Source organism: Papio anubis, chromosome 10 (genome assembly GCF_008728515.1).
Source record: "Papio anubis isolate 15944 chromosome 10, Panubis1.0, whole genome shotgun sequence".
Taxonomy (NCBI): Eukaryota; Metazoa; Chordata; class Mammalia; order Primates; family Cercopithecidae; genus Papio; species Papio anubis.
In genome coordinates this window covers 121049765-121121853 of record NC_044985.1, presented here as the reverse complement: position 1 = coordinate 121121853, position 72089 = coordinate 121049765, and positions in this window count along the sequence as shown.

Sequence of the window (72089 nt, the reverse complement as noted above, 5' to 3'; positions counted from 1 at the left end):
AGTATTCTAGCTTTTCTCGGGTCCAGTCTCCTCATCTACAACAATGAGAGGCAGGACATGAGATATTTCTGTTACCTTTGGCTTGAAAGACCCAGGATGCTGGACCCTAGAGGCCAGATGGTGTGAGGCAAGAGAAGCCCAGGAGCGGGCTGGAGGCCTTGGGGAGCTGGTGGAGGGATCGTCAACTCTGTGAGTCAGTGCTGTGGCGGGTGCCCAAACCAGTAGCTGCAAAGGCTGGTGTGAACTTCTGCTCAGAGGATGCGTTGATGGAGGAGCCCGGGTGACTCACTGTGCGCGGCTTGCACCCACCTGAGTGTCTGCATGCTTCCCGCCATCGTTTTTCTACGAAAGACTCTCAAACACAGGGCCTGCTGGCCACATTCTGCCCCAAGAAGTTTGATTTGTTCTGCAGATAAAAAAGTTGGTTCACATGGTGGGCATTTTTTGGGTTCAATTTATCATGAAATTCGTTGCAAGGTTAAAAATCACAAAAATCTTGATTTTGTGTTTCTCTTTAAAACTGGCAAAGTTCAGTAGACACAGAGCCACGTTCCCCCATAGCCACAGTTGCTGATGAGTGAGACATGAGCTGTTCGTTCCCTGCAGTCCCCACCACCCTCTACTGTTTCCCAGCACTGCGTATTCAGTTGCCAAGGATCATCATTTATGGGCCGTTTCTCTTGTAGTAAATGGGGAAGAAAATATTTCTTATATCCTTCTTGTGCCCTATACAAAACACAAACATAAAAAAGGTAGAAGACTATAGGTTCCAAGAAGAATAATAAGAGTAAACCAATTGATGTGTAAAAGTGAAAAATAATTGGGTATGTTTACTCTACAAACAAAGCACATCTGTGTAGAAGGAATTCAGTTAAGACATTTGTCATTAATATAAAATAAATACAGCAATAAGGTGTATGTTCCATATAAGGAAGAGATGCATGCTGGAAAATTTAACAAACTATAAAAAAGAACACTTCCGTAGACTTTGTTTTTAAAAAAGAAAATTCAATAACTAATATGATTGAAAAATAAACTTATGATTGAAATGAAAAACAGTTGCCCAGACATAAGGGCAAGTTCATAAAAGAGTGTCTTGTGAGTGCAGTAGAAACTGTGTGTTCTGAATAGACAGAAGTATTTGGAAATGTAAACCTAACTAGAAACTGCACTGTTCAGTCCATGTAGACACAGCTAAGAACACATAGGACAAGTTATAAGAAAAAGTGAATCATTTGTAGCATTATTTTTTGTAATGATGAGAGTCCAGATGTAAATAATGCTCCCCAGTAAGACCAATGTGCTCAGGTGTCAGTGAGAATATTTGTAAATACTTTCGAATCTGTTGTGCAAGGAAGACCAGATCTTCGAGCAGTGACTTAGTTTGAAATACTGAGATAAGGCTTAAAGTTTAACACAGACTAGCCAAAATTTACATATGTGATCACATGTTAGCTCCTCCAATAGTTGCTTTAAATGCTGGGTAACTAGCCAATCCAACAAGTTCAATACAAAATGACAATACTTTCTCCAACAAGGGAATTGGGTTATCCATTGTGGCATGTCCTAGAAAATGCTTTGTGCTAAACAGAGAAAGCAGACATGTGCCATGGACGTGTGGTTAACTCGGCAAATTTCACGTATGCCTGTGCTGAACCCACTGGCCACTCAGCATCAGGATTGTGGAATTAGATGTGCAATGTCCCTGTTGGCTGTGCTACAGGAAAGTCAGGTGCTTTAGCCTTGGCATGGTGCCAAAAAGATGTTTTAAATTTAAAAGGTAACATTTTTCAGTAAAAAATTTCTGTCCTTAATAGATAACTTGGGATCAAGACTCAGCTTTTTCATAAATTCAACAATCCATCTCACACTTGTAATCTTTTTCCTCTGCTCAGACATTAGCCACTTGTTACACAATTTTGTGATTCAGTTCATATATTGTAAAATTGTCTTTGAAAAACTCAGAATAATACGGCTCATGTATTAGTCCATTCTTGCACTGCTATAAAGAAATACCTAAGACTGGGCAATTTACAAAGAAAAGAGGTTTAATTGACTCACGATTCTGCAGGCTGTACAGGGAGAGTGGCTGGGGAGGCCTCAGGAAACTTACAATCACGGAAGAAGGTGAAGAGGAAGCAGGTATGTCCTCACATGGCCAAAACAGGAGGAAGAAGTGAGAGGCAGGAGGTGCCACACACTTTTAAACCAAATCTCGCAAGCACTCACTCACCGTCATAAGAGCAGCAGTGAGGGAAAAATCCAGCCCCATGATCTAATCACCTCCCACCAGGCTCCACCTCCAACACGGGGAAGTGCAGTTTGACATGAGATTTGGGAACTCTGTCGACCCATTTTCCTTTGCTCTGCCTGAATGATAGCCTCCAAATTGTGGCATTGAAAGCTGAAGTCCAAAAATGATTTCCTGATTTAAAACGTTATGAAAACAATCTGACATTTTTCAGTTTGTCTTCCTCTTTATATGACAGTGGGAATGAAAAGGTATGAATAGAAGTGATTGAACTGTTACTCCATTTTAGCATAGAAAACTAAAGGATACCTTAGAGTCCTAAAGGATGACCTTGAAATACCAGAGTTCTGCCATTATATTGGCAGAAAAAGCCATCCTGCAAAGGTTACCCCTGTGTTCGGAAGGCTCACACTTGTGATCAGCAATGCTGAGTTATCATGTTTCCAAGAGATCTTCTGAGCTATGGCAATATCTCACACTTTCCTTGTCTGTTTTCTTTTGATTTCTTTTGATGACTTTGTCAGTTTTAAGGAGTATTGGTTAGGTATTTTGTGGAATGTCCTTTAATTGGGGTTTGTCTGGAGTTTTTCCCTTGATTAGACTGGAGTGATATGTTTTTGGGAGGAAGGCCGCAGACATAAGGTGCCATCCTCATCACATCATGTCAAAGGCACATACTATCAACGTGACTTACTACTGCTGACCTTGATCATCTGGCTGAGATCGTGTTTGTTTACTGTAAAGTGACTTTTCCCCATCCCTGATCCCCCTGCCATTCTGTCCCCCTTGGAAAAAAGTCACTATCTGCAGCTAGCACTTTTAGAGTGGGGACGTAGGCTTCACCTTCTTGAGGATGAAGCATCTACTGAAATTGTTTAGAATTCTTCTGTATAGGAGACTTACCTCTCCTGTCTCATTTATTTTGATTCAATGATTTATTTGTATCAGTATGGACTCATGATATTTATTTTGCATTTTAGGTTATAATCCCATATTATGTGATTTTTGATGCTCATATTCTTCAGCTTGTATAGTTGGGAGCTCTTACAGTTGGCTCCTGTGCCTTTTGACAGAACCCACATTGTTCATTTGTTTTTACTTTTTAAAATTTTTTGAGCACTACCTTACTTTAGGCCACTACAAGATGCTCCAGGCTTATTTTGTGTATTTTCATCAAATTGGCCTGACATGGTTAGGCTTTGTGTCCCCAACCAAATCTCATCTTGAATTTTAATCCCCAGGCGTTGAAGTAGAGACCTGGTGGGAGGCGATTGGATCATAGAGGCGGTTTCTCCCATGCCATTCTTGTGATAGTGAGTGAGTTCTCATGAGAGCCGATGGTTTTATAAGGCAGTTTCCCTTGCTCTAGCTAGCAGTCTCTTTCCTGCCATCATGTGAAGAAGGTCTTTGCTTCCCCTTTGCCTTCCGCCACGATTGTAAGTTTCCTGAGGCCTGCCCAGCCATGTGGAACTGCAAGTCAATTAAACCTCTTTCCTTTATAAATTACCCAGTCTTGGGTATTTCTTTATACCAATGTGAGAATGGACTAATACACAGTCATTTCTCTAAGGAGTCCTGGTGCCTTTTATTGGAAAGTGATATTAGAAACCAAAATCTGGGCACTAGGTGTATGGATTACACTTCGAAATTGTGATTTTAAATTTCTATCTAATGCTCTTTACCAGGTATCATAATTTATTTAAACATGTTGAGTCTTTTCCATTTTTTACTATTATGAACAATGACTAATGCATCCCATAAGCAGGTGTAATGGAGAAATTTTATAAAGATCAACTCCAATCCTTTATTTCACAATAATAACCTCTAAAAGGTGTTGTTTAGTCACCTTCAGTCATAGAAACCAGTGTGTGAAAATGGACATTGGATCCTCCTGGCTGCAAATGAGCTCTGCAACTCCACCCGTTGCTCTCCACCACAACCAGAATGGCCACCCACTATGGGGTGGGAGGGAGGTTACAAGTAGGCTGTCAGCTGTGCTCTGGTCAGCAGCTCCTGCAGGGCCCCTTGCTGTCCGGAGCTGCGCGCCCCGGCCATAGCAAATAATAATTAATGATTAAACACCCGAGCTCTATTCCTTTTCACCTTCTACCTCCTCCCTAGATTTGTTGTTTTTTCTTTTGTATCAATACCTCATAAAGATGGCACTCTTTCTGTTTTCCTTTACCTGTTTTCCCCAGCGCCCGCCAAAAATTGTTTACTTTGTAAGCGCGGAAGCACCATCCTGCGCCAGAAAATTACCAGCGGCAAGCGCAGGCACTCAACATGGCGTCCGACCAGAAACCAATGCCTACTAGCCACACCCTCGTGATGAGATCATGTCGCCTCTGGCCCAACCCTTTCCCTCAAGTGTATATAAAGGCATTGCATTACCGCCATTAAGCAGAGACTTGATCAGGCACTGTCGCCCCATCTCCATTTCTCGTGTCTCTTGTCCCCAAATTCCCTCCCTCCTCCAGGGTATAACCCGATGATCCCGCTTGAGGCGGAATGCGTGAAACCGAACAGGGACCTGGAAGCGAGGGACTCCGTGAGGAAAGAGGGCGTAGCCAGGGCGGTCGACGCTAACCCCAGACAAAGAGTAAAACTCTTCGTCCTGCGGGAACCTGCAGCGTCTGAATCGAAAGGTAAGTGGTGGCGTCGAAATGGGACAAGAATTAAGTCAGCATCAGATCTATAGGACAATTAAAAGAACTTTAAAGATATCTGAAGATGCAAAGGTTAAAAGGTAATGATTTATTTAAATTTTTGATTTTGTAAAGACACTTGCCGTAGTTTCCCCACAGGAAGGAACTATTGATATTAAAAGATGAAGTAGAGTAGGGGATTGTTTTCAGGACTATTATATTACTTTTGGGCCAGAAAAATTCCTGTGGCCGCCTTCTCTTATTTGGAACCTCATTAGAATTTAATAGATAGAAAGAGGCCCGATCCATGAAGTCATGGCTCTGATGCGGCTCAGACAGGCATATTTTAAAGGTTGGCTCGGCTCTTCAACCTGCTTAGAAGCCTCCCTTGAATGCGGGAGGAGGATCATAATTTCCCTCGAAAGTGATCATGAGAATTAAGTCTCCTTCATTAACAGATAAAGAAATGCCACCACGAAAACAAACCAAAAAAATACCCAATTTTACAGATGCTTCAAAAGGAGGGAAATTAATAAATACAATCAATCAGACATAAGTTGGGATGATTTAGAGGGAGGAAGAGGCAGCTAAATATCACAACCCTGATCACCTCCTTTACTTCATACCATACCTCCATATAATAAGACATATAATGAGGCTTCTGCACCCATTGTTATGGCAACAATAGATCCCAAAAGAAAGAATTAAAACAAAAATTGTTCAACTAGAAGAACAAATTAAACTTGAAGGATACATCAATCATTGATAATTAGGCTCAAAAGCTAAAGCAAGAAATGAAAAATACCCAACTCAGGCCTATGGAGGGTTCCTTGTGCCCACCTCCAGCCCGGCCTGGACAGCATGTTCAAGAAGGGGGTTGGTTGCTAGCCGACATAGAAGACTCCTCCCAAAAAGGCGTTTTTTCAGTCCACTGAAACCATAGATGAACAGGGACAGGCTTGGAGACATCATACTAGGTTTGACTTTACTATTGCAAAAGAGTTAAAGACTGCTGCCTCTCAGTATGGGGCCTACTGCTCCATATGCCTCTTACTTCATGTAAGTAGAATCTGTGGCTGATAATTGGCTCCTCCTACAGACTGGAATACCTTAGTTAGGGCGGTTTCTTTCTGGGGGGAGCCATAATTTGGAAGTCAGGATTCTTTGAAGTGTAGGAGAAATACAGCCAAAGAAATCAACTTGAGCAGGAAAGCGGTTGGGATTTTCGATATATTGCTTCAGGTTCAGGTAATTATGCAGACACCCAGACCCAAATGCAATATGATCCTGGATTGTTCTCACAATCCAGGCTGCGCTACAAAAGCCTGGAGAAAACTTCCGTTAAAAAAGGATATCCAGGGCCTCACTCCACGGCCAGTTAAACAAGGACCGATGAGCCATTTTCCAGACTTGTGCATAGACTTATGACCACGGCAGGTAGAATTTTGGAAATGCAGAAACGGGTGTAGATTATGTTAAACGGTTGGCAGCTTGAAAACGCTGGCTTTGGCCTGTAGCGGCAATCGAACCTTATCGAAAGAAAACAGATTTAACAGGATACATTAGCCTTTGTTCAGATATTGGGCCCTCGCATCAACAAGGCCCTAGCAATGGCGCCGCTTTAGCGGCCAGAGCAGTAAGAAGGAACTTCCTCATTAACAAAGGTAAAGATAAAGGGGATGTTTTAGGTGCGGTGATTAAAAGGGACACTTTGCAAAAGATTGCCATGAAAACCAAAATAAAAATCCAGAAAGCGAAAAATCAGGCCTTTAAGGTGCTTAAAGAGGAAGGCTGGGCAAGCAGATGTAAAATCTCAAAACGACAGTCAGGAAATCCTTTATCTCCCAGGGCAGGGAGAGAAAGCAGGATGAGGAGCCAGCCCCAGGCCCGAGAGCAAGCATAATAGAACCGGTCAGTTGTCCCAGCCAGCAGCAGCAATCCATTTTCAAAGCTTATTAGAGCAACCCCAGGAAGTGCAGGACTGGACCTCAGTTCCACCTCCCACACAGTATTGACACCTGAAATGGGACCACAAACCTTAAATACTGGAATATATGGACCCATACCACCTAACACTTTTTAGGCTACTTTTAGGAAGGAAGTAGTGTCACCATGAGGCTTACAAGGTCCTCCCTGGAGTTATAGATAATGATTATGAGGAGAAATTAAAATTATGGCCAGAGCTATTGATAATATTATTACTGTCCCTCAAAGGAGTTAGAATAGCTCAGTTAATCTACTACCTTTAGTTAAAACGAATATGTATCCCAACACTCTAATAGAAATATAAAAGGTTTGAGGATCATCAGATATATGTGGAGTGCAACCAATTACAAATCAAAACCCTCTCTAACCTTATGGTTAGGCGGAAGGCATTTACTGGGCTAATAGACACAGGGGCTGATGTAACTATCATTAAACAAGAAGATTGGCCCTCCTCATTTGGCCTACCACAGGGCTTTAACTCACTTGAGAGAAATTGGGCAAAGCAGTAATCTAAACAAAGTTCTAAATACCTAACATGGACAGATAAAGAAACAATTCAGGCCTCATTAAGCCATTTGTCATCCCACTACCTACCTGTTAACCTGTGGGGGCGAGATCTGCTCGCTCAAATGAAAATTATAATGTAGTAATCCAAATGATATAATTTACTACACAAATGTTAACTCAAGGATACACCCTGGTAAAAGGTCTTGGAGAAAGAGGAAAGCGGTATCACAGCTATACTGGTTTCAGGACAACTTGATAAAAAGGGGTTTGGGAATTTTAGCTCAGGTCACTGACATACCTGCACCCCAAAGATGCGGCTGACCCCATTACTTGGAAGGAGATCAGATGAGCCGTTTGGGTTGATCAGTGGCCTTTACTCAATGATAAAATAGTGCTGCCAACAGTTAGTGCAGGAACAGCTGAAGTAGCAGGACATGTTGTGGAAAGTAACTCTCCTTGGAATACACCTATTTTTGTTATTAAAGAAGTCTGGTAAATGGAGACTCTTACAAGATTTAAGAGCAGTAAATATCACTATGGTCCTTATGGGTGCCTTTACAACCAGGATTGCCTTCACGGTTGCGATTCCTCAAAAATATTTTAAAATCATTATTGACCTTAAAGACTGCTTTTTACAATTCCCCTTCACCCTGCTGACCAAAAGATTTGCGCTGATCTTCCATCTACAAATTTTAAGCAACCAATGGCTATCAATGGAAAGTCTTACCTCAGGAGTATAGCCAATAGTCCTACCTTGTGTCAAAAATATGGCTGCTATAGGAGCCAGTCAGAAAAACATGGACACAAATGTATATATACATTATATGGAAATATTTTAATTATAAGATATGGAGATTCACAATTGTCTGCCTGGTGGGCTTATGATGATAAATAAGACAATAAATGCAGTGGCAACACATGGCCTGGCATATAGATTTTTTCAACTTTTTTTTTTATAGGCAATAGTGTTTTTAAAAGATTTTTAAAATGTTGATTTCTTAGTTGACAAATAATAATCGTACATATTCATGGGGATACATCATGATTTTTAGGTGCATGTAATGTATAGTGATCAAATCAGGGTAATTAGCATATGCATCATATCAAACATTTATAAACTCATTGTGTTGATAACATTTGATATCCTTCTAACTATTTGAAGCTGTATAATATTTTATTGTTAACTATAGTCATCCTATAGTGGTATAGAACACTAGAACTTATTCTTCCTGTCTAGCTTTAATTTTTTCATCCTTTAACAACTCTAAAAAAATACAAGTTGGAAAGTTTGAAAAATCAACATTGAATATACAACATTCTGCTTGCATTATTACAATCTGAAACATTCTTCATTGATTTACATATTTGGTTGTTGGGTGCCTTTTGCTCTGCATGCATTCCTAAAATAGCCTCATAAAATAGTACTTCAATGTAAGACTCTGTCTTACAGGATGCATCACATACTTTGAATCAGAGACCATGATAGCCAGAGTCCATGGGTCCAAGAATTAATCGCCATCCTAGCAACCTGGGATTCTGAGGGCTTGGGGATCTTAGACAGCCATGCAGGAGCACTTACCCCCCATCAAGAGACACAGCAATGACTCTACTAAACTAGAAGCAGAGACTGCACGTGGCCATTGTGGGGTCCTAGAGGCCACTGGACAAGCAGTCACAAAAGGAATGGGTTTATAGCTCGGGTGGTTGATCCTGGTGACCAAGGGGAAACTGGGTTGCTGCTGCACAGCAGAGGGAGGGAGGAGCCTGTCAGGAGCAACGAGTGCCCGTTCGTACTTGCATGTAAGAACTAACCAACAGTAAAGTTTAGTAGAAAACTAGAGAAACTAAAGAAAAGGCAGGGTGGTCAAGGACTTAACCCCCTTGTAAAGAATTGGAGCAGCCAAGGTCTGGCTTAGGGCAAGGGGAATATGGAAGAGTGAGAGAAGGAAGCCATAGATCCTAACATGGGGCTTCATGCCAAGTTACAGAAACAAGGATTATAGAAGCTCTGCAAATATTCTATTTGCTTATGACAGATAAGTATTTTTTTCTACATGGTAACCATTTTCATCACTTTTCCTATTTTTATTTTATGTACATGTTGTTAGAAATTCATTTTATAATGTATGCAAAAAACATGAGTGAGACTACGACTGAATTTGAGGAGTGATTAATATAGCCCATCACCAATATAATGACCTTTAGGGCTATGTGTCTCCTCATTTGGGGGAAAGGCTAAGAATTTCTTCATTTTTGTCCCCTTCAGTTTGGGGAAATGTCTCTCCTTCAATTTGAAGAAAAGAGGCCCATTTCTAGCAAGTTCTACTGTTGTAACACCACAGCACTTCAGAAATTCCCTGCCACTTACTGAGCTATGGCTGAATCTTTTCAGCCCTTTCATGAGCATCCGTCTCAGCTCCAGGGACGGAGAGCGGCGCCTCCCTCTATCTGCTGCTCTGTATTCTTTAGAGATCACTTCTCACTAGCCAATCCCTTGTTGCTCCAGTTCTCCATTTTACTTATTAATTATTTATACTCAACTTTCCCTGTTTAAGTTACTGTGTGGTTTCTGCTTCCTGCTTGAACTGCAACTGATACAAGACCATAATCATGTGAGGAGAAAAACATACACACAAACTTAAAAAGTATAAAAATCAACACTGCCTTGAATAAACAACACTACTCACAATATTGCAAGTTGAAACACAGTCTTCATTGCTTTATACACTTGATTCCTGGGTGTATTTTGTTCTGCTAATTCTAGAAGAGCTTCATAAGATATTACTTAAAGGCAGTTAGGGTGCCCCATTCTCCCCGGTGTTCATCAGCTTAATGCATAAAATACCTCTGTTTCAGGAAAACGTAGTCAACCAGATCCCTGAAATGCTTGCCAGCCTAAGCCGGCTCAAGCTGTAAACCATCTGGGCCTCAGGACAGTTTAAAATGGGGATGTGGAGGGTGGAATGTTTCTGAATCGAATGCGTGTGTGTTTGTGAATTCCTTATGTCTCATTCTCTGACCTCAAAGTGTAATCTTAAATGAAAAAAACAAAAAACAAAAAAAAAACCCAGAACTTCAAAAGAAAATTGCTTTTTAATTTCGTGGTGGAATGGTAGGAAGAGCAGAGTCCGCACAGCTGTACCGGATGCAGGATCGGAAAATCACTTCTCTTCGTGATATCAGGCGGGTCAGCACAGCAGGCAGCCCTGCCAAGGTTCGGGTCTTCCCACTCCGGGGCAGCCAGACCGGGCATAGCTGTCTGATTTTGATTTCTGAGGGTTGTTTTTTTTCTCAGTAAGCCTGGCTTCACTTTCCTCCATCTGTTGAATATAATATTATCTGGATTACTTAAAAATAATTTTTTTAAGGTAGCTGCTTTTCTTGTTGAAGAAACAGATTTTGAATTTATGTGCCTGAATCACCCTTGAGACCTTTCCACACCCTCGTGATCAGCTGAAAGCCCCTTCTGCATCTGCGTGTGTGGATCTGGGGCCAGAACGCACTTAGATGTGTGCATCCTGTGTCTGTTCAGGAGCGTGTGTACCCGGGGAACTCACTGAGAGTAAAGAGCTGTCACCCTCACACGGGATGTCCATGAAGCTGCAAATCCATGTGCTTTTCTGTAGCATTGTCATTCTTCCAAAGGAGACTGGAATTTTCCTGGAAAAAGAGGGTGTGGTGTGCGAGGAGGAAAATGTGATTTTCGCTGGTGACTAACTCACCGTGTGATCTTGGGACGCTGCCTCCCCGCTCTGGGCCCAGCTTTCACAATAGTGATGTGAAGGGCTGGAGTTCCTTCCAGCTAAGGAATGGTACTGCCTGAAGCTTCTGTGGGGAAAACAAAGAGAGATCAGCCTGTTACTGTGTCTATATAGAAAGAAGTAGACATAAGATACTCCATTTTGTTCTGTATTTGAGATGCTGTTAATCTGTGACCCTACCCCCAACCTTGTCCTTGCAAGAGACATGTGCTGTGGTAACTCAAGGCTTAATGGATTTTGGGCTGTGCAGGATGTGCTTTGTTAAACAAGTACCTGAAGGCAGCTTGCTGGTTAAAAATCCTACCCATCCCTGGGCAATGGAACATCTCGGTGTAAAACCCGATTGTATGTTCTGTTTACTGAGATAGGAGAAAACCGCCTTACGCCTTACGGCATAAGGTGGGACTTGCTGGCGGAACTTGCTGGAGCAATGCTGCTAAGAGGTTTGTGGAGATGTTTGCACATGCATATCAAGGCACAGCATTTGCCTTTGAACTTATTCATGTCACAGAGATCTTTATCCATATGTCTCACTGCTAATTTTCTCCCTTCGATGATCCTATTGTCCTGCCACTACCTTATCTTTAAGATGGTAAAGATAATTATCAATAAATACTAAGGGAACTCAGAGACTGGTGCCTGCGTGGGTCCTCTGTATGCTGAGTGCTGGTCCCCTGGGCCCACTTTTTCTTTCTCTATACTTTGTCTCTGTGCCTCATTTCTTTTCTCAAGTCTCTCGTTCCACCTAACGAGAAATACCCACAGGTGTGGAGGGGCAGGCCACCCCTTCAGCTTCCTCCTACATTTCTCCTGAAGAACCCGCTCTGGAGAGGCTGTGGTAGCAGAAAGCTGTGGATTTCCCCTGCCCAGCGTACGCATAGCTATTCAGTATACAAAAACCACTGCCGTCTATCTGGCCGTTAGAATAACGATAACCATGTTTTTCAAAAGGTGATCCACGGAATGCAAGCCCCACAAGACAGGGCTGAAAAAAATGGAGGGTTTTGTGATCAAGACTTGGGAGATGAAGCTGGCAGAGGTACCAGCTGGTCTGGGAAAGGAGGGTAGTTGGCTGCTCAGAAGTGAATCTAGCCTGGGCTGGGAGGGAGAAGGGTGGAAGTGGGTCACTGCCATCCCCACCTGTCCACTGGGCATTCAGAGTGTTTGCCAGAGGACTCTCCTGTGCCTCGTTCCTCAGGCTCCAAGTGGATATCTTGGAAGGACACCAGCCTTGTGAGGAGATGGCAAGACTGAACCCCTGGGGAATCCCTCACAATCTGGCCTGATCCTGCCATTTTCCAAAAAAGAAACAGGTTACACAAAGTTTTTGGGGGAGTTGTCTCCTGATTCCCAGTCTCGTGGGGCGAGGCTGCCTCTCCACCCTCTCACCTTAGTCTTACTCCCATTTGCTCTGCCTCTGGTCACAGCTTCTTGCAAGCTCTAGATCCAAACAAATGGGGGAAACCAAAGGTGCTTGAAGACGCGTGGTCCAGTGGGGATGGTTTGATTCATGTCAACAAAGCACCTGTCACATGGAGGTTCCATGCTTGGGCTTTGGGCTTGTTAGCTGAGTGATCAGGGGCCATCACTTGCCTTCTCAAATCTTAGCCTTGTCTTTGTAAAATGGAGATGATACCCCCTTTCTCATTGTCTTCTGAAGATTAACGAAGGCAATGCATATGGGACTGAATGAATGACCTTAAAAAGCTGTTTTATAACCGATAATAGCACTTGAACATTGATTGATAGACTTAACCACTGCGTACTGAGCACTCACTTAAGACAAGGGGAGACAGAGCAGTGAACAAGGAGGGTGGAAAACTCACCCACAAAATTCTCACATCCTAGTGACACAAGCCACAAAATGAAGATATTCAAGATCCATGAATGAGGGGCATGATTTCTAAAGGTTTTTCAGAGGCTACAAATTTAGAACTGGCTCTAGAACTAAAATTGAGGATCACAGGATACTGGAACCCTCACTATCCATTTGTGACTGTTGGGGTGTCTTTCCTAGTGGGTTACATGCTTACCTCCTGAAATGCGTAAGGATGGGTAGAGAAGTGTTTTTTAGATGGAGAAACATTCTGAACTCCTTGGTGTGCAGTCTATTCATTGTTATATTTTATCATACAAGAACCTGCTGGGTTTTTTGTTTGGACATTTAGAAACATAAACCAACATTTAAGGCCAATTTAGATTTAAACTGAATCTAAGAATTTTATTCTTATACTTTCTGGTGCTCCTGGTATAATAAATAGTTTTGGATGTGGGAGGAAAAGACATCCCTGCATTGCTAACGAAAGAGGCACAACAGCCAAATACCAAAGTGACTCACCAGCACACCGCAAATGTGAGCGGCCAGCTTCCCCGACTCCATCTGGGATTGTCAGGGGCTTTGACAACATTCAGCACTTTATGATAACTTCATATATGGGCTAATCTTTCCATTAGAAAATGGATTCAAGAATGCAATTGGTTTGAAATTTCTTTGGAAGAAAAAAGCCAATACATCTTGTTTGGTGTTTGGTCCTTAGAACTAGGAGCTGTTTTCTGGCCTTAGTGATTCCTGGAAATCTTTTTGTAAAAATGACATGGCAACCCCTGCTTCAACACATAACATTTCTACATTATTCATCCCTAACCAAGTCATGGCTGAATTGCTTAAAAAAAAATAAATGTAATGGTGGATACCTTGGAAACAAATAAACAAGATATCTATCCATTAAAAAAAAACTAAATTAGGATAACCGAATACATTGCTTCCAGTACATTTAGTTCTTGAGAAGTAGAGTACTAGTACTTGACATTTGATTGTAACAATCAATGAGCTGTTGAAATGACTATTTAAGGCAGTATATTCCCAAGGATTACCTTTCATTCAAGGGAGTCTATTTTTGCTGCGAGTTTCCCGTGTAGTAGGCTCAAGGATTGTTTACTCTCTTCTAGTGGTTTGCGCCCAGTGAGGACTTCGGTAATGTCTGTGGGTTTTATTTCCTAGAAGGAACACCCCTAAGGAATTCTGCCTAGTCCCACGTAGATTTTTTTTTTTCCTTGAACTATTTAATCACCCCAGTCAATTTGTAATTTGGGGAAAAATAAAGGAATTTGAGCTATTATTCAGAATTGTGTTGCTTAATTTTAGTTTGCTGGTAATTTAAATGGTGATTTAGATAAACAGTCGAATTCCCTGATGAAACTTATCCAGAGGACAGGGAAATAATGATTATAGCTAACATCTGTGGATCACTTAACAAGTAGCAAGCTTGTTCTGTGCTTTCCCATTACATTCTCATGACAACCCTATGACTTGGAGACCCAGCTTTTCTCAGGTTACAGTGCCCTTAGGATCTCAGGAAATTTTCCCTGTGGCCCCAGGTCAAAAGAAATATGTTTTCCGTACTTAGGTCCAACCAACCCAAGAGTTGCAGTATTGCAATCACGATTATATCAAGACTTCATGCAGTAACTGGCAGACATCTTCATGTTTCCTCCTGGAGATTTACAATGTGCCTTGGTGCCCTTGTGAGTTTGTTGTGGCACCCTGGGGTGCCTTGGCACACAGCTTGGGAACCACGGCCTCATGAGGTAAGTCTTATCAATATCCCAGTTTGACATATGGGCAAACTGAGTTTAAGAAGGTCTGGGTACTCAGCCGAGATTACCTGGCTGGTAAGAAGGAGTGGAGCAGGGAGTCAAACCTCCGGTGGGTGATTCCAGAATGCACCCTTCAGCCTCTGTGCTCCTCACCCCCAAGCCTGTTACTATGGGGAAAATTTCAGGATTCCAAAGCCTGAATGGCATAAGGAGAAAGAAGAATTTGGGATGCATATCAAGGGGGTCTGATGCAAAAAGATGATCTAGAGCTAATTCATTCATTTTTCTTCCCCTTTTTTCCACCCATTTATTCATTTCATTCACTTAAAAAGCACATGCTGCCAGGCACTGAGCCGTGCCCCATGGAGCTCACAGTCTACTGGGGAAGATGGAGAGAGATGACGGATAAGAGCTGGGAGGGACTGTTCCCCAGGTGCGGGGAACACAAAGCAGGCTCTGTACTGGGGCAGGGGGTAGAGGGGCATGCAGGTTTATGAGCAGCAAGGACAGAACCAGTCATACCAAGCAAAGCCAGAAGGGAACAGACCATCTGCCTGGAAACTGTGACGCAGCCCTCCTGTGGCCGTACTTGTATTTCACGACCAGGCTACCCGTGCCCTGCTGACTCATTCACATTGTCTCACCTTCATCAGACGGCTACAATTACACACTAATTAAATCCAAACTTGCATGATATGCATAGTCTGTAAGAGATACAATTCCTTTAACATGATGGTGATGGAATTCATACTTGACTCCATATGATATTTAAAAATAGAAAGTCAATGCCTTAGCAACTTTTACTTATGCTTATGTGTGTGTGTTTTTCCCTTTTAAAACCAGTAAGTCATGTACAGCTCCACCCCTTGATCAAATAATGCATGACTTTTTCCTTGTTGCCAGAATCACATTTTCCTTCTCCAAGGCTATATTTCACAAATGCAGCAATACAGCTGGCATTCATTGAGCACCTACTTGTAAGGTGACTCATGAAAAGGACTTACAGATTCAGGGAACCTGCTGGAGGGTATGGACTTGAGCAGGGTCTTTAGGAATAAATTAGGGCAGGGAGCAGAAGAGAGATCCAGCCAGGAGGAGTACCGTGTGCAAGGACTAGGGCCTGAGATAGCACAGTCCTCAAGCAAGCCACCAGGTCATGGAGCAGCAAGCAGCTGGGGATGGCTGGACTGGAGGAGCCAGCCAAGGAGTGTTTGGAGATGAGGCTGAGGCAGGCAGCGATGCAGTTATCAGGAGCTGGGTTCCTTTGGTGGGAAATTGGCATTTTCTTGAAGTCACTGAAGGATTTCAGCAAACGAGGGTGGTAATCTTGGTGACCTCATTAGTCCATCAAATGAGCCAGATATGCAAAGTCAGACCTTAGTATAAATTGTACCATTTAAAATAATTTGTATAGCCCTTGCTATTCTCCATTTTCAATAAACAAATATTGACTAGGCTTTGATTGCATGTCAGGCGCCATGTTGGGAGCCATCTCTAAGGGCAGTCTTCTTTCTGGTCAGCAAGGCTCGAGGGTCCCTAATGATAATCAAGAGTCCCATTTGTCCTGCTCTCCCTCTGCATCCCCTTCTACCACACTGACAAGTAGAAAGAAAGAAAAGTCAACAACCTCAGGATGTTGGCGATGTCATGCAACCCCTAGATGAGTTTTTCCAAGCTGAAGACAGTGAGTTCTGTTTGCCTCAGTTGACAGGAATGGAGCCGTCACCTGACATAAATACACGTCCCTGTCCTTTGGCTTAAAAAAAAAAAGTCAGTCTGTTGTGTGTATTTTCAAACATTTAACAGGGCATAAGAAGGTTTTCCTGTTTCCTAAGAAAGGTCCAGAGACTATCTCTTCATGCTGGCAGACTCAGGTGGATATTCACTTCTGCTCTCTGACACAGCGCTGCGCTGCCCTTTTTCCTTGATATTATCCCATTCAAAGTCCAGGTGAGATAGGTACCTGTGTGTGTGTGTGTGTACGTGTGTGTGTGTGTGTGTGTGCATTAGAGAGTCTGTGTCAGACAGAAAAAACATTCTAGGGATATTTATTTCCTACTTTGGGTGTATACCACACTGCTTCATTTCCTTGCTCTAATTGCTCCAGTTCTGGGCACTGGGAATTCTTTAGGTTGACTCCTGTGCTCTTTTGACATATTCCCGTCAAAATGATTCTTCCCCATTTTTGAGCGTTTTCTTATTTCTGGCACTACAAGATGCTCCAGGCTTGTCTTGTGTATTTTCTTCACAGTCCTGGAATCATCCATGTCTCTAAGGAGTCTTAGTTCCTTTCACTAGAGAATGATATTATACACTAAGATCTGAGTACTAGGTGTGCTGATTGCTACCCTGGGTGTCATTTCTTTTAGGTCCTCTCAGCCGACACAGCAAGGACATATATGTGTGCATTCTAATCTATGTAAGTACACATATCAATAAATAGTTCTATATGTAAATACCTATACTAAGATAACACGTGTTATACTGATGTCTCCAACTCTAGTCTGTTACCACAGGCATCACTGTTGCCTCTCTCCCTTGCTTAACTGTGCAGTCCCACTCCAACAGCGAGATATGTTGTTCCTGCCATTTGCCATCCATTTACTTAATTGTTCAGTTTTAATAGACATGTACAGCAGTATTAGAATTGTTAACTTGTGTTTCTTGGGAAACAACTTTATCAACTATAGCAGTGGCCCCCAAACTTTTTGACACCAGGGACCAGTTTCATGGAAGATAACTTCTCCATGAACCAGGGGAGGGGGGATCATTTCAGGATGATTCAAGTGCATTACATGTATTTTTATTATTATTACAATGTAATATATAATGAAATAATTATACAACACACCATAATGTAGAATCAGTGGAAGGCCTGAGCTTGTTTTCCTGCAATTAACGGTCCCATCTTGGGGAGAAAGTGACAGATAATCAGGCATTAGATTCTCATAGAGTGCACAACCTAGAACCCTTGCATGGACAGTTCTTGGTAGGGTTCCTGCTTCTATGAGAATCCAATGCACTGCTGATCTGACCAGAGGCAGAGTTCAGGTGGTAATGAGAGCAATGGAGAGTGGCTATAAATACAGATGAAACTTCACTTGCTCACCTGCTGCTCACCTTCTGCTGTGAACCCTGGTTCCTAACAGGCCATGGACCATTACTGGTCCAGGGCCTGGGGTTTGGGGACCCTTGAAGTAGAGTACAGTCTTATATAAGGTTCCTTTTACCTTTAGTCTTATGTACTCTACTCATTTCCAAAGTTACTTAGGTCAGCACCTTTTGACCTACCACCTTCGATGAGGTTGTTTCATACATTAGCAATGCATTTAGACTTTTTTGGTCTGTCAGCATTTCTTTCCGAGATTGCTCAACCTCCTAAATACTTTTTAAAAATTTATATACATTAAGACTCACTTTTTGTGCTGTAAAGTTTATGGATTTTTACAAATGCATCATACCATAAAAGCACCACTACTGTATTATACAAAATAGTATTACTCCCCTAAACATTCCCTGGGCTTCACTTATTCATTCTTTCCTCCTCCTTCTACTCCTTTGGAAATTACTGAAGATTTTGCTGTGTCGATAATTTTGCCTTTTCCATCATGTCCATCATGATGGTTAATGTTATGTGTCAACTTAAATGGACCACAGAGTTTCCAGACATTTAGTCCAACAGTATTCTGGGTGTGTCTGTGAGAGTGTTTCAGGACGAGATTATCTTTTTTTGCAGGGCATGCGGGGAGGGGACAGAATCTCACTCTGTCACCCAGGCTGGAGTGCAGTGGTATAATCTCAGCTCACTGCAACCTCTGCTGCCAAGGTTCAAGTGATTCTCCTCCCTCAGCCTCCTGAGTAGCTGGGATTACAGGCGCCTGCCACCGTACCTGGCTAATTTTTGTAGTTTTAATAGAGATAGGGTTTGAACATCTTGGCGAGGCCAGTCTTGAACTCTTGACTTCGTGATCCACCTGCCTCAGCCTCCCAAAGTGCTGGGATTACAGGCGTGAGCCACCACACCCAGCTGAGATTATCTTTTGAATCTCTAGACAGTAAAGCAGATTGCCCTCCCTATTGTGGGTGGGGTGGGCCTCATCCAATCAATGAATCCTAAGTAGAACAACAGGATGTGTGAGAAAAAACTGCTTCTGCCTGACTGTTGAGCTGAGACATCAGTTTTCTCAGGTCTTTGGACTAGGATTGGAACTACACCACTGGCTCTCTTAGGTCTCCAGTTTACCTAGTGCAGGTCTTGGGACTTCTCAGCCTCCATAATCACATGAGTCAATTCCTTACAATAAATCTAATCTAATCTGATGTCTACATAACCATGCATCCTGCATAATACAGATCTTTGTCCTGAGAGTGATTCTAGAGAAACAAAATTTTAAGGATGAGTTTTCTAAAGCTGTAAATAACATTTTTTTTTAAAGTAGTAAAGAGAACACTGACTGTCCATGGTAAGATCTGGCAATAGAGATACACAAAATATCACTATAGGATACTTCTAATCAACTACTTATATAAAGCAAGGATACTGATGACCAAGAATATGATACACTGGAACCTTTTTGGCAAACTAACAAAAATAATGAGATTAGCTGGTTGCTTCTAATGTCATTGGACAAAGTGGGAAAAGAAAGAGATCAGATCAGGTATTTGAATTCCCAGAAAAATGATCTAAAAGCTTCTGTGTGTGCCGTAAAGGAGACCCTTATCTCCTGTAGCTGCAGGGCTGATATTGCTGAAAATTAAACCCAGAACCTCATATTGTGACGGGCTGAATTATTTAATACAACGCAAGTTGAACTCCCAGTCTTGTAGATGTCCACTGTTAAAGTGAAGGTATTGATTGGGAAGGAGCAGGACTCTGAAAGTTGGAATGGGGATGTGTAGGAGGACCCTGATAAGGCTGGAGGCATTGAGCCTCTAAGTTCAGATGAGTTTCTTTTTGTTGTTTTGTTTTGATTCTTTTTTTTTTTTTTTTTTGCCAGTGGAAGAGGTTTCCCCATCCCTAGTGGGAGCAGCTTTTCCACTTCCATCTGAGAAGCTTAACACTGCTTTGCGTGAGAAAACTGTAATGACCTCTCCTGAGGCAATTGTCATACAAGACTGAGTCCCCTCAGGACCCACCCCCACCACCCCTCTTTGCTCCTAGACTTCTAACTAGACTTAAGTCCCAGCAAGCCCCTGAAGGTGGGGACAAAGTATGCACACTTTGTGGCATAGGTGTGCTACTTTAAAAAAAAAAAAAAAAAAAAACTTGAATTTTTCTAATTTATACAGACAGAAATCCAAAAAATATATGTACAGGAAAACAGGAAAGAATACTAAGAGTGTGGGATAATGGTGGAAGGAACACAAGGTTTGACCAGGCCTAATATATTGATGTGGGCTCACAAGCAGAGATTCTGCATTTAATGTTGGAGCTATGAGAATTAGAAATAGTTCTAACAGTTTGCTTTCAGCAGGCAAGGCTAGCAATATACCTTTATTGTTTTATCTCAGGGGTCTATCAACTCTTTAGCCCTATGTTGTAGTTCACAGGGATCCTGATTGTCTTTCCCTTCCACAAGATGAGTCACACTGGTCCATTACATTGATGACATTATGCTGATTGGACCTAGTGAGAGAGAAGCACCAATGACTCTATGATGTTTGTGTGTCAGAGGCTGGGAAAGTATTTAGGAGGTTGGGAAATCTCACGGCCTTTCTACCTCAGCGAAATTTCTAGTTCAGTGGTGTGGAACACATGACAATATCTCCTCTAAAGTGAAAGACAAGTTGTTGCATCTGGGCCGCTCCTACAACCAAGAAAGAGATGCAACACCTGGCAGGCCACTTTGGATTTTGGAGGTAATGTAGTCCTCATTTGGGTGCATTACTACAGCCCATTTACCAAGTCATTGAAAAAGCTGCTTGTTTTGAATGGGGCCCAGAAAAAGAAAAAGCTCTGCAACAGGTCCAGGCTGCCATGCAAGTTGCTGTGCCATTTGGGCCTTATGATCCAGCAGATTCAATGGGGCTTGAAGTGTTGGTGGCAGATAGGGATGCTGTGTGGAGCTTTTGGCAACCTCTAGAAGTGAATCACAGCACAGGCCCTTAGGGTTTAGAGCAAAACCTTGCCATCCTCCATGGATAACTCTTCTCCTTTTAAGAAATAGTTCTTTATCTGCGACTGGGCTTTTGTAGAGAGTAAATGCTTAACCACCAGCCACCAAGTTACCATAAGACCTGAGCTGCCCATCGTGAATTGGGTGTTATCTGAGCCACCAAGCCATAAGATTGAATGTTCACAGAAGCAGTCATCAAATGGAAGTGTTATACACAACACCAGACCTGAGAAGGCTCTGAAGGCATAAGTCAGTTGCATGAAGAAGTGGTCCAAATGCTCATCATCCCTCTCTTATTTCACCATCTTCTGTTTCCTAGCCAACACCTGTAGCCTCATGGGAAATTTTCTACACTCAGTTGACAGAGGAAGAGAAGACTACAGTCTGATTTACAGATGGTTCTTCATCTGAAAGGCGACAACTCCAGGACTACAGCCCCTTTCTGGAGAATTCTTAAAGAACAGTGGTGAAGGGCAATCCTCCCAGTGGGTAGAACTATGAGCAGTGAACTGGTCTATCACTTTGCTTGGAAGGAGAAATGGCCAGATGTGCAATTATATATTGATTAATGGGCTACAGCCAATTGTTTGACTGTGTGGTTAAGGACTTAGTAGGAAGATGATTGAAAATTTGAGGACAAGAAAATTTGGGAAACAGTGGTATGGATAGAACTCTCTGAATTGACAAGGAAGATATTTGTGTTTTATATGAGCACTCACCAAAGGGTGACCTCAGCAGGGGAGAATTTGAATGATCAAGTGGGTATGATAACCCATTCTGTGGATGCCAGTCAGCCTCTTTCCCCAACCACTTTTGTCCTCACCCAATGGACTCATGAACAAACTGGCCATGGTGTCAGGGATGGAGGGGATGCATGGGCTCAGTGACGTGGACTTCCACTCACCAAGACTGACCTTGCTATGGCCACTGCTGAGTGCCCAACTGTCCAGCAGCAGGACCCAATTCTGAGTTCCTTATATGGCATCATTCCCCAGGATGATCAGCAGCTACCTGGCAGCAGGTTGCTTACATTCCATCATGTAAGGGACGGAATTTTGCTCTTACTGGAATAGATAATTACTATGGATATGGATTTGTTTTTCATGCATGCAATGCTTCTGCCAAAACTACCATCTGTGGTCTTACACAATGCCTTACCCACAATGATGACATTCCACACAGCACTGATTTTGATTAGGAAACTCACTTTATAGCAAATGAAGTGCAGAAATGGGACCATGCTTATGAAATTCACTGGTCTTACAATGTTCCCCACCACCCTGAAGAAGCCAGCTTGATATAATGGTAGAATGGCATTATGAAGACTCAATTACAACACCAGTTAGGTGGCAATATGTCCTGGGCCTGGGGGAAGGTTCCTCAGAAGGCTTTATATGCTCTGAATTCATGACCAATATATGGAGCTACTTCTTCCACAACTGGAATTCATGGGTCCAGGAATCAAACAGTGGAAATGGGAGTGGTGGCACTCACTATTATCCCTCACAACTCACCAGTAAAATTTTTCCTTCCTGTTCTCATGACCTTATTCTTTGCTAGTCCAGAGATCTTAGCTCCAAAAGGAGTATGCTACCTGGTGCCTCTGAATCAGCAGGCAAAGAAGGGAAGTACTGTGCTGGCTGGGGTAATTGATCCTGAATGCTAAGGGGAAATCAGATTCCTCTACAACAGAGGTTGAGGAGAAGTATATTTGGAATACAGGAGATCTGTTAGGGCATCTCTTAGTATTACCATACCCCAAGATTAAGATCAATGGAAAACTACAACAACCCAATCTAGGCAGGTCTACTAATGGCCCAGACCCTTCAGAAAAGAACGTTTATATTATCCCACCAGGCAAAGAACCACAACCAGCTGAGGTGCTTGCTGAAAGCAAAGGGAATACAGAACAGTTAGTAGAAGAAGGTGTTTACAAAAGCCAGCTGTGACTATATGACCAGTTACAGAAACAAAGACTGAAACTGTTATGAGTATTTCCTTATTTTGTTATAAATACGTTTCTCTGTATGTGTATATAACAAATAGCTTGGTTTTCTTTTTCTCTCTTGTTCTATTATCATGTAACATAAATTGTATTGACTTTATATCATAATATTTAAGCATTATTAATTATGCATCATATGACATATCAAGGAGAAAAGTAAACGTCACTCAAGGACTTACCTTCTTTTCCGGGGAAGAGGTTAGTGTGATTTTAGCTGTATTCAGGATAATTGTATTATGTCAGGCAGAATTATGACCTTGTTATTATTTTTATTTGGAGATTAAGTACAACTTAGGAAGATGTGTATGGGTGCCAAGTTGACAACAGTGGACCTGTGATGGTTCATTTTATGTGTCAACTTGACTGGATCACTGGGTGCCCAGGCATTTGGACAAACATTATTTTGTTGTATCTGTGAGGGTGTTTCCAGATGAGAATAATATTTGAATTGAGAGACTGAGTAATACATAATGCTTCCCTAGTGTGTGTACTCCTCATACTATCAAGTGAAGACTTGAATAAGAACAAAAAGGTAGAGAAAGAGGCAACTCCTCCTGACTTGTGGACTGGTATATCAAATTTGTCTTTTCAGGCTCAAAATGAAACCTTAGTTTTTTTGTTTTCAGATCTTGCCAGCTCTTGGACTGGAACTTACACCATCAATTCTTCTGTTTCTCTAGTGTGTCAAGTGCAGATCTTGGCATTTAGCATCCATGATTGCATGAGCCAATTCATTATAATAAATATCTGTCTCTCTTGGTCTGTCTTTGTCTTTCTCTTTCTCTCTCTTTCTCATACATGTACATTTACACACACACACACACACATATCCATATCCACATATATATATGGATATCTATATCTATACCTATATCTATATCTATATCTATATCCATCCATCCTGTTGATTGTGTTTCTCTGGAGAACCTTGACTGATACAGTGATAAAATTAGAATAATACAGTATGTTGTATTCTCAGGCTGACTGCTTTTAATTACCAATATGCATTTAAGGTTCCTCCATGTGTTTTCATGGCTTAACAGCTTGATTCTTTTTACCATTGAATAATATTTTTATGTATGCATGCACAACGTTCGTTTATAGATGCGCCATTTTTAGTAATCAGAATTCTTTGGAATGTTCTATGTAGGCCAACACATCATCTGTGAATAAAGTAGAAAACTAAAGATGTTTTTATGCTTTCCTTTTTGACCAGATGCATTTTGTTTCTTTTACCAGTCTTATTACACTGGTTAGAACCTCTAGAATAATGTTGATTTCAGAGGGGAAGACTTGATAGAAAATTACAGGACATAATTGTGGCCATGATGTAGGTTCCTTCCCATGTCATGACACCTTCTCTTCAATTAAAGACCTTCAGTTTTGGAACTGAATGAGAAGCAAGGACTTCCCATTAGATAATTTGGCCATATTTTCCTCACTGGCTGCAGAATTTTTCTAGTTACAGATACCATCTATTTTATCCATAGGAAACACTTGATAACTTAGCCATGACTATTAATTCTCTACCATACAAAACATATCACCACCCTGATTGTACAGCCTGTTACGGTAATTGTTATGGTAACTGCTGCCCTTGATCTTGAGGGTGTAGTGCTGCTATCTGGCCTCAGTCACACTGGGATTCTCTCATTCCTGTAGAAATCAGGTCAGGGAGTCTATTATGTTAAGGGAGGGCTCTCCTTTCATCCTCTCTTGCAGAGGATGCTGTGACAGAGGCTTCAAGGTTGCTGAAGCTCAATTCCTTGTTGAGTGTCCTTTGAGTCCAAGAGGAAACAGTCAATACGGGTGGGTTCTACATAACTACACCTACTTCTTTACCCCCCTCTCTCTAAGCGTTTGGATTCCTTCCCACTAAGCTGCAGAAGTTCTGACATTCTGACCTCATTGAATGTAGGTCACCATTAAAACCAAGTTTCAGTCAATGAACAAAGCCAACTAGTAAAGCCATTCCAGCTGTGAAAGCTAGAACATTACATTCTGAATCTTGTAAAACTGTTCCCATATTGTCAAGTTCAGCTTGATCCAGTCATATTTCAACCTCGTTCTGATACCCTTTAAATCTTCATGTTCCATGGGGTTCTGCCAATACAAATTATTGCAATGATTTTGGTGCATAAGTCATTTTCTTCTACTGAAGACCTTGTAGCTGTCCCTGGGCTATGCTCGTTATGAGTCATAGCCTGAAGGTAATGAGAGGGAATGAGGATGGGTCCTGAGGAGCATGGGTGTTTCAACCACCACCACAAGCAAGATAATGACAGATTCTTTAAATAAGGGAAGGTAATCTTCTCAGATTTGAGGAAAGGCCTCATTCTCCTGAGAAAGAAAACTCAAGGGCAATTGGGAGTTCAAGGTCCCACGTTAATCTAAGTCTATCCAGTAGCCCCACTCCAAGTCTCCCTGCCCAACTTCTTTCAGATATTAATAAGTGCCTTTTCCTTAATACAGGAAACTTACCACTTCTATGCTACCAGCTTGGTTGGAATTCTGCAACTGGATTAGAATTTACAGCTAAATTTCAGCTCTGTCTGTCATATGGACACATAAGTATAAGTACTTCTCTTAAGTTTACCAGAGATACTGACTCTCTGTACCTACTTGAGCTGACAGTTGAAAGCCCTGAGCATATCATTTTCTTTTTCAAAGATCTTTAGCTCAGTGAGAAGCACCATTCTATCTCCTCATTGAAGGCTGCAAGTACCTGAAAAATCTAGAGGCCTCTAGGTTTCTAGAATTGGAAACGTGTCCTCTGACATTTCAGGGAGTTAGTAATCCATGCCTTATATCCAACTACAGCAGGGAGCAGGGGAACTACTTAAACGGAGAGGCAATCTCATTATCCCCTTAGCATATTGTCAAGGCAATGCTGATAGATTAGCTGGTAAAGAAACAATGAGACATTGTTAGGTTCAGATAGTTTATTGCTTACATACACAGAAAAATAAGCCAGAGTAGCAAAGGTTAACCACCTTTCTGGTCTCACAGGATGACACCAAAATGTCAGAGATCCATTGGTGCCCTGTTGCTGAGGGCCTTATTCCACACTGCAGCTAAGTGTTTTAAAGCCTGTGGCTGTTTCTAAAAGAGGTCCTCTTTTAGCATCAATTTTACCTTCAGTTATTTGACAGTCACTTTTTACACTTGATAGCCTCATTACCTTTTTGGCCATTAATTTCTCAAACACTGAAAACTAGATTCACTCCACCAAAACCGTTCCTTTCAAGACTACTGAAGATCCACTTAGGCAAGTTCAATGGACTTCTCCATCTTCATCCTATCAGAACTTTTCACTGTATTTGACTCTGTTGCTATTCCTTCCTCTGGGAACTTTTCTCAGACCTAAGTATCCAGCATATCATGCTTTTTTGTCATCTGGTTCCTTTCTTCTAATGGACAATGTTGGACAAGACGCAGGGTTGACCCACATACCTGAAAAAGGGTGCTGGCGTGGGGAAGCCCACTCTATTATCTTGATGCATGGAGTAGAGAATGAAGTGTGGGAGCCATGATCCAGAGGAGGAGCTGAACGAAGGAGGAAAAATAGTTATCAAACTAGAGGTATGCAGCTAGGAGGAGGTGGTAAAGCATGAGAAAATGTGAATGGGGATGGCTGGGTGTGGTCAGTGAGATGTGCTCTCTGGGTAGTTCCAGTGATGTCATACCATGTGCCTCTGATTCTGCATCCCCTGACCACCCCCCTTACACTGACCCAGTCCTCGCTATATCATTTTGTGCTTCGATGGGAGAGGTTTATGTTCATCCTGCTAGTCTTAGGGGTGTCGATATCTTTGTAAAAATCTAGGTTATTATAACCGCTGAGAGTCTGGGCTGCTTTGGTCTCATACAACCTGCTTCCTGCCTGAACAAAAGCCCTGTAATCTGGGAAACCGGGGTACACAGAGCACATCCTGGGCTGCCAGCACAGGCAGCAGAGCCATTTTATGTACCAGGTGGGGTGTGGGTGACCTCAAAGGCCAGATGCTCAATTTCTATAGAAGGATGTTTCCCTTCTTCCTAGAGTAGGAATTCCTCAGGCAATTCATCCTGCAGCTTCCTTCTGATAACTTCCCAGGACTGAGCACAGAAGGCAAGGTATTTCCTTCCAGCTTCTGCATGAAGGAGCCAAGTCCATAGGTGCGATGGGCTGCCAACTTCTTCCCCTGCCCATCATCCACACTGCAGTTTTCTTTGTTTTGTGTTGTTGTTGTTGTTGTTGTTGTTTTGAGATGGAGTCTCACTCTGCCATCCAGGCTGGATGCAGTGGTGCGATCTCTGCTCACTGCAAGCTCCGCCTCCCGGGTTCATGCCATTCTCCTGCCTCAGCCTCCCGAGTAACTGGGACTACGGGTGCCTGCCACCACGCCCGGCTAATTTTGCGTGTGTTTTTAGTAGAGACGGGGTTTCACCATGTTAGCCAGGATGGTCTCAATCTCCTGACTTCATGATCCGCCCACCTCAGCCTCCCAAAGTGCTAGGATTACAGGCGTGAGCCACCACACTGGGCCCACACTGCAGTTTTTAAGTTTTTGGACACCTCTGGGAGGAAGGCACAGGCAAAGAAGCTACTAAGTCAGAAATCTTGTGGGGAGTCTAAGAGCAGGGTTACTGGCTTGCAGGAAGGGGATCCTGCCACGTTGCTTCTCTGCTTGCCTTGAAACCGAAAATGCTGCTCATCTGGGTTGCTCAAAGACCTAGAACTTAGCATCTCCATGAAAAGCCATGACAGTAGGAGTTAGGATTGTTCTTTTGCCTGCCAGGGCTGTAGTGGTGGCAACTGGGGAAAACTGTTTTCCTGATATTTGGAGGAATAGGTGCTGGTGTCAGGGCAGTGGAAGACTTGCCTGGGCTTCCAAAGGACTCAGCACCATGGTGGGCCACACTCTGCAAGGTTCACAGCTAGATCCTCATGCAATTAGAGTTCAGCTTCGGAACTCTGGTTGATATTTTTAGACAATGCAAAAAGTTTGTTTTTCTTCAAACTTTGAAATACTAATTTCAACATTCATCAGTGGATCTTGCCTGCAACACTTGTTCTAATGCTGATAATATATTTCCTTCATTCCTTACATATTTGCCAACTGGAACTCTTTAAGAGTGGTCCCCAATTAACTAATTTATTTATTTATTTATTAAATTATGTGTATTAATATAGACCCATGGATATGATTATTGCTATAACTCTTAATATTTGCTCAAATTGTTCCGGTTTTGCCCATTGGGGGTTCTTTCAAGTTGGCATCTGTGCCCTATGGACCTGCCCCTGTCCCTTTTTGATCGGTTTCTTATGTTTGTCATCTTAACAGCTCTAGGCTCATCAACCAGTCCTGGAATCAACCACTTTCCCCTGCATTATTTTGTTGGAGAATGGTGTTTAGAACTCAAGATCTGGGTGCTAGATATGCTCATTGGCCCTGTGGTGCCACTGCTTTTAGTCCCTTTCCATTCAATTCAAAGTTAGGGAATGTATGTTTGTACACACATTCATGCATAAACATACATCTAGATTTATTTTGCCTATCTTCATCAGCACCATCGTCCATCTATATTTATCTATCAGTTAAAAATCCATGAATTCATACTGATGCCTCCAATTCCAGTAGAATAGCTGAAAGATGATTCTAGCTGTCACCTCTTTGTAACTAATTTCTCTGACAGTAAGACACTTGGCTCCCTTTTTCTGTACTATATTTACATATTTGTTCCCTAAACATAAGATGGTTTCGGAGTGGTGACCCATTCTCTTGTGAAGAACAAAAGTACTAACTAGAGTACCATATTTGTGTCTAGTTTTTTGTTCTTAGTCTTAATAAAATTTTTTTGGTGTTATCTAGGTTAGTTCTTTTCTTCCCCATCCCCTCCAGTGTGGTTATACTATTTATTTATGGTAAAGTTAGGTACATTTACTTTTTGTGTGTGTGTATTCCATTTTTGGGTCTCCAAACAATGTGGCTGATTTTAGAAAAATGAATATAGGTTAAAATTCACTCTTTGTGGTGTCCATTTTTATAGGTTTTGACAAATGCATGGAGTCATGTATTCACCACGACAGCCCTTTATCCCACAGCTATAGTAACTCTCCCGCTCTCTGTCACAAAAGTAAGCAGAGGCTTTGATCATCTTGGCAACCCATAGTATGATACACTAGTCCCTTATATGAGTCATAATGTTAATTCCATTTGGTGGGCAGAAAATGACAAGTACTCTGAATGCCTTCGTAAGACACATTTATACCAGATAGTGGAAGATAAAATCTACAAAGAGTCAGGAGTCTGTCACATTGATGACATTTTAAGGAGGTCACTAGTCTAGGGCATGCTGTGATCTCTTCCCCATAAAAAATTGTTGTATCTCACACCCCCTACCACCATCAAAGAGGCAAAAAGCTGTGTCATTCTTTTTGGAATTGAAAGCCATTTACACTGTACTGAACACCGCCTTGACCTGTGTACTGAGTGACCTGCAAGGTTGCAAGTTTGGAGTGAAGCCCAGAAGTAGAGTGGGTTCTGCAGCATGTTCACAGGTCAGGCTGCCCTACTCTTCAGGCTGTCTGACCGTGTAGATCCAAAGCTTGTGGTAGAAAAGAATGTGGGGTTGTGGTTGTTATAAGCTCAATAGGTGAGTTACAGTGTAGACCACGGGAGTCCTGGCACAAAGCTGTGCCTTCTGTGGCTCACAGGTATTCCCCATTTGAAGAGAAGTTCCTGGCATGCTGCTGGGCCTTAGTAGGGTCAGAGCATCTGGTCTTGGGATGTGAAGTGACTGTGGACAAACCATACATTTTGAAGTGGGAAGTGTCAGACTCGCCAAGTCATCAGATTCAGTGAATGCAGTAGCAATCCATTGGATGATGGAAAGGGTACATAAGGGAGCAGGTCCAGAAGGCACCAAAATGCAAGAACATGCGGCCCAGATGCTTCTCAGTTAACTTTCATCCTTCTCCCTGTGCCAGGACCTAACTTTCGTTAGGTTCTAATCACCTCATGCATAAAACAGAACAAAACAAAACAACACAAAAACAAAAATAGAAACAAAAAAACCCACTTAGGCTTGCTCCTGAGATGGGTTGACTGGAAATGTTGGGGGAGCTAAAAATGGACTGTTTCCACATGGTGGCCACAATCGGGGTGCCCCTAAAGAAAAATGGTTGAAGGAAATCATCCCAGTGGGTGAACTGCAGTAGACTTGGTCTGTCACTTGTCCTCTGATAACTCTGCCATTCTAGAGTTTACTGAATGCCCGTTTACTATCATGCAATGCTAAAAACCATGACTTTGGATCAAAAGACCTACTTTATGAATCTATCGGTCTTATCATATATCACATTACCAGGGAACATCTGGCATACCAGAATTATGAACCTATTAAAGAACCGAATCTTCTATTTACCTAGGGGTGTTGTACCCCAGAATGCAACATATGGAGTAAGCTCACAGCTGATGCATGGGTTCCCCATTCACTATAATATTTAGGCTTGTGCAACAAGGAGCTGAAGTAGAATTGCCTCTGGTCCTGTAGCTTCCAGTAATCCACTGTGGAATGTGTGCTTCTCATTCTTATTACATCAGACCCTGCTGAAGCATGGGCGCCAATTCCCTGAGATGGAACTTCCTCCAGGGACGTGGTGTTCACTGATTCAGAGCCTACGAGTACAACTTGTTCATTTCGGTCTTGCCATGCCTACAGATTCACAGGCAAGTAAGGAGAAGTAATTGAGTCTGTCATCAGGATCTATAGGTGCTCCTGGGGTGGGAGAGGAGCTTTGGAGCCTACAGAATTTCCTGGAACATCCGTTAGTGATTCTAAACCAGTGGTGACAGTAACAGGCAATTGCAGCAATCATGGCCTGAAAAAAGAAAGACAGCCAAATGCTGAGACCCATCAAGGGGGAAGGTTTAGGTCATCTGACCTGGCAAGCAACCTAGACCAGCTGAAGTGTTAGCTGAAATAGGGGAGTGGATCTGGAAAGGATGGTGAAGGAACGAGGTGAAGAGTAACAACAGAGGCCTCTGGCTCCATTGCAGCAGTGGGGACTGTGCCTTCTTCCACTAACCCAGTGTGTTGAGTCTTTGGAAGACTTTGGCTCAACTACCACCCTGAAGGTTTTGTCTTGGTGGAATTGGATGTAGTGTGAGGCAGGAGTGGATCTGAGGAATGCAAAGGGTCCATGTATCATATACCTCTGGGCTCCATCCCCTCACCTTCCTGGCTTCCCTTAGATTGTAATTCTGATGGGAAGCTCTGTGGGGGCTTCCAGTCACATTTTCTGACATCTCCGGCCTCAGGCATGAGCTTGCCTCCTTCAGTTTCTGCCCCAGAGCCCCTCCGTTGCTGTGGACCTGGCAGGTCCCCACTTGACAAACATATAGGGGCATCTAGAAGTGTGGGCGTGTAATGCCCCTGGTGGCACCCAATGTAGTATGGGAGCTCTTAGTGTGTTTCCTTTGGGTCTTCAGGCGGCCAATTCTGGAGGTGTTCTGCAGGCTCCTACTAGGTCTGGGTGGGACTGAACCCCTGTTGCCCACGACAACTTTATAGTGCACTTTTCATAATGGACTGTTGGTCCATTATGGGCATTTCCTCCTTCCTTTACTCTCCCTGACCCCTTACTTCTATTCTCTGGGATTACATTTGAAATAAAATATCTGCACACAAGTCTTTGGCTAAAACTCTGCTTTCGTGGCAGTGGGGTGGAGATAAATCCAGGCTCAGACAACCTCTTTTCCAAGATAGGTTAATAAGCCACCCATGTAATGTTGCCGGAAAGGACAGTAACAATGGTGCAGCCAAGGTTGCATTGGAGATGGATTAATAGCACCAGGCATTGGGAATGCTTTCTTGAGTTTCTTGCTCACTTCTATTCAATGTATCCTCTGGTGAACATATTAGTCCCGTAACTAGTATCAATCAAGTGACTCCTGGTACACTAGACCCAATCTCTCTCTCGATCCCCAGCATGCACCGCCCCACCCCTGCGCCCACCTGACATATGCATTTAGGCACATTCATGGCCAAAACCTAATGTGTTGCCTTCCACACGTGTCTCTCCCTACGTGTCTCCATTGCTGTTGGTGTTGCCACACTTAGCCTCATGATGTGGAGAGACCCTTGATTGCTTCTTCTGCTTCCTGACAAGCAATAATCAATTCCAGCTCTTAAAGGTCTCTACAACCCCTCCCCATCTTTAATTCCACTTGTGCTTGTCCCAGTCCAGACCTGCCTTGCCCAATCTTTCTTTTTTTTTTGAGTTGGAGTCTCACTCTGTCGCCCAGGCTGGAGTGCACTGGCACGATCTTGGTTCACTGCAACCTCTGCCTCCCGGGTTCAAGCAAGCAATTCTCTTGCCTCAGCCTCCTGAGTAACTGGGATTACAGGGCACGCCATCATGCCCTGATAATTTTTGTATTTTTAGTGGAGACGGGGTTTCACCATGTTGGTCAGGCTGGTCTTGAACTCCTGACCTCGTAATCCCCCTTCCTCAGCCCATCTTTCTTAGTGCATAGCAGTTATTTCAGCAATGTGCCTGCCTGGGGCATCCACTCCTTCCTTCTCTTGTCACACTCACTCTCCATTATTACCCAAATTATTGTTCTAAAACATTTCATTCATTCATTCATTCATTCATTCATTCATTCATTCAACAAATATGTGTTGATTTTCCATCTCCTCCAGCAGCAGTGAAAAGAGACAAAATCTAAACTCCTTGGCGTAGTTTTCCAGAAAGTTCTAAAGCTGACTCATGTCTGTTCCTTTGGCACTTGATTCCAACCTTCCATGCTGTGACTACCCTGAGCCATGTGGTGACAACTGGGTCTTTTCTATTTTTCGAGTGCCAGTATTTGGGTCAGTAACCCCAAGTGAGAGAGAAGGAAGATGTTTCCTGACCCAGTGCTATTCTTAGACGTAGAATGAAAGGCTTCAGTGGCATTGAAACTTGGTAGACACTTGAAAAAAAAAACAAAAAACTTTGACTCGGATGGAGAGTTGGGACTGAGCCTTGCAACTTAAAATAAAAGTTTCTGGAGAGGAACAGGGGAGTGAGGTGTCCTCCAGCTCTCCGGGACAGTTTGCAATGGTGTTACCCTGCGGCCGGCAGAAAGCATCTGGGCTGTCACAAGACCCCAAGCCCACAACCCTCTGTCTAGGGAGGCATTCTGGAAGACTCACATCATGGTCCTTCCTCCATCTGTTGACTTCTTTAGGATTTGAATCCTGGAGCACTCGGTGGTCTGTCCCATCATTTTGTTCCAACATTGCCACTGTGTTTGCTGTCCTGGAGTCAGGACTCCGGCCACCTTCCTGGCTGTGCCCCTCACTTGGTTGCAGTTTGAGTCATTTGCTCATCCGTGCTGCTCTGGTGTCTGACTCCACATCTGCTCTCTGCTCTTGCTCCCAGTTTTCCCAGCGTATGTGTTGATAGCCCCGATAGACCCACCCTGTAACAGGGCCAGAAATGGCAGCCTTGGCAACCCATAGTATGATATATTAGTCCCTTATATGAGTCATAATGTTAATTCCAACTGGTGGGCAGAAAATGACAAGTACTCTGGATGCCTTCATAAGACACACTTGTACCAGATAGTGGAAGATAAAACCTACAAAGAGTCAGGAGTCTGTCACACTGATGACATTTTAAGGAGGTCACTAGTCTAGGGCATGCTGTGCTGTGATCTCTTCCCAATAAAAAATTGTTGTATCTCACACCCCCTACCACCATCAAAGAGGCAAAAGCTGTGTTGTTCTCTTTGGAATTTGAAAGCCATTTACACTGTACTGAATACTGCCTTGATCTATGTACTGAGTGGTGGCACTACGGACAAGAGAAGTGTCTTCCCAGCTGAGACAGCCTGAGCACAGGAAGAGCTGTGAAGGGCTGGGAGTATGGAGTGGGGGTTGGGGCACCCAGAGGAAGATGACAAGATGAACCTGAGTGAAGGGCAGAGAAGGGTCAAGGCTGTAGAAGACCCAAGAGCACGTCACATGGCCAAGGTCAGAGCTGAAAGCTCCATGGGTCTTGGCCGCGACAGCTTGTGACACCTGACTGCTAAATGACCTGAGTGTTACCCATGAGACTGCAACATTGTAGGGGCAGACAGCAATGGACTGGGGACAAAAAGCTGCGGTTTTAATGTGATCGTGTTAGCAATAAGTCCAGTAACTTCCCTCCCCCAAACACTAGGGCATCCTATAGTGGACAGCTGGTGTTTGGTCACCTAAGAACCTTTGGGGTGTCATTTTGGGGCATCATTTCTTCCACATAGGACCTGATACATCTCAGAGTGGACCCCCAGGTGACTCTACTGATTATCTCCTACTATCTAAGCCATTGGAACTTCCCTGATTACCCCCTAAGCCTGAGTTTTCAGCTATCTTTCAATTCTGTCAGCCACTTCTATTTTTCCAATAAACTCCTTTTGGGGTTGACGTAAGTCAGAGTCTATTTCTGTTGCTTGTAACCAAAGAACCCAAAATGATGAAGACTCCTCTGCCTCCGATCCTCTGGAATCGCAATTATCAGGGTGGCATGAGTTTGGAAGGGCGACAGGACAGAACGGCTCTTTGCCTGGAAGATGCTCCTGGATATAGAGGTTGATGAGGCTGAGCTCTACCTTCCCTGTGTCCCTTCCCACACTACACCTGGCTGTCACCTGTCTCTAGTTAGGCTCATGCTTCCGTGCCTTTTAGGGAGACTGCTATATCTCCAGAGTGATGGTTTTAGGTGTTCATGGGCCATTTGATTCCTTCGTGGTACCTCTGGGATTATTTGTGGAGAGGGGCTGGGGACTGATTAGGTCACCATGCCTCTCTGCCACTTAATCAAAATTGTTCCTCCTCTGTTTTATGTATTTTCTTTATAAAATTTTATTTGAAAATTTGTATTTTCTCACTAAAAGTTTAAAAGTCACTACTTTGAAGAACTCTTGAGAGTTTTCCCAGATGGAAACTCACAGGATGTCTAGTTCTACTTTGTCACCATCACTGGCTCTCCAGGGCTGACGACTCTCCATTGGCATCTTCTGTGGGCATGGATACTATTTTCTGAAAAACTGGATCCAAAAATCTCAATTATACTGGCCATGTACCACCGTATGTTCAAGCATGACTCAACCAATGGATAAAGTTAATAAAGTTAAAATGTTTGCAGTTACTGCCAAGGGAGTCAATGAAAAGGAATCACTTTGGGAAGGACATGCAGAGCAAGCGTGGGGAAGTCCAGCACCCAAAGCTGCTGGGTGGTGCGTGTCGCCCAGAACAACTCACGTGAGCCCAGGGCGCCTGAACTCCCACCAATGACAGCAGCACATTGGGGCTGCCTTAGCCTCTGCAGTTGCAGCAGCAGAGGTACAAAAATGGCAGTAATTCTGGAGAGGCCAAGAGAGGGTGGCAGAGGGAGGAGATGAGCAGGCTTTTCAGGCGTGTTGAGGCTGCAGGGATAGAGAACCTCAGTGATAACCAGAGGAAGTGGGGGGTGGAGAAGTTGATTTTGGAATTGCCAGAGCCAGGAGAGATGAGAACAGGTGAGCCATGTAGGACCAACAAATGCAAAAAAACCAGAAAGAAGATTAAACCATAGTCTTTAAACTATGAATTGCTTTGGGATAGTGATTTAAGCAAGGTTCTGGTTTAGTGATCTATAAATATTACAAATAATAGATGTCTTTTTTTGTTTGTTTTCATTTATCTTTTTGTACCAGCCACTACGTCTGACACCTTACAGCTGTGATCTTGTTCAATTCTTGAAAAAATAATGACTGCCACACACTCAAAATATAGGTGACATTAACTCTATCTACAGATTTATTTTTAAAAGAATACAGGCCTGGTGGCGTGGCTCATGCCGGTAATCCCAGCACTTTGGGACGCCGAGGTGGGCAGATCACGAGACTAGGAGATCGAGACCATCCTGGCTAACACGGTGAAACCCAATCTCTACTAAAAAATACAAAAAAAAAAAAAAAAAAAAAACAATTAGCCTGCTGTGGCAGCAGGCGCCTGGAGTCCCAGTTACTCAGGAGGCTGAGGCAGGAGAATGGCATGAACCCGGAAGGCAGAGGTTGCAGTGAGCCAAGATTGCACCACTGCACTCCAGCCTGGGCGACAGAGAGAGACACAATCTCAAAACAAACAAACAAGCAAACAAAAATACAACCTGGCAACATTCAGTGACTTGCCCGAGGTCACCTCGCTAGTAAGTGGCAAAATCTGATTCAATTCTGATCTTGCTGATTCAAAGGATCTCACATTTTCACCTTCATGATGAAAATGAAAACTTTAACATTATATAGTTTATTAAAAATTGTTTTAAAGTACTTTTAAAATGTATTAAAAATCCTTCTCATCTAAAGAAAATTACAAATAGCAGTAAATACTAGGAAAGCAAATGAAGTTTCTGCACCAATTATACAAATGATATGTAAAACTTCTGACAAATTGTATTCATCTCATACATTAACTTCCAAAAAATTGAAAAATCCCGATTTTAGCAGCTCTCAAATCTTTTACCTTCTCTTCTTCCCTACCTGCCACCACTGTATTGGGTACCATCTTCATCTTTGGCCTAGATCACTTGAATGGGCCTCTAATTAGCCTTCCTGCATGATCCTGACCCCCAACACTCCTCGCACCCATAGACAAAGTCATCTTTGAGGAACACTCTACTCAGAGCCCTCCAGAGGCTTCCCCTGACTCGCCGGATAAGTGCTCAAGGTTCTTCACGCTTGGGTTCTGGTTCACTTCACCAAAGTCTTTTTCATCACACTCCTCTCCAATCTGTCTGCTCTCTCTGCTTAGCCATTAGCCTGCTAGGGCTGGGCTACTTTGAATTCTTTAAAAACACCATACCTTCACTTGCCTCCAGCCCTTGGAATCTGCTGTCTCCCTTCCCATCACACTCCCTCCTTTTCTCCTGCCTCTTCCCAGGAGTGGTCTTATTCGTTCTTCAGGTCTCAGTGGAGAAGCCCCTTTTTAGTTTCCTACATTAGGATATTACAAAATCTAAAAGCATTCCGTACTTCTCCTTTATAGCATTTACACTTTTAATGATTTATTTGATTGTTTTCCCAGGTGTCTCCAAGCCTATCATGATGCTTTGCACATAGGAGGACTTAATAAATATTTGGAAGGAAGGCATACTAGCTGGTTACAACACTGTATTGATCTGTCTTAGCCTAAGTTCTTTAGAAAAGAAAACCTGAGACTAACACTATTGATCAACACTTTCACTGGGAATTAAGATCCCAAGAGCAAAGCTAAGAAATAGGGAAAGCATTTCAGCAAAGAACAGAGAGTCAATGCAAGCTGTGCTGGCCCCTGCGATGGGAGATCGTGTGTTTAACACCACGATGTCTTCTGAGAAGCCACAGAAAATGTGACTCAGAGTCAGTGCTGTGGTGTGGGATGGTAGGAAACGTTTATTAATTGGTTCCTTTCTCCCACTGTTTAAAGAGCTTTCAAGCGGAGCGTTAACTATCCTGCACATCTGAGTCATGCATATGTGGACACCAAGGGGTTCCTGTGGCATCCCATGCCCTGGCATTATCAGAAGCCACAGTCTGGTAGCCAAGAGATGTGTGAGCAGATCTGAACAAGGCACTGTCAGGATGCATTCAGATGAAGGCTGCACTTGGATGAAGCTGATCGGCCCCACACAAAGTTGCTATCACTTGGTTTCTGGAATCAGAGATGGGTGTGTAAGTGGTGTCTGAGAGTCCCACCATCTAGGTCACTCATATCATCTGATGCCCTATATTATATATGGCTCCAATTCTAAAAATGATATCTCATTGATTATTAGAACAATATGCCCTAACTCCTCTTTGGAGAGAGGGGAGAACTAGTGCAACCTGAGACATATCGCACTCAAATGTGCTGGCCACACCCAGTCTCTGTTGACTTAACCTCAGAGGGTTACTGCTATAATGTACGGTCACTGAAGCCACAGATGCGTAAGCCCGAACTCATATTCGTGTCTCCTTTTTCTTTTCCTCAATTTACATTTTCCCACCTTTCAGACACACTTCGATGGGTCTGGGTTGCTTGCCTGGTTGAGGGAATTAAATTTGTAACCCTGAGGAGTCTGAGCTCTTGTCAAGCAATGGTGGCTACAGTGATCCTTCCACAGTGATTTCTAGGGAATCCTGGAAGCATCAAGGTACATGCCAGTATAGTGCCCAGTTTCCAGACACATCCACCCCTGCCTCCATTGCATGGAATGGTGCTTCCCTAATATTGTCTACAGACTTCTGGGGGTTTTCCTGAACAGCCTTTCATGGTTCTGCAAGGTCAAAATTATTTTCACAATAACATTAAGAAAATATCCCATGCAAAAGAATTTTAAATCATTTATGTAGATAGTTCATCCTCCAGGAGGTGGGGCATAACTCTCCACTCATTAAATGTAGGCTGCCCATGGTGACTTCTTTTCAAACGGTGCAACTTGGAAAAGGGAGAAGATAAGTTTTCACTGTAGAAACCTGACAAACACGTTGATCACCTGGCAAACCTCTGTCAGCTGATCAAAGTCAACATCAACAATAACAAGTTAGGGTGAGGCCGGGCGCAGTGGCTCATGCCTATAATCCCAGCACTTTGGGAGGCCGACCAGGTGGATCATCTGAGGTCAGAAGTTTGTGACCAGCCTGGCCAACATGGTGAAACTCCATCTCTAATAAACATGCAAAAATTAGCCGGGTGTGGTGGTGCCTGCCTGTAATCCCAGCTACTTGGGAGGCTGAGACAGGAGAATTGCATGAACCCCAGAGGCAGAGGTTGCAGTGAGCCAAGATCATGCTACTGCACTCCAGCCTAGATGACAAGAGCAAAACTCCATGTCAAAAGAAGAAGAAGAAGAAGAAGTTAGATTGATAGTATGTACCCTTAATATGATGCAGTGAGAATGGCACTTCTCTTCTGTGGTGTTTCTTCCCCAAAACCCACAAACCCAGTCTAATTCAGAGAAAATATCAACAAGCCCTGATGAAAGAACACTCTACAAGATAGCTGACCAATGGTCCTCAACATTGTCAAGGTCACCAAAATCAAGGAAGGTCTGAGAAATGGACAGTCAAGATGAGCCTAAGGAAATGCGACAAGGAAGTATCACATGATATCCTTGACGGGATTCTGAAACAGAAAACATTGGGTGAAACTAAGGAAATCTGAATAAAGCGTGGACTTCAGCTAATGCTAATGGTTGTGACCAAAAGTCCCATACTAATAGAAGATGTTAATCATCAGGGAAATGGGATGTGGGGTTCATGAAAACTCTGTATCATCTTTGCAATGTTTCTGTAAATCTAGGCTGCAGTTAACACTACTGTAGTGCACACCTGAAATTTGTTAAGAAAAGGGTGGGCGGTGACGAGGGATAAAATACTCCACACTGGGTATGGTGTACACTGCTTGGGTGGTGGATGCACCAAAATCTCAGAACTCACCACTAAAGAACTTATTCATGTAACCAAACACCATCCATTCTCCAAAAACCTACTGAAATAAACAATTTAAAAATGATTTAAAAACTGGATCTTAAATATACTCAGCAAGCACACACAGATGGTAGCTATGTGAGATGATGTGTGTGTTAATTAGCTGGATTATAGTGATCGTATCACAAAGCGTACACATATCAAATCATCACATTATACATCTATTTATGTAATTTTTGTCAATTACACATTAAAAAATAACAAATATTCCCAGAATAAAAAACTTATTTAAAAACTCCACTAAGACATGTTTGCTTTCTCTACTGTGTTGACATTTTCCCTGAGGGCACAAAAACCGCGGTTCCAGCAGCTTGGCAGGAACCCAGGCAGCGACATCAAATTCTACCAGGACACCTGAGCTCTCCATTGCCACAGAAGTATTTTTGATTTTATTAAATTTTAACTTTTGAGGACCTATCCTTTGAATATTCTGAGTGCCAGGATGGGGAGAACACATATGAGACCTCCATACACCAACTACAAGGGTCACCCCAAAGAAGAGCTCTCACGCATTGTCTGTGTTGTGAGCTGAGCTAGTCTCTTTTTTCATAGAACACCAATTTTCCTTTTTTTTTTTTTGAGACGAAGTCTCCCTCTGTTGCCCAGGCTGGAGTGCATTGGTATGATCTTGATTCACTGCCACCTCCGCCTCCCGGGCTGAAGTGATTCTCCTGCCTCAGCCTCCCAAGTAGCTGGGATTACAGGCTTGTGCCACCATGCCTGGCTACCTTTTGTATTTTTACAAAATACAACACAGCTGTGTTGGCCAGGCTGGTCTTGAACTCCTGACCTCAAATGATCCCTTACCTCTGCTTCCCAAAGTGCTGGAATTACATGTATGAGCCACCGTGCCAGGCCTAGAACACCATTTTTACTTGAAAGAATAACTGAAAGACAAATGATGATAGTTCAGACTTAGGTATTTGGCAGAGAGTTGCTAAAAGAATTAATGGTGTGGGCCTGTCACTTCAAGGAAAACAATTGACCATGAAAATTTGAACTTTCAAGCACAAACTAGAACTTTATACAACGGTCACTAACTCAAGTGACACCCTGGAGCCCTGTATGAATCTTTGTTGACTGGCACATTTACTTGTAGAACTTATTTTCAACGTCTTAATGTTCCATGTTTTCCTAACAAATATTTATCATCATATTATTCATATCTAAATGAATTTTTAAAACCACAATTTATATACATTTTCTATTCCTAGTCTCCAGGTCTAGCGAAGTCTGTTTGCCTGGGTTTGGTGAATGCAGAAAATAATTTTGTTGTAGGGCAGGGTGAAAACAACAGAGTCTGTCCCAATAGCCTGGAGGGTGTGGAGACTGTCACCGTCCTTCCTGACTGAGGGAAGTTTGATGCCTAAATGAAAGATGCCATGAACATGACCATACACAGGCATGTACCTTTGTAATCAAATGATTTATATTCCTTTGGGTATATACCCAGTAATGGGATTGCTGGGTCAAACGGTATTTCTGGTTCTAGATAAGTGGGAGCTGAGCAATGAGAACACGTGGACACAGGGAGGGGAACAACACAGTAGGTCCTGCTGGTGGGTGGTGGCGGGGAGGGAGAGCATTAGGAAAAATAACGAATGCATCCTGGGTTTAATACCTAGGCCATGGGTTAACAGGTACAGCAAACCACCTTCGCACACATTTACCTGTGTAACACACCTGCACATCCTGCACATGTACCCAGGAACTTAAAATAAAAATAAAATTCTTTTATAAAAGAAAGACGCCAGATGGGCTCAGTGATTAAGATGAGGGATTTCTTAGGCAGAGTCTGAGATGGGGGGGTCTTGTGGAAATGATCTATTGTAGGGCCTGTGGGCAGAAAAGGAGTGAGGGAAGCCAGGAAGGCAGGAGAAGGGTGGAGCCAGGCAGATTCTTGGCTGGGGTCCAGTTTCTGCCTGATCCCAGGGGAAGCTTCGGAGTGTGAATTGCACCACGGAGTTGGTCCCACTGTGAGGGAGGTGGCCTGGGCTTTTGTCCTAGTCAGGCTTGGCCCTTGGCCGCCTTGTGTGTGGGAGAGTAATCTGGGCCCAGAAGCTGTTACTGTCCCAAGGGAACTTCTCTCGAAATGGGCAGCTGTGAGCCCTCGGCAGCCAAGGCTCATAGACCTAGAGATCTGGGCAGGGAACAGAGAGTATCAACTACAAGATTTCAGCAGTCCCTGTTTTCTCTGAACAAAAGCCCACAGCCCCAGAAACGAGAATGACTTGGGGCAACCCATGACACGTAAGACCAACACATTCTTCTTAGGGGAATTCCTGTGGGGACTAGTTGAGGTCCTGGCTGCAATTCAAGAATGAGTTGCATCTTGGTGCTCCTTCATGAGACCAGCCCTTGGGACCAAGAGTTCCTTTCTCCCCTTGCCATTCAAAGCCATCCTGGAAGAGTGTATGTGCATGTGTGTGTGCATGCAAGGTGCGTGGATGCACGGGTGCACATGCCTCAGATATGCACATGAATGGCTTCTAGTCAAATAAAAAAATCCACACGACTGTGTGGAGCTTTTCTGCTCCATTTTGGCTGTGATCATGGATTTTTATGTAAAGTACAATTAGTTTTATATATTGTTGCACAGTTTGGACCTATTAGAAAAGACCACTAAGGCTAAAAATAGAACCAGAGGAAAAAGGGGACTGACAGCAGACAAATCCCCTAACCTAATTCCCTCCGTGTAAGGTAATCTAGAAGGGTACGGAGGGAAATGTTAGGTATGGGCCACTAAAAGGCAAAGGGATTTGTCTGCCTGGACATGTAAGTTTAGGAAAGCATTGCTTGGGGGTGCTGGTGACAGCAGCTGCTGTACAAATGCAGCCATCTACCCCGGGTCAGTTTGCTTTTTGATTGATAACTTCAGAGCAGACTCAACACATCTGGACCATACACATCTGGAAAGAGAGTAGCCAAATTAAACATGCACTAACTTCACACTGTCTCCCAGATTGTTTAGTTTCGGGGAAACTGAGGAAGCAGTGGGTAATGGTGGCCCCAGCAGCTTTGTCTGAGCAGTTTGTTTTCCACCGAAAATCCAGGTCCCCAAAGAGGTTTCCAGGTATTTCAGTTTTGAGAACCGTAATATTGGAATACGATTGTTTTGGTGAAACCAACCTGACCGTAAATGAACTTTGCTTACAAAGTTATTTTATGCCAAGATTCTTATTGTCTAGAGAGTAACGGCATGTAGAATGTTTAATCAATATGTAGTCAAGCCAATTGGTTTCTCATCAGACAAAAATGCTGTGATGGTAATACTCTGTCTCTGTGGTCTTTTATTTTTCTTTACCCAATAAGATAAAAATCTTTTTTCTTCCTGAGAAAAATGGTCATTTCCCCAAGCATGTTATAAACAGGAAATGCACCATCTGCAGTTGCTTTTTCTCCCTTCGGTCCGCAAACCACCTGCATTCTAAACTCACCAGGCTGTACTCCTTGAGACGCTGCCATGCGTGCTAAGGGAAAGTTTGGCTTTCCACGGGGAAGTTTTGTGAAGAGATGACAGCGAGCTCCCAAAGATGCCAATTTCAATACTAAAGAGAAAAAAAAAACAAACATGATCTTTTAAAAGAAACAATATAACTTTCACTAGATACCAACTCTTCAACTGAATAAAATGAGTAAAATTGACCTCCATAGCTAACATTTACAATCACCGTGCTAAGCAAGTTACTCAAGTTAACTGAGTTCACCTTTACAAGTTCCTATGAGTTAAGTCTGCTTATTATTCTCCTTTTTGAGATGAGAACCAGAGGCACAGAAGAGGTCATTCAAGCCAGAAGTGGCAGAGCTGAGATTTGAACCCAGGCAGGCCGAGTCCAGCAATGACCTATGTTCCTATTGGGTTCCTAGAGTCAGGGGCACTGGCCCTTATGTGCAGAGAAGGGTGTGAGTCCTGGGTTCTCCAGCCAGGTAGACCATCTCCCCAGCCACTCTCTGGCTGTGTGTTGTGTAGGGGACCACATTTGGAGCTTCATGGGACACACAGACTCACAGAACAGAGCCTGGGAAGTGGAACACCCGCCAGACACAACAAGAGAGAGAGCCACCACCTGAGGGAGGGTCGCCGCTTCCCCTTCTGAGCAGAGCTTGGGTGGATCTGGTGGGGAAGGGTAGGGTTGTTATTCCCCATGTACGAGGAAGCCTGGTTGAGAGGACGTGTAGCTTAGGGAAAGCCTGTGCTGGAGGAACAGGGGTGGGCGAGGGCCCCCACCCAGGTTCCGCCCTGCTACCAGCTGTGTGATCTGGGACAAAGCAGTTATCTTCTCTGGTCTTCCTTTGGTGGACAGAATCAGATGTAGATATAAGCACAGGTGAAGACAGGCCAACCTGCAAAGACTCATCTAGAGCAGATGATAAAGCCCACTTTGTTATGGATTTGGGAAGGAAGGATTGCACCACGTATAGTGCTGGCAATAATGAAGTATTTGGAAATGAGTTAATTCAGTCCTCGCCTTATATCAAACACTACATGTAGTATTGAAGAGCTACATGTTAAAAAAAGAAAGAAAAGAAATTCCTAAGAAACAACAAGAATCATAAGTACATGTTAATTTGAGAATGGGAAAGGACTTTATTCATAAAAGCAAAAAAAAAAAAAAAAAAAGAAATTACAAAAGGGAATGATTTAAGTAATGCCTAAATGAAAAATTTAACCCAATAGAAAATTAGGGGAAATATTTATTAAAAAGGGTTTTAATGTCACTTGACTATCTTTTAAATTGTTGCTAAGTTGATAGTAGCTTCATCTATCTTATTATTAATTTTATTTGTAGCTCTTCGATAAAGCATGAGGTTAAACCTCTTCAAGTGTTTTTCATGCCCTTTACCTATTTTTTAATTCATCTTTTTTAATTTAAAAATTCTTTGTGTATTAAGGAAATTAATCATTTATCTATTATATAATGCAAAGAATTTTCCGTTAGTATATTGCTGTTGATTTAAGGTGTGAAGGTGTAGTTTAAAAAAATGTTCTTTTTTGCTAAATAATATGTATTTGAATCCACTTTTTTTCCTTTATACTTTTTGGTTTTGAAATCACTTTACTTCAGTATTATTAAAGGTTTCACCAGAAATGATTCCTCATAATTTTATGATTTTGTATTTTGCTTTTAAATATTTTACCCATCTGGAGTTAATTTTGATTCTAAGAGTGAGCCAAAGATCTGGCTTTATTTTTTTTTTTACAAATGTCCCCAAAATATTTATTGAATAATTTTTCTCTCCTCATTTGAAAAGATACTTTTAATCATAAATTACATCATGACATACATATTTTTATTTCTTCACTCTCATTCTATTACATTGATCTGCCTATCTATTTCTGGGTCAGTTTTATACTCTTTTACTATCATTTGATAGTGCACTTGAATATTTGATAGGATAAATCTGATTTAAATGAGTCTCCTTTTTCCCCACCCTAGAGTTCTCTTAACTCTTCTATGTCTCTTCTTGTCACACTAACATGCTAAATTCCTACTGGAATTTTTATTGCATTACTTGGAACTTGTGGATATATTTAGAGATCACTAATATTCATAATAGAGACTTCTCTGCAAAAACAAGGGACACATTTCATTTTACACTTTACAGAATTAAAAAAATTAAAATGGTCCATGCACACGAGTTAAAAAGTCAAATACCACTACAGTATTTAGTAGTCCTTGAATGTACTTACATATATATTTTTCAATGGCATTCATATTATCATGTCTATTGTCTTCTTACTTGTGGTAAGTGAATGAGGAGTGAATTATTTCAATAGATTCAGGGAAAACTTTTAATAAAATTCAGCACCCACTTATGATAAAAATTCAGCAAGTTAGCAGCAGAAGGAGACTTTCACAATCTCTTAAAGAGCATCTAAGATTGTCCAAAAATGAGAAACAGAGGACTCAAATTACTAAAATCAATGCTGAAGTGGGGAACATTACTACTGACTTCACAGAAATTTAAAAAGTATATAAGGGAATCCTATAAAAAATAGGATGCCAACACATTAAATGACCTAAGTGAAATGAACTGATTCCTCAAAAGTTACAAACTGCAAAAACTAAATGGAGAAGAAATTTAAAAATCTGACTATATCTATAACAAGTAAAGAGATTGAATTGGCAATCCAAAATTTTCCCACACACCAAGTCCCGAGACTAGGTGGCCTCCCTGGTGAATCCTCTCAATCGTTTACAGAATTAACACCAATTCTTCACAAACTCTTCCAAAAAACTAGAATGTAATGGGTCATTACCCAATTCCTTCTATAAAGTCTGTGTTAATTGAAACCAGATGCAAATATAAGAAAACTACAGACCAATATTCCTTATAAATATTGATGCTAATGTCCTAAAACCTAAAGCCAACACCTATAGGAAGTGTTCTACACCATGACCAAGTGGGATTTATTCCAGAAATAGAATGCTGGCTTGACATGTAGCATGTCCACGTGGGCCAGATTTACATCTCTATTTCTTTGCTGAGACTTTATGTTTCTTTGGCAAGACCTTGGAGTTTCACATTTGCTTCACATATGTTTGTAATCTCTCTTTGAGACATTCTACTGATGGCTGCTTTAAAATCTTTGTCAGACAATTCTAGTCTCTGCTATTTTGGTATTGGAAACTATTGTTGTTTTTAATCGGTTTAAGATCTTCCTGGTTCTCTGAGAAATTTTTGATTGAAACGTAAACATTTTGGGCATTTTCTTTGAGAAATCTTGTTTGAGCAAGTTCCTCTGACACTGCTTTGGCAGAGGCAGTGGGTGGGGGTGCCTCATTCCTGCCAGGTGGGGGGTAGAAGGACAGGTGACCCACTGAGCCTCCTTTCATTTCTGAGGGTGGGGTCGTCTTTTCTGATAGGCGGAGGTGGCAGTTCTAGCTTCCTGCTGTATCAGCACTAAAACCTCCCTGACTGGGAGAAGTCAGAATGCTGACTTCTGACTGACATTCTGACTTCTGCTGGTTACTGGTTGAGTGCACGTGGCCTCCACTGACAAAGGGAGGTGAGGGGTGGCCCCATTACCTCTGGGTGGGGTTGAAAGTTCTCCCTCTCCACCAGGCCTCCCTGGACACCACTCCAGCAAGGGAGGTAATGGGCACTGCATTATTGCCCATGCTGGCAGGAAACTCAGTTCCCCATTTGGCCTTCTTTGCCGCCACTGCATGGGAGACCAAGGTGCCTCCTTACAGCTTGGTGAGCCAGGGTAGAAGCCTAGGTTCCTGACACAGATTTTGCTGGCGCCGTTGGGAGAAGGACCACAGGTTTTTGTTCCTGATATTTGGCCACTGAAGAGCAGTTATTTACTACAAATTTTCAGTTTTCCCCCTTTCCTTTGGCTAGAGAACGCAGGCTGTTTGGAGGGCTTTTCTGCCTGGGCCTATTAGAGTTTCTAGCTTGTAGCTTCTCCAGCACCAAGTTGGATATGTGAAGCAAAAAGAAAACCCAGGGGACTCAGTGCTCTGAAGCTCCTGGCCAATCTGCAGTCTTCTCTCCACCGTTCGGAGTCTTCTAATATTCAGTTTACATCCAACACCCAGGGATTTAGTTGGACTCACAGGAACAGAGAAGCACCAAGGGAGAAAAGTCTTCCCCCTCGGGTTTTAATTGAGCATTTCATATGATTGCATTTTATCTCCTCTTGTGATTTATCATTTATACCTCTTTTTTTTTTTTTTTTTTTTTTTGAGGCAGAGTCTCACTCAGTCGCCCAGACTGGAGTTCAGTGGCGCGATGTCGGCTCACTGCGAGCTCCGCCTCCCGGGTTCACGCCATTCTCCTGCCTCAGCCTCCCGAGTAGCTGGGACTACAGGCACCCACCACCTCGTCTGGCTAATTTTTTTATTTTTAGTAGAGACAACCTGCCCCACCCCTGTCTCTGATCACCTTCCCAAAGCTCCCAAAGCAGATTATGAGCCACCGCTACCGCCCATTTTATACTTCTTTTTACAACTTTTTAGTAGTTGCTCTTGGGTTTATTATATATGTATATTTAAATAATCCATGGCCACCTTTAAGTAACACCATACCACTTCATGTGAATGCAGGCCTGTGCTATTCCTCAACTATTGTTGTCATCTTCTATTCTCACTGACATGGTTTGGCTGTGTCCCCACCCAAATCTCACCTTGAATTGTAATAATCCCCACATGTCGTGGGAGGGACCTGGTGGGAGGTAATTGAATCATGGGAGCGGGTCTTTCCTGTGCTGTTCTCATGATAGTGAATAAGTCTCACGAGATCTGATGGCTTTATAAAGGGAAGTTCCTCTCTTGCCTGACACCATGTACAACATGACTTTGTTCCTCCTTCACTTTCTGCCATGATTGTGAGACCTTCCCAGCCATGTGGAACTCCGAGTCAATTAAACCTCTTTCCTTTATAAATTACCCAGTCTCAGGTATGTCTTTATTAGCAGTGTAAGACAGACTAATGCACCCACATTAAAAAAAACCATATACATTGCTATGATTATAACTTTAAACAAATAATTATCTTTTTAATCCATTAAGAATAAGAATAGGAAAGCTCAAGATTTTATTTTAGATTCATTTTTTTTTTTCTCCAACACTCTTCCTTTCTTTATATAATTCCAAGTTTCTGATCAAGGTTTAACATTTCTTTCAGGGCAGGTCTGCAGGCCATTCATTCTCTCAGTTCTTGTTTGTCTGAGAAAGTCTTTATTTCTCCTTAATTTTTGAAGGATAATTTTGCTGAGCATAAAGTTCTAGGTTGGGCTATTTCTTTCTGTCAATACTGTCAAGATTTCCTAAGTATAGTGTCCCAGATGGACCAGAAGTAGAATTGCCAGCTCACAGGGTCTGCCCATCTTCAACACTGACCTGCATTGCCAAATTGCACACGAAAAGGTTTTCCCAGTCTACACTTCAGCCAACAATATACAGTCATGCCTCACTCAATGATGAGGACATGTTCTGCAAAATGTGTTGTTAGGCGATTTTGTCATTGTGTGAACATCGAAGCGTGTACTTACACAAACCTAGATGGAACAGTCTATTACACACCTTGGCTCTATAGTGTAACCCCTTGCTCCGAGGTTACAAAAGCACATGGCATGTTAGCGTGGCGAACACTGTAGGCAACTGTGATACAATGATGAGTATATGTGTATCTAAACATAACTAAATGTAGAAAATGTACAGTAAGAATATGGTATAAAAGATAAGAAATGGCACACCTGTATAGGGCACTTACCCTGGATGGAGCTTGTAGGATTGGAGGTTGCTCTGGGTGAGTCAGTGAGTCCTAGGAAATAACTGTATCTACACTACTGTAGACTTTATAGGCACTGTACCCTTAGGCTGCACTCAGTTTATTACATTTATTTTTCTTTCTTCAATAATAAACTAACCTTAGCTTTCTGTAACTTTTGGCTTCATAAATTTCTTTGGTTTTTGTTTTTGTTTTTGAGATGGAGTCTCGCTCTGTTGCCTAGGTTAGAGTGGCACAATCTTGGCTCACTGCAATCTCCGTCTCCCAGATTCAAGAGATTCTCTTGCCTCAGCCTCCCGAATAGCTGGGATTATAAGCGTCTGCCATCACACCCGGCTAATTATTTTATTGTTAGTAGAGATGGGGTTTCACCATGTTGGCCAGGCTGGTCTCGAACTCCTGACCTCATGATCCGCCTGCCTTGGCCTCCCAAAGTTCTGGGATTACATGCGTGAGCCCCCGCACCACCTGGCATTCACAAACTTTTAAACTTTATTTTTAGATTTTTGGCTCTTTTCTAATAACACCTAGTTTAAAACATAAACACGTTGTATAGCTATGTAAAAATATTTTTAGTTTATGCTCCTACTCTATAACTTTTTTTCTATTTAAACATTTTTATTTTATTTTTACTTTTAAAACTGTTTTTTGTCAAAAACGAAGCCACAGACACACACATTAGCCTAGGCTTACACAGGGTGAGGGTCATCCATATCACTGTCTTCCACCTCCACCTCTTGTGCCATTGGAAAGTCTTCAAGGCAATAACACACATGGAGCTGTCACCTCCTATGATGACAATGTCTTCTTCTGGATACCTCCTGAAGGGCCCACTGAGGCTGTTTTACAGTTAACTTTTTTTAATAAGTAGAAAAAGAACACTCTAAAATAACAGTAAAACATATAGTATAGTAAATACTGGGCTGTAGGATTTTTGAGCTCGATTATAATCCTTTAAGACCACCATTGTATATGTGGCCTGTTGTTGAGCAAAATGGTGTCTTGTGGTGCAAGACTGTGCATAAGTTCTGCTCCTAAACACATCACAAAACCTTGTTCAGGACTATTAGTTTTTGCCATCTGATGGAGTACAATTGTGTCTCATTGACATCTTAGCATTTCCTCAATTAGTAGGAAGTTTATCCAAATTTTCTTTTCTCATGGATCACCTACTCACCTCCTGAGGTCATTTTGGATTGCTTAACTTTTTCTGGTTGATTTGTAAGAATTTTTATACATTTTTGCATATCAATCTTTTGTCAATTATTTACACCACAAATGCCTTTTTACAATCTGTAACTTGCCTTTTCTCTTCATTTTGGTATAATGTTGTACCAATAGCGTATTGTACTATTACTATACAATGTTTTGCATTTTCGTGAAGTCTAATTTTTCATGTTTTTCCCTAATGGCTTGTGTTTTATATCTCATTTAAGATATTATTTTCTTTTTCATGTATTCATTATGTCTTTTTGTCATTACTGATTTAATCAGTTTTGGGGTGGTAATTTAGTTATCATTTTGCTAAATCTTGAGTTTAATGCTTAATTTATTTTATTTTATATTTTTACTTTTAGCAAAAGTTGTTTAGGATAATTTTTATTATTTGTTTGTTTGTTTCCATGTAACAGGGCTTTCTTTCTTTTTCTACTTAGATTACTACTTTAATTTTATTGCTTTACAGTCAGAAAATTTGGTCTGTGTTTTTCATATTTTTCTCTAAGCCCTCATCTAAATCATGGGATCTCAGCATTTTCTACCGCCCACATGGTAGAAGAGGCAAAGTGATAGCAGCACATGTGTGTGTGCTTGCATGGAGAGAGAGAATGGTGACTGCCAGACCCTAAGGGGAGTCACACGCAACCTACAGTTTCTGCTGTGAGGTGCAGAAGAGGCTCACGTAGGCGTTCACAGTGACCCTGCCCACTCCAGAAGCAACTCAATCTGTGCCTGGAATTCAACTGACTGGTTAGCAAGTCACCCTTCAACATTCTCTCCCCATGTATTTATTTTGTGTTTTCCCAGCCCAGTACAATCCAGCTTTGCCCCTGAGAGGCTCTGCATGGGAGAACACAGGGCATTAATTGATGGCCATGTCTACTCTCTTCAGCAGGGTGCTCACTCGCAATGTCCCTCCACAGCTGCTTTGTTGGTCAGTCTCGCTGGTGATAAGCACCACCCCATGGTAAAGTCAAAATAACCATAAGGCCTGAGATAGAAAATGGTCCACATTTCCATCCTGTGGACCTTCCTTAGTTATTAAATTTCCCTAGAGACATTATAGTCTCAACTGTAAATCTTCCCTCCCCACTGGGCAATGAATGTCCTCCAAGAAAATCTCCCCTGCCCATAACCTCAGAGGAATTAACATCCCCTCGCCCCAACCAATGGCCTCTCCCGGATCACATCCCCCTGTGGCCTGTGCAGTGCCTCTTGCTTCTCTGCAGGTCAGGAGGCTCCGAGTCAGCCTTGCAGAGCGGGAGGGGTGTAGATGACAGGAGCGGCCTTGAGTCATGCGTTGTGTTAATGCTGTCTCTAGGATACTGTATTTTCCCAATGTCCTGAACCCCACACAGTGATCTATATCCTGTTGCTTAATACATATTCATTGAAAATTAATGATGATAAGCAGCTGTTTTCTATGTCTGCCAAGTGATACATTTTCATAAGTCTCTTCTATTTTGAAAAGCAGTTGATTCATCTGTGGGAGACATCCAAGTGTAAGATAATGGAGCTAAGGTTTCTTGGTGCTGTAAAACCCTTATGTTCAAACTTCCCCTGCTTCTCCGGTGTCACCCTGCCATGGCACAGCCCCAGGCTGCACTTCCCACTCACACAGACCCTTGGTCAATAGTGAAGGCTCTCTGAAGACTTTATTTTCTTGAAAGTAGAAGACAGGAGAGGGTTACACTGCAGCCCTCAAAGCAAAAATATCAGCAAGTATCTCCCTGCAGCATTGCTGTCCTTTCCCCAAGCACCACATTGCACTCTTCTTTACTCATCCTCCAAACACACAAACCATACATACCTTCCACACACCGTGACGTATTACCACATCACACACACCACATACCTTCCACACATGTATTACACACACATCACACACACCACGCATACCTTCCACACATGTATTACACACACATCACGCACACACCACGCATACCTTACACATGCCACACACGTAGCACACATACATCACACACACCATGCATACCTTCCACACATGTATTACACACACATCACACATACCATGCATACCTTCCACACATGTATGACACACACATCACACACACCATGCATACCTTCCACACACGTATTACACACACATCACACACACCATGCATACCTTCTACATGTATTGGCTACATTACTACATCACACCACATATACTTCCATAATACTATGCCACATGTATACACATACATCAATAATGACACCAGACATACCTTATGCTGATGCCACATGTTACACACATATCACGCACACCATCCATACCTTACATGCATGCCACATACATATTACACACATCACACACCACACATACTTATACACATGCCACATATATATTACACACCTTGCACCACATACCTTACACACATGCCACATACATATTACACACACAGCACACATACCTTACATGCATGCCACATACATATTACACACATGTCACACGCAGCACACATACCTTACATGCATGCCACATGCATGTTACACACACATCACACACACTACCACCTTACACACATGGCACATATATATTACATACACATCACACACACTACCCATACCTACATGCCATAAAGGCACACACCACATATATGCACCATACATATGCATATGAGCTACACATATCAATAATAGAAAGCACATACCTTACATGCATGCCACATACATACACACACATCACACACACATCACACACACCACACACACCTTACACACATGCCATGTATTACACACACCACACACACCACACATTCCATAAACACATGCCACACATGTATTATACACACATCACACATACCTTACACACATGCCACATACACATTGCATACACATGCCAGACACAAGCCACACAGACTACACATACCACACATAACTTACACACACACCACACACTGTCACACACACAGTACACAACACACATGCACATGTGCATATGCACACAGGTTCTCCCAGTTAGCTCTGAGGTCGAATTCACATTCTTCCCAAATTCCTGTCCTGTCCCTCAAGCCTTCAACCTCACTCAGGAGAAAAAAATGTTGGTAGCCATTAGGTCTGTGATCAGTGCATGGAATCACATCTTGGTTGAGGACCAGGTCCTAATTACCTCACAAAAATTCATGAGTAGAGTCTATTGCATCTGTAAGCCTCAGTGAGATCATTAAACATGTAACTCGCACAAAGTGCAGCAAGATGTCACACGGGGATTGAGCCCGAATGAGGGAACAACAGCTTGATGGCTCCTGTTCCACCCTCGGGAGTGCATAAGTTACAACACTGTCCGGAGGAGGGGCAGCAGCCTCACCCTTAAACTGGTTCTTCATCTACCTATTTCCAGATCATTGCAATGGCTTAATTTAAATGCATGCATGATGTGGTTCTGCCTCCTTTTACTCAGCTAAGGAAACTGGGGTGCTTCTTTCATTTAGCCACAGAGAGAAAATGCATATTTAAAAGGTGTATTCACCATATTATGGCTCTGCAGTAAATATCTAATAAAAATGCCAGATTAACAAACATAGGGTGTCTGGTATTTTCAAAGCTCTCAATGCATTGGCAGGTTGATACGTAGAGAAATGCATTCAAAGTGCATAAGCATAGTGTCTGTGGGCTGCAGAGGAGACGATTTTTATCCCTTGGAATGTGCTGTGAGGAAGGGCTCTGCTGACTCAGCCTGTTTTTCACACCAGTGGAAATTAATCCTGGATGTCAAAGATAGGGGCATGTTCTCCCAAAGCCCAAGAGCAAGTGCTGGACGTAGTTGTTACTTGTGGCTTAAATGAGATGGGTGAGTGCAGATAATGTTATCACTGAAAAAAGAAGGGATACCTGACCAGAGGCATTGAATTTTGGGAGCCTTCATGTATAATTCTGTTTTAGGGAAACAATGCCAGAATAGAAAATGACCACAGAGTACAGAGAAGATATAGAATGTACATTGAATACAGTATTCCCTCAAGAGAAATGAAAGCAAGCATGGGGACTGCAGCTGAGACTGGATACATCTACCCGTTTTTTGTTTGTTTGTTTGTTTCATGTCCCCATGGATAGTCTCCATTTGTTTTCAGGAGGCCATTGCTGAAATATGGGAAAGCTACTGGGTGATATTGTTTTTCAATTTGACATCATACTGAACTCATTCATTAATTCTAATTCATTTGTGTTCTTGCTTACTTCATAGGAGATCTGTAACGTCTATTAATAATGGAACCTTGTACTCCATTCTAATACCCAAATCTTCTATTCATTTGCTTTTTTATGGCAGTGATGAGAACATCTGATGCAACATTAAATAGTAGTATGAGGTGTCAATTTCCATTTATTCCTGAGAGTAGGAACCCTGCAATGATGGCCTCTGTCTTCCAAGCTCACCTGCAGCTATGGTCAGTTCTGTGCCTGCTCTACCCCTCTCCTCCCCTTCCTGGTGCTTTCTCCCATGCTACGGAGCTTGCTTGGCTGTGTGCAGATCTAGCTCTGAAGGGTTGAAGGATGGGCACCACTGAGGTAACTTAATCCATGGGAGATGGCATGCCCCCAACTTCTCATTCTCTGTTGGGATAATTCTGAGGAGGTCATTTCACTTGTATGCATTTACCTCTTCCTCTTTGACCCTTAATTCTTTTAATAATTTTTCTTTTCTCATTGCAATGACTAATATCTCCAGTACAACACTCAATAAGATTGGTGAAAGTGCATCCTAGCTTTGTTCTTCCAGGCTCCTGTTGTATGTCACCTGTTCATTGAAGGCTTTTCTGAACCACTTTTGTAGACTCTGTTCTTGTTTAGCCTCAGGTTCCAGAGAAAATTGTGAAGATATATGTCCTTGAGTATTGGCCTTTTTTACAGTGTATTTTTAAATGTATCTTTTGCTTCCTGGTCTATGACCTTCTTCAGAGTAAGAGGAGACTGGTAGATTGAAGAGATGATTAATTGATCTAGATTCAAAACCCTCCTTTACCTTATTACTTATGCAAATTATTTACTCTACCCAGGCTTTATGTTTCCTTTGTAAAACAAGCAGAATAATACATGCCTGGAAGAATATTTTTAAAACTTAGTAGTGTGAAAGGAAAATATCTTGGGGTCCGCAAATCACTAAGCTAAAGGGAAAAGTCAAGCTGGGAACTGCTTAGGGCAAACCTGCCTCCCATTCTATTCCAAGTCATCCCTATGCTCACTGAGATAAATGCATATCTGATTGCCTCCTTTGCAGAGGCCCATCAGAAACTCAAAAGAAGGCAATCACTTGACTCCTATCTACCTGTGACCTGGAAGCCTCCTCCCTGCTTTGAGCTGTCCCGCCTTTCCAGACCGAATCGATGTTCATCTTACAATTGTGGATTGATGCCTCGTGTCTCCCTAAAATGTGTAAAACCAAACCGTGCTCTGACCACCTTGGGCACCTGTCGTCAGGACCTGCTGAGGCTGCATCACAGGTGCGTGTCCATGACCTTGGCAAAATAAACTTTCTAAATTAACTGAGACTTGATTTTGGGGGTTCACAGTAGCAAGGAAGTGGGATCTGAGAGATGCCCCCATTAGACATAAAGACCTAAGGAATTGTCCTGGGAGGGAGCGTTGCCCAGAGCTGGCAGCCCCACGTCCCTGCTTCTGCATCACAATAGCAGTGCTCCCCAAAGCTGAAAGCCAATGTGAAAGACAAAAACAATCCCCGCGACCTCCCTGGCTCCCTGACCAGCCCTGCTCCTCTTCTTGGATGCAGCCAGGCTCGCTGCAGCTCAGTGGCTTTGTACTGTCCATTCTCTCAGCCAACAGTGCTCTTCCCTCAGCTGTATTTGCAGGACAAGCTCCCTCCCTTCCTCCGTGTCATTACCCTTCCCCTCCAGCCCTTCGTATCTCCCTTCCCGACCTTACCATCCCTCCTTTATACTTAGGATGTAATTAAAAGTAAATTAAAGACTCCTTCCATTCTTTGTCTGTCTCAACCCCTAGAATGGGGAAGCAAGAGTTTCTGTCTGTTTTGTTCACAGCTACAACCCCAGAACCAAGAACAGTGCCTGACACGCAGTCAGACTCGGTAAATGCTGAGTGAATGAATGAGTAACAACTTTGGAGCCTAATCACGGACAGAGTGTGAACCAGAGAGAGGGTCATGCTGGTGGCAGTGGACACTCAATTTGAACTGTCAGTGAATGGCATCTTCTCACAGTGATCACACTTGTGTGATGATGGATGACTAGATGCCATGTACCTTTCCCACTGGGTGTTGGGGCTCACGCTTGAAGCCTCTTTGACTGTGCTCCAGGATAATTAGAGGAGGGACAGGCATGGCAAGTATGCAGTAGGAAAGATAATGTTCTAAGCAATTACTTGGACACATAAAGGAAATAAGATCACGTCTGTATTTTGAGAAAGTGGAGTGGGTTACGCTAGTTTATTACTCTCTCCTTATGTAATATTATGCTCAGCTCAATACCTTACACATGGAACTCCTTCCTAATGGAGAATCACTGATTCAGAATGTTCAGTGTGGAAATAATTCTTTGGTTTCACCATGCGTGAAAACGAATAGCCTCGTATTTCCTTTACTCATCAGCATTTGGATCTGATTTCACTGACATGCTACAGACTTTAATCAGCACACGATTCAAATTGCATCTTCTGTGCCCACAGACCAAGATGCCTGACTTGGGGGTGCTGTTGATTAACTCCCACAGTTGCCCCTGAACCGAGTGTCAATGTTTCCTAGAATTTAGGTCATCGTTCTCCTTTCTGAACTTGGTCTTAGGTGCTGTCCCTGCAAAGAATCTCTCTTTTCACTTCTCTTCTGTGTCCAGGTCAGGACTGCCTGTCTTTTTATTGTTATCCTATTCTATACATATGTTCTCCCCTACCCAGAGGTTATAGTTTTATTGCTTCTTCTAAAAGAAAATGGACTGTTTTTGATGATATAGTCTAGATCAGAGGAAAGAGGGTCAGAAGTGGTGGCGAGGATGATTTGCCTTTTTCTGGAAGGAATCATCTTAAAAACCTTCCTGGCATTAGGAAAAATAGCTAATGGATGCGGGGCTAAATACCTAGGTGATGGGTTGATAGGTGCAGCAAACCACTACGGCACTCGTTAACCTGTGTAACAAACCTGCACATCCTGCACATGGACCCCAGCACTTAAAACAAAAATAATTTTAAAAAAAACATTCCTGGTGCTCGCTCTCCTGTGTGCCCCGTCGAAGAGCGCCCCCACCCAGCTCCGTGTTTCTCCTGAGGGGTGCACTGAGAAATCCCCTCCAGGTCAGCACCATCCTTGGGGCAAATGATTCTGGCATCTACGATCTGTCTTTAGGAATTCCTTCTTCCACCTGGAGTGTCTCCTCCACATTAGGCCCTGCCCCTCCTGGGCTGTCTGTGCACTGATCCCTCAATTGCTCCCACGGGAGGTGTCCGTGAGTTTCCTGCGTGAAGGGCACAGAACATTCTGGAGGAAGCAGGTGAGGGCCTTCACTAGGGGAGATGGGGACACAAGAGAGGCTGGGGCTAGGGCCAGCCCTCCTGAGAACCTGTAGGTGGAAGACTCTGCTCCCTTCCCTCCTCCGTGCCAGCTCAGCCACGGGGCCTCCGGAATAATGAGAGACAGACCATCCCCAGGCCGGAGACTAAGATTTTTCCAGTCCCATAAAGGAGAAAATACAATCAAAAGCTGCAGATGACATTAGGTTTGGCGCATGTGTGTGACCACTAATCAAAGCCATGTGCACTGCAATTACAACTCTAAGAAGCAAAACAATCTCCAATTTGTTTGCAAAGATGCAAGGCAATGTTCATGCTTATGCAGAGCCTACTGAGGTGGCTAAGGGGACCAGGGACCTTCAGAGTCTGTGGTGGGGAGAACCCTGCTGCCTGCATACTTGTATTTTATTGGCCTTGTCGGCATATGTTTGCAATTTTCAGACATAATTTCCTCTTTCTTTCAGGGGGATTTTTTTTTTTTTTTTTTTTAAGAACTGCCTGTGATGTTTCTCTGCCGTGAATCATGTCTATATCCCAGCAAAGGATAAAAACCAAAGCCACTAGAGCAGAGTCTTTGGATTTTTCTGAATATGGAAAGCAGCCATGCATTACATTGAAGCATATTCCAACGTCAGGGAACAGAGTGCTGCTTCCTGTCCATGTCACCGCAAACTCCATGCTGAGGGTTACTGCGCCAAAGGACGTGTTAGGATGCCCCAACGGTTCTCATCTGGTCCATGATACTCGTAGGCTGATGTAGTACACTAGACAAGGATGGGTCTTTCCAAGTTACAGAACTTATTTTGCAATATTTCCTGGGAAAGAATTCTGTTACAAGTTTTAATTAATGTAAGAAATGCTCTTACTACATTAAAGCAAACTGTACAGGAAGCAGTGTGTATCTGGGTGGTAGGGGACAATTCTGCCAAAAATAAGATGTGTTCCATGTAATACTGCGAAAATCCAAAATGCACCAGCAGCCCCCGAACCAAGTGTTTCCTGGGAATGTCGGTGCAGTGGGGGAAATCCTGTTGTCCAAATCTCTGCTCCTTCCTGCCTCCTCTTCCACAGTCTCATGAAGAGTGTCTCTAATTGAGTGTGCACACGGTGCCTCATGTGAAAATACATTATTAGGATGCTTAGTGGAATAATACATATCGGTTGCATGCAACTGGGTAGATGAAACATCTCTTTTTGTGTCAAAAAAGAGTCCAGAAAAGAGGGATTATTTGCAACTTTCTAAGGAGCAGTTTCACAATCAGTTTGCATGGATTTTTATGTCAGTTTTATCTGGACTGAAGGGCCGGCGACTCCAGCCACATGGTGAGCACTGGTCTGGTTCATGCATCATAATCACAACACCACGAAGCTAATCAGTGACAGTGACACTGTTTGGCAGTGACCCTGCCCATTTCGCAACCTCGTTCCTCCGCCTGAGTTCCCAGGCTCAGAGGAAACCGTCACCCCATTTTACTCTTGGACTATAAAAAGCACACTTTAATATGAGTGTGCATACAACTCTTGACAAAAAAGAAACAGGATTTGACATGCTGTTCTGTAGCCCTTTCAATTCAGTGTAATATTCTGCAGACAGCTCTCCAGGTGCAAGGTGTGCCTCCACATCAGCATGGGCGTTACCTGCCTGCCATCCCATCACCTGGCTGCGCTGCTCATTTGGTCAAAGCTGAAGGTTCAGGACTCCCTCCTCCAAGGACCTCCCAAGGCTCTCTTGCTACTTTGTATTCCTAATTTTATGTTGTTTTCTTAAATAGGGCTTCCTAACATGTATCCGCCTCATGCCCCACAAAAAAATGTTTTCAGAGCCATTTTCCATTTGTTTATCTGCACCATGTAATTCCCTTCCACTCCCTATCCTTTTTTTGGTCCCCTGTTTTCAGGAAGAAACACACCAGGTCCTGTCACGTGTCAATCACACTGGGAGAGTGCAACTTTTCTCTTTCAGTGTGGGGAAACAAGCAGTGCCCACCACATGCAACAGAGGGGTCCCTGGGTGGGTTCAGCCGTGCTGATGACGTGGCTCCCAGGATGACATTCAGGTCCTGTGCGCCCTCATTGGGATAGGTAAAATAAAACAGCATGTCTAATAGGAGAAACCCCTACTTGGAGGCTCTATAGGTGGAGTCGCAGAATCAATGGTTCTTGACCCTGGCTCCACTGAAGCATGGGAAGCTTTTAAAAACACCACACCCTGGTCTTGCCCCAGAGCAAGCAAATCAGAATCCCCAGGCAGGGCCCAGGCATCAGCATTTTTTAAACTCTCCAAGTAACTCCAATGGGGAACCCAAAGTGAGAACCATTTATACGCGGAGGCTCCACCTGCTGCAGAGAAGCTAGTGGTGTTCACAGCAGCCATGAGACACTGTCCCGGGATAGCGGAAGAAGGGACAAAGTCAGTGCAGAAGGCTCCCAGACTTTGTTCTCTACCCACTGACTGAAGGTCCCCTTCTAAGCTTTCCCCAAGTTTTCTAGAAGGAAACTGAGAAAGAGGTTTTGCCGCTGGAAAGAAGAGAATGGGCTGAAGATTTATCATTCAGATATTCATGTACATAGACCACAGCCTCCTGTGTGTTGTTACAAAGCTTATGATTTTCTAAGGTGTTCTCTCTAGTTCTTAACAATGAGGACACCTGCGTTCCAGTCTTTGGAGTTGTGAAGTCTAGCCAACCTCAGAAATCTCAGCCAATTCAAACAGATTTCATTCTAAAGTAGCACGGAACATTCTTCCTCCTCACCCAGAATTAGGGGTGTCTTCCCTTTGGTAAAACCGATTATCAAAGCAGCTTCTGATTTGTTTCGATCACCAGAGGGTTTGAAGCTTATTAATCGGTCACTGCTCTAGGCCTTTCCCCTGAGGATGATCCTGAAACCATCAAGCTGGGCACATCCAGGGGCCATCCCCTTCTTTTTCCAGTTACCTCCTCTGTGTAATTGCCTGTGTGAACACTAACTGGCACTGGCTGGGGGAGAATCCATTCTCTAGACATTTGATATGTTACTCAACCCTTTGATTCATCTTGATTTTTTTAGGATCGTTAATAAAATAAAATTCCCCCAGAAAGAATGGAAACCCTCCCGGTGTGCTCTTTGATTTTTAAAGTAGGACGCAGAATCATGTTTCCAGTCCATGGGGAACAGCCTCGGGTCTCTGGGCAACGCTGCTAAGCAGAGAAAAAGCTTTGAATTACAAGAGTTTTAGTGCTGGTTTCAGAAAAATGTGGGAGCAGAGAGGCCAACTCGAGAATGGGCATGTTTCACTCAAAGCCCCATCTGAATCGAAAGCGTATGTGATAATGACTCCTTTTCAGCACTGTGGCTTTGGTGACTTTTCCAGTGAGGAGCTAGCTAGTTCATGGTGGGTTCTGTTCACAACGAATTCGGATTTAGAAACCAGGAGGAGGTGAGGTTTGACAGCAAACATTTGGTCACATTCATGCAAAGTTACAGGAGTCATCAAAACGAGGCTTTATGGTGAGAATTTTCCGTTTCCTTTAGAGGCAACATTAGATTCTTGCTAAAGAACAGAGAAAGCACCTTTAATGACACCAGTGGGGTAATATGTGGCTTCGTTTGCCCTCCTTTCATCATAGAAACTCGGATAATTTCCTAACGCTATCCAAGACAGGTGCAGTTTCCTACTGCACAGCTCCCAGAAGCCACCAAGAATGGCAAGTCTCTCAAGGCATGACTTTCTCCACAGCTGAAGGATCTCTCCCACGCCCTGTGCACAGGCGCAAACCCCTTCCTTGCAGGAATACTTCATTTCCTGGCACGTGGCTGAGCCAAAAGCCCAGATGTCACCCAACACTTACAAAAGCCGACCCACTTTCACAGCACCTGTGCTGGATGCCGCCGGCCAGGGTCCCATCGCTGCAGAGAGATGCATCTTCACCACGTGCATGAAAGGCCAGGGTGGCTAGGGACTGGGGCAAATGACTCCTTCATGCTTCCCTCCTGACACACCGACTCCATGCTGGGAGTGAATTAGTTTTTATTGCTGTCTGGGATATTTTGCTTCCCCGATGCCTTTTGCTGTTTCTTATATCAAGAGTGTCACATGCGTGGTGAGAGGGCCTCCTCCCTCCAGATTTGGTGAGAGCAAGAAAATTATTATGCATGAGATGCCCAGGACAGGACAGAGCCTGCAGACAATTCCAGCCCCCCGGGAGGAGGTCTGTGATACAAATGAAAGAACAAAGCAAGGAAACAGACTATGCAGATCAAGCCAAGAGGCCGAATGTCCCATATACCTGCTATCCTGACCCAAACTTCCCCGGGGGACGTCAGTGCCTCCTCACGGACCAGCACCTTGCACCTGTCCTCCAGTGTCACTGCGACATCAAGGCTCAGGGTTATACAAGGAGTCCAATCAAATGCAGACTGTGGCAGGTCCAGACTTTCCCTCCTGACCCGGGGTAGCTGGTGGACTGGGAGAATTCAGCTCTCCAGTTCAGTGTGAAGGCCAAGAGTGGAGCTATCGATTTGGGGATTGAGGTAAACTCGAAAAATGCTCCCCATGGCCAGGTGCAGTGGCTCACACCTGTAATCCCAGCACTTTGGGAGGCTGAGACGGCGGGCAGATCACTTGAGATCAGGAGTTTGAGACCAGCCTGGCCAACATGGTGAAACATCGTCTCTACTAAAAATACAAAAATTAGCCGGAAGTCGTGGCACGTGCCTGTAGTCCCAGCTACTCGGGAGGCTGAGATGGGAGAATTGCTTGAACCCCGGAGGCAGGGGTTGCAGTGAGCTGAGATTGTGCCACTGCGCTCTAGGCTGAGACACAGAGCAAGACTCCATCAAAAAAAAAAAAAAAAAAATTCCTCCTCGCAGGATTCCACATCCTAATCCCTGGACCCTGTGAATGTTACTTTGTGTGCTTTCCCCCATCCCCAAAATAAGCCTCTTTGCAGATGTGATTAAATTAAGAATCTTGAGATGGGGAGATTATCCTGGATTCACTGGGTGGGGTCTGAATGCAAACACAAAGATCCTTATAAGAGGGAGACACAGGGATACTTGACACAAGAGAGAGGAGAAGGCCACGTGAGCATGGAGGCAGAGGTTGGAGTGATGCAGGCATGAGCCCAGGAGCACTTGAAGTTACCAGAAGCTAACAGAGGCAGGGAGGAATCCTTCCCATGACCCTCCTGGGGAGAACAATTCTAACACCTTGATTTTAGCCCGCTGATCCTCATCACAGTCTTCTGTCCTCCACTCTAATAGGAGAATAAACGTGTGTCATTTTAAGCCACCAAGTGTGTGGGAATTTGTTCTGGAAGCTGCAGGATGCGAAGGAGGACCACACAGGATAGGTCCCAGCACGGAGCATGGGGAGATCACTTGCATTTGGGGGGATGATGGTGAGGATGCTACAGGAAAAAGCCAGTGTCGGAAACTAAGCGGTCACAGAAAGACAGAAAACAGGAGCAGGATTACGATCTCCCTCCTCAAGGGATCCAGCCCAATCCAGGTCTCCCCCGATCCTCTCAGGAGCCTGCTGATGGGCTCTGCGACCGACTGCCATGCCCCAAATCCTGGTTCCATCTCAACCCAAATGGGTACACTCTGGGAAGCTGCATGGCCTCCTGGCCTCAGTTCGCCCTCGAGAGGAAGCTGGTGATACTAACAGCTCTCGTGAGTGCGTAAGCAGCAGCTGAATGGCTAACTGCTGAAGGGAAAAGCTGCACTTGTGAGATGGGAACAGTAAAGTGATTTGCAGATGATAGAAGCAGCTGGTAGTGCTGAGGGACTGACTCTCAAGGAGCAGGAGTGATGGCTGGGAGGTGTCCTTATAGAGAGGAAGCTACTGGTGCCACTTCATTTACAGCTCTGTCCAGAAAATTCTCTCCCTTCTCTCTCATGTCTCATGCCTTGGAGTCAGGAATTGGAGACTTCCACTGACCCCTCAAAGACTTCTGTGGACCCTGCTTCCCCAAGATTCCACCTGGCTGGGCTAGCATTCCCCCCACAGGCCGCTAAACAGGCCCCTGCCTGGTGCTGCTCACAAAAGGAACAGTTCTAGGGCTGGCCTCTGCTTTCTGAGCTTCCAGGCTTCCTACAGTGAGATGCAGTTAGCCACCCTGCTTCGCCTCAACAGCATGGTAAGGGTTAAGGCGCAGCTGAGAGTTTCAGGCAACCCATGGAAAAGGCATCACTGCCCTTTGGGTATCTTAAACGTGGGCAAGGTGTGGGCCCTGAGAAATGGAATGGGACAAGGCTGATGGGTCTGTAAGTGTGAGTTTCCTGCCTGAGGCTTGCGAGCCACAGGTCACTGCTCCACGGCCCCTGTCTGGGGAATGCTATCATCGCAGACTCAAGGAAGATTGCTTTTCCTTGCCTGAAAGCAAAGCCATCTGAGCTCACTGCCCGTTCGCTTTCCCCTTTCCTTGGAACTTGGACAACTGCTCTTTGTCCCTTCGTTCTCTGGTTTTGAATTGCCTGGAAGTCTTTGGCAAAGTTGCTGAGGAAATATCATTTGATTCCCAGAGATAATGGAATACCCATAATGTCCGCAGAGGGCTACTCAGCTCTTAATTCAAATGCCAACAATATAAACACTTCCATCCTCTATGTTGAAGTCTTCAAAAGCAAAAATAGTTCCTCCTTAGGTCAGCAGTCCTTAGCTTGTGGTTGCACCCCCAGTGGGAAGTTCCAGTCACTTACAGAGTGGGAGGTGGCTGAAAGATTAGGAACAAATGTCCGGACCCTGTGGACTGGGAGAGATTCAGCTCCACAGAGCCCCAGAGGAACCAAGGTTCAGTGTGACTCATCCCAGGGGCAATGACAATAGCCAAAGGTCTGTGACCGCAAGGCAGCCAACCGGGTGACTCACCCTCAGGACCTCCAGCTATCCACCCACAGCTTCTTGGTTATGGAGTCTCCCCCACCCCACCCTCAGAAGGACCAGCCAGACAGGGGACCACCACATGCTATTTCCCACAGTTCCAAGACGGTACCCACAGCTCAGAGCCAGAGCCGGGCACGTGCATGAATGTTTTCAGATGATTTTTTTTTTCCCACTAAAGAGTTAAATGCTTGAAAGTAGAGCTCAGGCTTGGCCAACTCAGTTTGGAGCAGCAAGAAATGGAAATGTTGTGGTTGTGTTTAGAGGGTAATTTTATTTCCCTCAGTGAAATAAGCCTGAGTATACCAGCTTTGGGAGGGCTGTGCAGGCCATAGAACTTTCTGAAAACTTTAACAATCCCCCTCAAAGGGCAATATTTCCTCTCCAGCCAGCCGGACTGGTCCTCCTAGGGCACTCCCAGGGCCCAGCTGCCTCACTGGTGGTGCGTGTCCTCCCGGAGGGTGGGAGACGGGGACCCAGATCCTCTGTAAAGATGCCTGGGGAACGCCTCAGGGTCCCTGTGGAGTCAGCTCAGCTCCTCTGAGTTTTCTCATCCTGAGTCCTACCCGCACATTTGTATCTGTGTGGAAAAGAGAACAAAGGAAAGTCACTAACAAGGAGGAAGGCAGGTTCAATCCCTGCTTGCCTTCTACCTCCCCTCTTATTATGTCTCCGGGCGCCACCACAGCTTGGAGGTGAGGCTTCCCAATGACCAGTGAGCAGAAGCCGGTGCTAATGAGGGAGGCAAGTCTGGGACCAGGACCCTGGAAACATCACCTGGAAAAAGGGGCTTCTGAGGGGACCTGGGTGAGGAGCACACGGTGTCTGCTTCAGATTCGGAAGCTGCTTTGGGCTCAGGTGAAAGACATTGTGGATGGTGGAGTGGGCAGTGGGATGCAGAACGCCAGGTGTTCAGCATCCTAGCTCCAGGGTGACTCTTGCTCCAGCAGCACAGGCCTCCCAGTCAGCAGTGTTTGGTTGGCGAATGCTCTCGGACTTCCCTCTAAATCCTTGGAGACTTAAGACAGTGGGGGGCTTTGGTATTTGTGACTTTTTTCCAATGTCCCCCAACCTTTGCGAAGTACCTATTGTACGCCAGGTGTCGTTCTAGGAGCTGGGGAAACAACGGCCACAAACCAGAGTCCTGCCATTATTGAGCTTACATTCTAGTCAGAAAAAACCATAGTAAAAGACAGCACGGTGGGTTAGTAAATTTCAGCATGTCTTTATCAAAAGTCACACAGCTCCTTCGGAACTCTTTTGTCTTGCTCTCAGGGGCCCAGGAAACCCTCCTCTCATAGGCTCAGAAGTGCCTGCTCTGCTCCCACTGCCTGGCCTCTCACCACTCTCGGCACCCGGCAAGCAAAGTTGTGGCCAATCTGGGGCATTGTCACAACCTGGCCAGGTGTGCACACCCTCAGGACAGTGCTGACATGCCGGACCCCTGCCACCTTAGCCCTCTCCAGACTTTGGCCACCGATGAGCATGGGAGAGAGGCCGAGGGGGCACCAAGGTGGCTAGACATGGGTCTGCAGGTTCCCCTTGGCATGAACACCCTGGGCACTGTGGACAACATGATTGATGGCGGCAAGAGGCAGACAGGCTCCTGGGTGGAAAGGGGCTGGTTTCTGGTGAAGCCCTACCTTCAAATCAGGGATGGCCTGAAGCATGGGGGCCGGGCTCTCAGTTCCAGGTAGAGTCGGCAGACAGGAGTGAGAACTGATGGTGCTTTTTCTGGGCCTACCCCTAGCCACCCATGGACCAATCAGCATGTACTTCCTCCCTTCTGAGCCTGTAAAAACCATGAACTCAGCCAGACTACAACAGAGGTCAGGACTACCAGCTGTGGAAAGGAGCTACCTACTGTGAGTCTCCTCTCCGTTGAGAGCTGGACACTCATCAGGAGGACCTGCCTGCAGAAAAGAGCTACCCACTTCAGGTCTCCTGAGAGCTGTTCTGTCACACAATGAAGCTCCTCTCCACCTTGCTCACCTTCCAGTTGTCCATGTACCATATTCTTCCTGGACATGTGACAAGAACTTGGAACCCACCAAATGGCAGGACTGAAAGAGCTATAACAGAAACAGGGCTGAAACAAGCCCCCCCGCTTGCCACATTAGCAGGTGATGAGAAGGCGATAAGAGCTGTAACCCTTCTGGGAGCCCAGACCTAGGGGCTCCCCAAGCCAGAGTTGTGACTCCCTCTTTGGGGCTCTGCAGTTCCTGGCATCTCCAAGCTTCCAGGCACCACCATGTTCCCCTTGTGTAGATGCAGGCGCTCCCAGCAGAAGTTGCGTGCAGTACATCCAGTCTAACTGCAGCCTCACATGGAGCTGACACCTGTGCTATCACTTCCCGCCCCATCACAACAGCTGGTGTGCCTGGCTGTGTGCAGTGACTGGACCCCACGCTCGCTCGCCCACACACCCCTTGCCACACTGCACCTGGCTCACCCTAGGCAAGTGTGGAATCAGGGCCAGTAGCTTGGGCTGAGCGCAGCCTGCTGGACTGAGTGGGCAGAACAAGCCCGGTGGCCATGAGCAACACTCAGGCAGAAGGTACCACCAGCCACAGAGGTTTCTGGCTGACAAAGCAACACCCTAAGGATCCTGTGACAACATCAAGGAGAGAGAACAAAGAATAACCAAGAACAATTCCTGGGTTTTTGGCTTGAGCAATTTTAAATTATAATTACATGAATAACAAAAAGTGGTGCCTGAAGTTGTTAGAGAAAATGTTAATTTTCCCTATGTTAATTTTTAGGTTTGATTGTTAGTCTTTACCAAGTCATTGATGACTCAGCATAGGTGCCATTGACACTGGGATCCCGCTGGGAAAACCGTGTTCTAAGAAAGATCAGATTCCCTCCTCTAAGTCAAAGCAGTTAAGGTTAATTTGTAAAACACATCTTTGTGATAATGCAGCTAAATTATCTAACTCTTTTAATGAAAGCAAGCCTGGAAGGAACAGATCCATCCTCCAACCTCCAGGGGCTGTTGCTTAACTTCTTTACCCATCTGCTTCCCCTCTCTAAAACCAAAGGTTTAGTTTGATTTCTAACTAAAAGGCAAATTGAGTTAGTGTCTCACACACCCCTCCACTAGATAAGCTAATAAATAGTAAAAGAGCCCTAATTTTAAAAACAGAGAGAACAGAGACAAGCTGGATTAAGTCAAGAATGAGTGATGGAGAGTAGACCCAAGGGCTGAAGTCTTTCTTATCCTTATAAACCTGTGCCCAACCCAGAGAACAAGGCCCTTCTTCTTGTTGGAGGCTTACAAATATTTCTGCTGACTCCTAGACTTGATGAGGAGGAAATAGCATGGGAGGAGGTAGTCTGGAGTTGTGGAAAATGCATGGAATTTGGAGCCAGACATAATTGGGTTCAATCCTGAGCTCTGCCTCTTATCAGTGATATTTTTGAGAGCGCAACTTAACTTCTCTGAGCCTCATCTGCAAATCCGGATTATACAACAGACCTTATGGGCTGTTACCATGACTCGTGGGTGTGTATACAAAGTACTTAGCATAGTGCCTGTCATGTTTGAATATCTAATAAATATTCCAATTCCACTCCAGACTCCCCAGAGGACTGCAAATTAATGACAGAAACCTAGAGATTGTGGAACACAGGAGTAATTTTAAATTTCTTTTTCAGATGGGAAAACCTCTTCACAAAAATTCATGAGATGTCTAAAAATATGTACACATAACATTTATTGTCCAATGGAATTTTTAAAATCAAAGTAGAAATCAAGAGACATCTGTTTTTCTGCCATGGAAATACCATAAATATTTCCTTAATGTATGTCATGAGCATAAGAAAGAGAAGTTCACAGCAAATGGATGGAAATGTAGATACAAGCAAATTAACCCTGAACCTCAGCTTAATAAGTGCTCTAGTTCTCAGCAGTCCTTCTATTTGTCGTAAGTTCCTCCTCCACACCATTTTCTCCACATGGTGAGATGAAAAAGGTATGGGTCAAACAGGACTCCTAGTTGGAGAAGAGACAGTTTTTATGTGAAAACTACCTTTTGTAATTTTCTTATTTCTGTAAAATATTACTATTTTTACATTGAAGTATGTGGGTTTTATCTACAATTTGAAAACAGAAATTTCAGCCAAGTTTAAATACAAAGAGAACTGCCTATCAAAATAGTTTAGGTTCATTAACGGAACACATGAATTAGCATAAGTGTGATTTTTTAACTGGGCAGAAGGAGCCAAAAAGTTCATGTGGAACATCCTCTGGAAACCTAAATCTAGGGAGATTCATCCACAAACCTTTCTACTGCATAATCTCCTGTACAATGTTCCTCTTTTGCCTTAGATCATCTGTACACTTTAGTACCCAGCTGCATGGCATAGATGACTGTTCCCCAAACTTGTCCTGATTTCCTATCTCCAGCCTGTTTGCTCTACATGGGAAAATTAAAAGCTCATGGGATTTGGAGCTAGACAAATCTGAATGCTTAGAATCAGACTTCTCCTTGATTTTGGTTAATTATACAACCTTTCTGCAACAACTGCTACTGCTGCATAAGATAACATGTTAAACTTCTGTGGTTTATTTCAAGTATCATGTCCCTCATGCTCATGAATCTACATGTTGACTGCAGCTTAGCTGATAGCGTGGGACTCCGTGGGCAACCCTGCTTCACGCTGTGGTTCAGCTGGGCATGGCTCCGAGGTCTGCCACGCATGTTTTATTCCAAGGTCCAGGCTTCACGGCGGTGGCCACTCAGGGGAAACTCTTCTAATGGCAGGTCTCAGTGCATAAGAGCCAAGTAGACTGCTCAAGCCTTGAAGGCTCGTTTCATATCTGGCCACATTCCCTTGGCCAAAGCACGTCCCATGGCCAAGCCCAACATCAATGTGGTGAGGAAATATACCCCTCCCAAGGTGCTGGATGGGGGCAAAGTAGGTAAATCTTTGAGAACAATAATGCAAACTATCAGACTGCTTAAAGCCCTGTGAAAATCGGAGACGGCACTTCCCACCTCCTAGGGCTGCTGTGTGAGTGCTGGACAGATATGGTGTCTGTCCAGTGGGTGAGGTCAGCATTGTACTGGTCTAGTTGTCCAAACACAGGAATAATGAATCAGCTGCACCTACACACGGAGCTTTCATGATTTAATTTCCCTGAGGCCTTTTAAAGACATGCATCTGCTGCAGTGCCTGGCGGTGCTCATTGGGCCGAGGTCCACCCTCCCCTACCAGCTCTTTCACTTTGTTTATATCTCCTTACCTCTCCACCTGACCCTCTGTTGTTAGAGGGATTTGACAGCTGAAGTTGCTTTTTAACTTTTCCTTCCTAGGAGCTAAAAATGCTGGGGCAGATTTTGCTTTGGTCACTTTCTTTCTTCTCTGAAATCTATCCCAAGAACAATGTTCATTCGAAGCACGTCTTTGAAAGTTCGATGTAAATTTGGCACCCAAATGGGTTTCTTAGAGAAATTATATTACCGTTTTAATAATGGAACGTTCCACAGTGACCTCTTTAAAACTTGCCTTATTTAATTCAGAGAGGTTTAGAAATGAAGCTGCTTTAGAAAGAGACCAGCCTGTAGTTAGCAGCCACGAACATGACTACGAGCTCTTTGGCTGGGGACCATGTGAAGCCTGATTTGTGAAGATGATTGGCTCATTTAAGGGGCAAGAAACCAATGGTTATAGAATTGCTGGTGAACCAGTTAGGAAGGATCTTTCCAGTGCTCTGCGACTGTCAGCAGTTCTGGTGCAGGGAGGCAGAGACTGTGGTTTTGATGCTGCTCCTATTACACCAGAGTCCGTAGCTTTCAATCCATCCTCGTGTGGAGGCACTGAGGTCTTTAGCTTGAAGCTTTGGTTGGACAACTGTTTGGAAAGTCTAAAATCAGGAATAGATGCAACCCATGAAGAGTATGGTCACAGTGAGTCCTCTACCCAAGCCTGGAGGAGGGGGCCTGCTCGCCCTAGCGAGGAGTGAACGTTTGGATGCTGCAATGGTCATACGGAAAAGAATGAGGCTCTTGAGCCTTGGGGGGTCAAATCTTGTCTCCCCCAGGTGATGTTGCGCAGTCTCAGATATGCCACTTAATTGCTCCAAACTTCAATTCCTCCTCTCTAAATGAACATACTAAACTTGTGGGAATTTGAGGTTATGCAGTGAAGCAACCACACAAGCCGCCATCCCAAGAGGCCATAAATCAAAGGTGTAAAGACCCAGTTGTTGGGATCGTCCACCTGGATCTATCTCTCATCAGCTGTGTGGCCTCAGGAATGTGGCTTCACCTGTCTGAGCCTCGGCCCCTGAGTCTGTACAATGAGATAATTACATCATCTGCCTTACAGGTGTTTGTGGAGATCAGCTAAGATGATGAGGGACGGAAAGTGCATGGCAGGTGCACAGCACATAGTCAGTAAAGGGGAATCTTATGACATGGAATGCTGCCTGGAGGAGGAAGGGCACAGACAACATATCAGACATATCAGAGCTTGGACCAGGGCTTGGACCACACTTCACTGAGAACCAAGGGGTCCTGGCGGAAGGCAGGCTTGACTCAGGTGGCCAAACAGCTGTCTCAAGGCTTCTCCAGGTTGCACTGCTGATAGAAGACAGAGCTAGCAGGTTTGCTCTGCCCCCTAAACTAGGCTTATCTCCTGTACAGTCTTTTCATATGCCTCAGGGGCCACATGACATTGAAGACAGCCCCTGAGTGCAACATTGTTAGGACATCCATGCAAAGCTGCCCTGAACATGCATCTCGAAGACCATCTGGGAGCCTGCCAGAGCTCGGGCAAAAACCTGTGGAGAGTGCCCACATAGTAAGGCAGAGGAACTGTTTTTCCACGGAGATGGAGTCCGGCTGTGTCTCACTAAACCCTGATGCCTTGTTCTAGAAAAACATTCCTGGCCTTTTGTTTCTCCACTTTCCTTGGAGAGAGGTTGCTGCCATTTCCCTCTATTTTTTTCCCAACATTTATCCTCAAGCAGAAACAGTGACATGCCAGTGGCTGCAGCCTCACACTGGGGGTTTCCATTTCAGGTGAGAGGTGGGGAGCATGCCAAGAAATGCCAGCCCCCAGGGCGAACGAGGGAGGGCTAGCTGGGGAACACCCCCTACCCACCACCCCTGTCCCACCCATAGCCACACCTGGAGCCCCAGAAGCCCGTCTCTGGGGCTAGAGCAGGGGCCTTTCCAGGGAGCCGAACCCTGCAGGCATTTTCATACTGCGACCCGATGCCTTTCAAGGGTTGTGCTCCTGGGTGACTCTAGCTCAGCTACACCTAGACTGTCTGTCGCTGGCAGACTCACTCCTTCAACTGATACTGTCTGAATTTCTATCAGGTTCCAGGCAAGACCCACCTAGTCCCTGCCTTCATGGAACACACGGGCTGGGGAAACAGACATTAGTAAAAAAAGTCATACAAATAACAGAGCAATCAGTGCTGGGAAGAAAAGTACAGGGACCCACGAAGCCGTCTAACAGGGGTCCGGATTTATTGCAGGGAGACAGAGAAAACTTTTCTAAGAAGGTGGAATTTTGGCTGAGGCCTGGAGCATGCGTGTGTTCGTTCATACAGTGTGTGTGCTTGGTTTTCTGGAACAGAACCGAAGGTGCCAAGCTGCCTGAAGAAGGTTTACTGAGAAGTGCGCCCAGGAGACCACCATGTAGGGGAAGGGGAGGCAGGAATGGACACAGAGGGAGCTGGCCCACGATGAGGCTGCAAATAAAGCCCAACAAAACCTGCGGGTAGCTCTGCAGTTGGGAAGGTCTTTCAAGGTTGTCCCAGCTGGGGCCAGGGATTGTGCCTCCATGTCCTGTGTCCCCAGGCTGCCAGGCATTGGCTGTGGAACACCTTTGGGAGCAGGAGAACCCTGACTCAGACAGCTCCCAGGGCAGTCCCCGGCAGGGCATGTGGCCAGGAGTCAT